At 36.8% G+C, this 72,089-nt stretch overlaps 5 protein-coding genes, 1 non-coding gene and 2 pseudogenes across 6 annotated transcripts; 5 read left to right on the top strand and 3 right to left on the bottom strand.

Annotated features, from left to right (window-relative positions):
• The first annotated feature begins 452 nt into the window (after positions 1-452).
• Positions 453-1,388, top strand: LOC112864976 (olfactory receptor 52J3). Its single transcript, XM_025927996.2, has one exon. The coding sequence runs from the start codon at positions 453-455 to the stop codon at positions 1,386-1,388; it is 936 nt and encodes a 311-aa protein (XP_025783781.1).
• An 11,517-nt stretch (positions 1,389-12,905) lies between these two features.
• Positions 12,906-13,845, top strand: LOC112864987 (olfactory receptor 52E4-like; annotated as a pseudogene).
• Positions 13,846-32,600: 18,755 nt separating this feature from the next.
• Positions 32,601-33,548, bottom strand: LOC112866176 (olfactory receptor 52E2-like). The gene has a single exon (XM_025929226.1). It carries the CDS (start codon positions 33,546-33,548, stop codon positions 32,601-32,603), a length of 948 nt encoding a protein of 315 aa, XP_025785011.1.
• Positions 33,549-42,917: 9,369 nt separating this feature from the next.
• On the bottom strand, positions 42,918-43,862 carry LOC112865716 (olfactory receptor 52K2-like). Its single transcript, XM_025928794.1, has one exon. The coding sequence runs from the start codon at positions 43,860-43,862 to the stop codon at positions 42,918-42,920; it is 945 nt and encodes a 314-aa protein (XP_025784579.1).
• A 6,180-nt stretch (positions 43,863-50,042) lies between these two features.
• On the bottom strand, positions 50,043-51,005 carry LOC112865976 (olfactory receptor 52E4-like). The gene has a single exon (XM_025929014.2). It carries the CDS (start codon positions 50,985-50,987, stop codon positions 50,043-50,045), a length of 945 nt encoding a protein of 314 aa, XP_025784799.1. The 5' UTR covers positions 50,988-51,005.
• A 3,749-nt stretch (positions 51,006-54,754) lies between these two features.
• TRNAR-UCU (transfer RNA arginine (anticodon UCU)) lies at positions 54,755-54,839 on the top strand. Its single transcript has one exon. It is a non-coding gene; the product is annotated as a tRNA-Arg (tRNA).
• Positions 54,840-57,087: 2,248 nt separating this feature from the next.
• LOC112865942 (olfactory receptor 52A1-like) lies at positions 57,088-58,031 on the top strand (annotated as a pseudogene).
• Positions 58,032-66,697: 8,666 nt separating this feature from the next.
• On the top strand, positions 66,698-67,863 carry LOC112865715 (olfactory receptor 52A1-like). The gene has a single exon (XM_025928793.2). The coding sequence runs from the start codon at positions 66,729-66,731 to the stop codon at positions 67,677-67,679; it is 951 nt and encodes a 316-aa protein (XP_025784578.1). The 5' UTR covers positions 66,698-66,728; the 3' UTR covers positions 67,680-67,863.
• Positions 67,864-72,089: the final 4,226 nt, after the last annotated feature.

Below are 72,089 nucleotides of genomic sequence, written 5' to 3'. Positions count from 1 at the left end.
CTATCATTCTACAGGTCTAGGTATCTTATATTCTTATATGTATTGTCATGTTCTGTTTGCGGGTGTCTGTATCTGTTGTTCCGTGCTTTTGTGTTGATATGTTTAGGTAAAGTGTATTTTGCCCTCAAAGAGGATTGATATCTCAATATAAGTCCTTTCATGTTTTTTTAAATTAATTCCAGGTCTTATTATGGGTTTTCAGCAAATGAATATGATATTCATGTCCAAAACCTGAGAAGTATACTTCTCATAAAGTTAATGTTTCTTCCATTTGTAGAGTGCTCAGTCTGTGCCTACATATTACTTTGAACTCAAGTTTTAGTATTTGCTTTCATAATAAGAAAGCTACAGATAAAAATTAAGCCTACTGGAGACTTTTGAGAAATGTGTTCATAGCTCTTGTTTTTTCCTTCTAGAGGTAGTCAACTACTTCTCTTCTCATCAATGGCAAGATGTTCCACACAAACACTTCCGCTTTCCACCCAGACACCTTTTTTCTCACAGGCATCCCAGGATTTGAGGGTTTCCATGGCTGGATCTCCCTACCTTTTTGCTCCATTTACTTAATGGCTCTGTTAGGCAATGTTACAATTTTGCTGATCATCTGGTCTGACCGTACTCTGCGGGATCCTATGTTCTACTTTCTAGCCATCTTATCAGCCATAGATCTGGCCCTCTCCACATCGTCAGTGCCCCGAATGCTGGGTATCTTCTGGTTTGATGCACATGAAATTGGTTTTGGAGCCTGCGTGGCTCAGATGTTCCTGATACACACCTTTACAGGAATGGAGTCTGCTGTTCTGTTGGCCATGGCTTTTGATCGCTATGTGGCTATCTGTGTACCACTCCACTACACAACCACCCTGACACCCCGGGTGCTAGCAGGCATTGGTGTGGGCATTATAATGCGTCCTGTCCTGCTCATGTTGCCCATTCTCTACCTAACCCATCGTCTGCCCTTTTGTGAGACTCGAATTATTGCGCATTCCTACTGTGAGCACATGGGCATTGCCAAGTTGGCCTGTGCCAGCATTCGAGTTAATGCCATTTACGGGCTTTTTGTGGCTTCTTTTCTTATTTTGGACGTGGTACTTGTTGGAATCTCTTATGCCTACATCCTCCGTGCAGTTTTCCTCCTCCCATCTCGAGATGCTCGTCACAAAGCCTTGAGCACATGTGGGTCACATGTTGGGGTCATGTGTGTTTTCTATACACCGTGTCTCTTCTCCTTCCTCACCCACCGGTTTGGCAAGAAAATTCCCCATTATGTTCACATCCTTGTTGCCAATCTCTACGTTGTCTTCCCACCTGCCCTCAATCCTATTATCTACGGTGTGAGGACAAAGCAGATTCGTGAGCATGTGATCCATGCTCTCACCTCCCAATAGAGTCTCTTGTTTCCTTAGCTCTTGAAGATGTGGATATAACTAAAGGAAGTTAATTTTACTCTACTCTGGGTTGATTATTTTTTAAATGCTCCTCTTATCAAAAGACCCTGAAGGGGCGCCTGGATGGCGCAGTCGGTTAAGCGTCCGACTTCAGCCAGGTCACGATCTCGTGGTCCGTGAGTTCGAGCCCCGCGTCAGGCTCTGGGCTGATGTCTCGGAGCCTGGAGCCTGTTTCCGATTCTGTGTCTCCCTCTCTCTCTGCCCCTCCCCCCGTTCATGCCCTGTCTCTCTCTGTCCCCAAAAAAATAAATAAACGTTGAAAAAAAAAATTAAAAAAAAAAAAAAAAAAGATCCTGAAGATCCTAAAGTTACAAACTTTGGAGAATGCTGTCTGTTCTTTAATCTCAATACCTTCTCTCCATATTGGTGTTGAATGCATATTCTTCTGACCATAGGGTTCCATTACAGTAGGGCAAACATCGCACTCAAAGCCCCTTCCCTTTTAACTAGGGAGATTTAGTGAACCTCTATCTCTCTGTATTTGAAAATAGGATAGTATTCCAGCTGGGCACAGTCAGTTTCTGTCAACTGCTTTGCTTTCTCAGAAAAAACAATAACTAAATTTGAATATAAAATAAGAAAGATCTTCATAGATTGCTCAGTTAAAAACTTTGTATCTGATTTCTCTGAGGACACTACTGGGATACTTCGTGCAGTTAAAAAAAGTGTCTCGGGTTTTCACCTTTCATTTCAGCACCTTCTTCCTTATTCTTCATGAAAACCTGTAGGCACTATGTGCCCTCAGTATACCACCTCCTACCTTTATAGAGAATCATGAAGTGAAAGTACCTGAAAACAATACTTGTGTTAAAGGATGAAACTCTTGTTTTTAAGAGAAGCTTGAGTGTATAAAATTCTAACAGTGGTTTTGAGTCATATTTAATCAGAATTTTTCCTTGGGAGTGTGGTGCGTGTGTGTGTGAAGTGTATTTAGGCAACCTGTTATCCATAGGACCGCTTTGTCCTCTCCAAATCCCTCTTTATTTGTGGAATGCAACATACATGCATCCTTTGGGACTTGATGCTTTGCAAAAGTAGATGAATCTTAGACAAGTTCAGGTAGAGATTAAATTTTCAGTCACTTACTTTACAAGAATTTTCTGGATATATTTACAAGTATTTTGTGTAATCTTATGGGGACATATCTCCTCTATGACTCCTAAGGATCAAATATCTTTTTATTATTCTTCTTGAATTTGTTGTGAGCAGAAACTGATGTGTGCATAAAAATAATGAAATAGAACATAGAAATGACTGTTCAGGAGCCTAGAAACTAATTTCCTGATGGCATGTTTACTATGTGATGGTATGAAAATGATTGTACAACTTTGCAATGTGACTGAGCCAGAACATGTATCTTCAGGATTTGGAAGTATGAAAGATTATATTTCAGCAAGGAACATGGACTTCGGTAAACAGTTTCTGAAAGGAGTTAATGGACGATGACACAGGGGTATCTAAATATGATTATCTGAAGAATTTATTTCCTGTGAGCACGTTAAATGCTCTTTTCTCTTAGGTATAGAAAGATGCACATTCTGAGTTTTTGATGTCCTCTTTTGTCAAAAGTGAACCCAAAAGCATTCTTCCCTGTGTTTTCTTTATTTGAATGTTGCATCTCATTTTAAATACAGATCAAATTTAATAATATTTAAGAATAAAATACAGGGGTGCCTGGGTGGTTCAGTCAGTTAAGTGTCCAATTTTTTATCTCAGTTCAGGTCTTGATCTCAGGGTTGTGAGTTCAAGCCCCACACTGGGCTCCATGCTGAGCATGAAGCCTACTTAAAACAAAAACCAAAAACCAAAAAAAACAAACAAAATAAAATAAAAATTGATTTCTTTACATTTATACATTTTTATTTTTATCAGTTGATTTTAAATCTCCATTCAATACATGACCCCCTATCTTCAAAGCCACACAGGATTACCAACATGATTTCCTAAAGAAACTAAATTCAATGTCCTACCTTTTGAGGGAAAGTTCATACATATTTCCAGTTGGTCTGATTAACAGGATTCAGATATGCTAATCTGTAAGTAGTGATGTTCTCTATTAAAATTTTAATGGTTTCTTTATCTTCATGTCCTAACTGTGTCTTTTATAGTCATAATATTCATTGTCTCAAATCATCCCCTAACTTTTCTTGATATAAATTCCATGCACTACAACTAAAAGCTAAGCAGTGTTTAGTGGCAACAACACTAAAAATATATTTAAACACTATATATAGGTCAGTGCCCCTAACCCCTATGTTGTTGGGGATCAAGCACTGTGCCCCCCCACACCAATGCAGTTGAAAATCCACTTATGACTTTTGACTCCCCCAAAACTTAACTACTAACAGCCCACTGTTGACTTGAAGACTTGCCAATAATATAAACAATTAAAGCATATTTTATATATGTTTTATCTACTGTATTCTTACAATAAAGTAAGCTAGAGAAAAGCGAGTGTTATTAATAAAATCATAAGGAAGAGAAAATATATTTACAGTATTGTACTGTGTTTACAAAAAAATCCACATGGACTCATGCAGTTCAAATTCATGTTGCTCAATAGTCAACTGAATATATATAAATGATATAAAGCTCACAGAAGAAAATTTACAGTTCTAAATTTCTAGATATCTCTGCTTATTAAATAAATTTCATCATTAATTAATAACCTTCCCCCCAAAATCAGGTTCTGATCGTTTCACTGATGAATTCTTCTGAACACTAAAGAAATTATGTCAATCCTCTAAAATCACTTCCAGATTATAGAATCATAAAGAATATTGACTCATTTTAGGAAGCTGGACATATCCTAACACCAAAGTCAGTTAAAGATGTCCAAAAATATATATAGACCATTTCTCAAACTTATATCTCATGAACAGATGAAAAAATCCTCAATGAAATGTTAGTAAATTTAAGCTAATAATTTATCAAAATAACTATACAACATGACCAAATGGTGTCTATTTTTGGTATATAAAACTGATTTAATATTCAGAAAACAATGTAGCCTAGAACATCAGCCTACAGAAGAAAAATCATATCGATCATATAAATGGTTAAAGGAAAAATTTTTTTTAAATGGCAACAGCACATATTTATAATAAAAATATGAAGCAAACAAGGAATAAAGGAGAGCTCCGTCAATTTGATTAAAAAAATTAAAACCTAGAACTAAAACATATGTAAATTTAAAAAGTAATTAATAACCCAGTTAAAGCTTGAGTAAAAATTTTGTCCAGACACCCCACAAATAGAATATACAGATTGAAAATAAACACATGAAAAGATGCTCAGCATATTTTTCCATTAAGGAATTACAAATTAAAAAATGCAATAAGATTCCACTTCACACAATGGCTAAAATTAAAAATAAAGGAATATCAAAGGTAGGTCAGGGTGCAAAGAAAGCAAGAGAACTTTTCACTCATTTTTGGTGGAAATGCAAACTGACACAGTCACTTTAGAAAAACATATGGAGGGATGTCTGAATGGCTCAGTCGGTTAAGTGTTCAACTTCAGCTCAGGTCATGATCTCTCCATTCGTGAGTTTGAGGTCCACATTGGGCTCTGTGCTGACAGCTTGGAGCCTGGAACCTGCTTAGATTCTATGTCTCCTTTTCTCTCTCTGTCCCTCCCCTACTAGCACTCTGTCTCAAAAATAAAAGTAAACATTAAAAAATTATTTAAAAAAGAAAAAATATGGAAGTTTCTTACAAAGCTGAATATAGTCTTACCATGTGATTCACAATTACATTCCAAAGAATTTACCCAATGGGTTTGAAAACTATGTCCACACATAAACCTGCACATGGATACTTACAGCAACTTTATTCATAAAGAATTAGAAGTAACCAAGATGCCTTTCAATAGGTAAATGAATATCCAAACTGTAGTACCTCCTACAATGGATATATTCAGCATTAATAAGATACCAAAAAATGAAAAAAACACAAATGAATCTTAAATGCATATTCTGAAGTAAATGAAGTGAATCTGAAAGGGCTTTATATTGGGTGACTCTAGTGAAATTATATTACGAAAAAGCAAAGCTATCGAGACCACAAACATATCCATGCATCCCAGGAGGAGCAAGAGTGGGGAGATGTTGAATATGTGAAGCACATGGAAGGTTTTAGGTTCTATATGATACTATAAAGGTGGGTTATGATAGGCATTTGGCAAAACTCTTAGAATTTTAGAACACAAAAGATGATCTTAATGTATGCAAATTTTAAAAAATCAACAAGGAGTTCAGGGGAATCCATGATGAAATACAAAAATATGAGAAACACTGTGTATTAAAAATGTAGGGAAAAACCTCACTAAAATGGATGGGGAAAATGTTTTAACCTAACTCGGGAAATGAGTGGAGTCTGTGAGACTAAAAGCAAAAGACCTATACATACAGCATTGTATTCTAGTGGATAATTTTTCCCCATAGGGTTATAGGTTAACAATTCTAATACAGCTACATATGCATAGTGTTATTGAACAATTATGTAACTGTAGGGCATATAGTGGGGACCAGGTTTCTCAGTTTTGGAATGGCAGTTTACAGAGAAACATGAAGGGATACTAGAATACTTCTCATGGTGACAGATTAGAGTTAGCCATTACTATGTTTAGTATTAGATAGACAACAGATGACAGAAAGATGATAGATAAATAGATGATGGATATTTATATATGTGTGTACATACACACAGGCTAGGATACACATATATATTTCCTTGCTCTGCCAGCTGAGAGGGTCTTAAACCAATGACAGTCCAGTAGCAAAGCACACCCAGCACCAAAACTTTGTTTCCAGTAACATTATCCAATTAAAGGAATCAGTAATCCTTGGAGAAATATCACAATCTAAGATTGGGGCAGGTGATATAGAGGATACACCTGTAGCAATTTATGGTCCCAAAAGTAAGGAGGTGACCCTCCCCCCCCAAAAAAAAACCCCACACAATTGTGAGGTTAAGTCAAAGGGACACAGGAGTCAACTGAAAGAGTTCCTAATAGCCAAAGCTGGTCAGTGTGAAAAAATAAAGTAGTATTGGATTACGGTCTAAAGTATAAAATAAATATTAGAGCCGTACTGATAAAAATAAATGATTGAATACATAAACAACTAAGGGACTAGATTAATTCTCATGCAAAATATTCCCAAACAATATTATGAGGATGCTCCATTCTAAAGGAGGTGGAGCGTAACTACTCACTGTTTAATTTGTGGGCTACACATTGCAACTTACTGCCAGAGTAAACTTGGAAATGGGGGAGAGAGAGAGAATCCTGACAAACACATCCTCAGCCAGGTGATGAAGCTTAATATCAATAGTGATAAACTATGTTGATAGTATATACCCTTGATATGTTTTGACATAAGTAATAGTATACCTCATCGATCTTCTCCAATAATATAACTTTAGTCTAATCATGGAGCAGATAATCATACTAATCTCAATCAGGGGATATTTTACAAAAACCTAACTAGTACTTCTAAAAACTGTAAAGTCATCAAAATTAAGAAAAACCTGAGTAGTAACTGTCACTGTCAAGAGAACCTAACAGAACTAACTAGGTATCACTAGTAACTGTAACTTGGTATCCAGGTACAACTAAGGGAATCTGAGTAACATATGAACTTTAATAAAATATGAACTTTAGTTAATATTGGTTCATTAATTATAAAAAAATAACCATATAATGTATAATTTTACTGGTAGGGGATCTTGGGCAGGAAGGCCAGCCTGGTACTGCAAGAGGCAGAACATTGTCCTTGGGAAGGTAGCCCAGGTTATATTTTTATACTTGTGGAAGGTCTCCTATGAAAAAGTTGAGATAGGCAGGGCAGTTCAGCACAAGTAGACACTGAGGAGAGTTTTGGGAAGTTGTGCCAGGTAGTACCATTTACAGATATATCACAGATGAAAGGGCCCTTTATTTTCAGCTGCCCCACAGAAAGCAAGCACCCAGGCACTCTATGGTATGGTGGACTTCGCTGCAAATGTTAGCCTGGGTGAGTGATCAGAACCCAGAACCATGGAAATGGTTGCAAAACCATAGATACAAAGGAGAGGACTGACTTTCTCTCTGGATGTTAACAGAAAAGAAGCTTTCACCAAGTAGCCTCAAAAGTCTGACCTTCACATTTATGATTCTCTTTAATTAAACTTTAAACCACTGAAATTTCCAGTTTCAAATGGATGTACTTATTACCAGATCATCAGCATGATTACCAGGTATCATCAGCACAACAACAAATAGAGTTGAGATACAGTCTTAGAGAATGGCAGGTCCTATTTGCCATGTTTTAATTCCAACACCTTTTCCTAGCCAAAAATAGCTCCCTGAAATTCACTTGCCTTTGCTTTGTGTAACCCTTCCCCTCCCCCAAAAAGTCAGCATATTTTCATTGCTCTAGTTGCCAAGGTCCACTGAAATCCTCAGGCTTTTCTTTCCTTCCAGTCTTAGCTCTTCCTGGCCCTGGGAACACCCTGCACCCCCACCAAGTTTAGATCAGATGATTAATGGTCTAAATTGTCAACCTCTTTCTTCTTATTCTTGAAGAACACACATTATCTTTTTTATTTTATTGTCTGACTGTTAAACACTACAGAAAATAAAACAGGAAGAAAAAATGAATATTTTACTATATAAAGTAATTTCCATACTTTACTATATAAAGTAACTTTCATGGATCTATAGGCTTTAAATAGCTGTACAGTTTTAAATAGAAGATTTATTTTCTTTTTAACTTATAAATTTACCTCTATAAATACTTCTATATTTACCTTAGCAAAAACACTATTGCTCAAGGTGAATTTAGTAACAGGGAGAGAGACACGTACTCAATTTCTAATCATACAACTTATGTTTATGAGTTATCTAAGACAAATGCCTTAGACTCTGCTAACCTTAGCTTTATACTTGGTTTTATACTTTATACAGATTTATACTAAATTTGACTTTAAATCTGCTATAACAGCATCTACCTCAGAGAGTTGTTTTGAAATTTGAATGAGAATATTTATAAAGCATCAAGTACAGTGTTTGGTAAGTATTATTTTCTTTGATTGACTTTTGCTGGCATAAAGTCAGTCAAATAAAGCAGAACAATAGCTATGTACATATCTGAAGTAGAGAAAAATATACATCCCAAAGGCCATCTCAATTGGTACATTCCCAGTTGATGAAGGCTCTGGCTTCCTAAAATAAGTTTGAATTTTAATAATAGAGTAATATGAAATTTGATTGAGTGTGTTCAGGAAGATGTTTGAACAATTTTAGTAGGGCACAAAAATACCATACTACTAGCAAAACAAATGATACATTTAAGAAAGCTCAGAGGGAATAGTTAAGGCACATCCTCAGATATACTGCTAGCATGCTGTGTGGTTGTATACTTCCCATCGGATGTCATTATTCAGAGTAATTTTGATCATCAGTGAACTTTTGCAAATAATCATAAAGAATATACCATGGTTAGCATTTGACTTAAAAGCTTATGTATGAGTATGAATAAAAACGAAAATATCAGGAATAAATGTTAAGTTCTATTCCAAACAAAATCATAACCTTAAGATAGGTTATTTATTTTATTTTATGCTCCCTGAGTAGGGCTGTGAAATATTTTAGTTGGATTTTAAGATTTTTAGCTCTGTATTAATTGAGGTAAATAATTCTGTATTTAAAATAAGCTCCAGGGGCACCCTGGAGGCTGAGTTGGTTAAGTGTCTGAATCTTGATCTCTGCTCATGTCATGATCTCACAATTTGTGAGTTTGAGCCCCACATAGGTCTCTGCACTGATGACACAGGGCCGCTTGAGATTCTGTCTCTCCTTCTCTCTGTCCCTCCCTCCGTCTCACTCTCTCCCTCTCTCTCTCTCAAAATAAATAAACTTAAAAAAATAAAATAAAATAAAATAAAATAAAATAAGCTCCAAAACAGAATATTCTATTAAAGCAAATGATACCATACTTCATAAAAAGATGGCACTTATTTTCACTAGTTTTATGTATCAAACCATTTAATTATGGAGCATTTCAAACATCTACAGATGAACACAAATGCATAATGCTCTCATCATACAATGTCAACAACTGTAAACATTCTATTCTCTCCAGGCTTGGATTTGATTTTTTAAAGTAAAATTTGCATGTGTTTAAATATACAAGTCTTATCTGTACAGTTTTGAAAAAGGATATACCTATATATCCCACACCTTTATAAAGATATAATATTTTTCTATCACCTCAAAAAATCCTCTTTGTTCCTTCCTAATCCATCTGTGACCCATTTCAATCCTCAGGCAACCAGTGAATGGATATTTTCAGTACCCATTTTTTTAAAGATTTTATTTTTAAGTAGTCTCTACACCCAAGATGGGGCTCAAACTCACAACCCAGAGATCAAGAGCCGCAGGCTCCATTGACTGAGCCAACTAGGTACCCATTTTCTTTGTATGCTCTGGATCTTCATATAAATGAAATTATGTAATTAGTACTCTTTAGTAACTAGTAGCAGTCGATAGCTCAATATAATGATATAGAGTCATCTATGTTGTTGCACATAGAGTGAATCCATTTTTATTGCTGAGTAGAATTTCATTGGGTAAACATTCCAAAATTGATTTGTCTATCCACTGTTGATGAGTATTTGTGTTGTTTCCACACAGGGCAGTTGTGGATAAAGCCGCTACAAACATTCTTATACAAGTCTTTGTGTGGACATATGCTTTCCTCACCTTGAGTAAGCTCTTCGGAGTTCAGTCATAGGTAATTAGGAGAATCTGTTGCTCCACATCCTTGCCAAAATTTGGTATTGTGCTTTTTAATTTTGGCCATTCTAGTAGGTATGTAACAAGATGTCATGTTAGTTTTAATGTACAATTCCTGAAGCCTGATTTTGAGACATTCAGTGTCATTTGTATATTTTTCTCTGCTAAGTGCCAGTGTAGGTCTCTCCTTTTCCCATTGCTTGTTTTCTTATTTTGTTAGTTATAAGCATTGTCGTATGTTCCTAACACAAATTCTCTTACAGAAGTAAGGGATTGTGAATGCTTTCTCCCAGTCTTTGTCCTCTAAGTCCACTTAACAGTAAATTTCAAAATTTAATAACATGTAACAAGGCTATTTTCTTATGGTTATTGCTTTTGTGTTCTAAAAAAATATTACTTCCTACTGGGTTGCAAAGATACTCTTCTTCCTTTGATTTCACACATGTTAAAATTGGAGTTTTGTTTTGTTTTTAATACTTAGTTCTATTTTAGAAATGTAATTAATATTTGATTTTGTTGTGAAGTTGGAATCAAGGTTCTGTGTGTGTGTGTCTGTGTGTGTGTGTATGTGTGTACACACACACATATATATATATATATATATAAAATATATATTCAGTTGCACCAGAATTATTGGTATAAGAAACTGTGCTATCTTCACTGAATTACTACACTGGTCACTTTAGAACATTTGACTGAGGATGTAAAATATGTCTATTCTGTTCTTTCTATTAAGCACTCCCTATCTATTTGTCCGTTATCATAATGACTTACTATACTGTTTAAAGTTTGAAGTCTTTTATTTTAAGTTCCGATGTTTTGTTATTCTTTTTCCAATGAATTTAGGGTATTCATATAATTATTTTAGAATGAGTTTAAATTTCTTGGTTATTGATTGAAGTTGTTTTATTAAGCAACTTAGGAAGAACTGACATCTTAACATATTTCAGTCTTTCAAACCACTTTTAAAACTTTTTTAGGTCTTTTTAATTACTGTCATGTTTTATAATTTTAAGTGCTTATGGCTAACTACTCCATGCTTTTGATGCCACTGTAAGTGGTAGTATGAATTTTCACAGAATTCTAACTTAAATTTTAATTTCTCATTGTTTGCTAACAGTATATAGAAAAGTATTGATTCTATACCTGATTGATAAGCTCAATGGTTTTAAATTCTTTGATTTCTGGGGCGCCTGGGTGGCGCAGTCGGTTAAGTGTCCGACTTCAGCCAGGTCACGATCTCGCGGTCCGTGAGTTCGAGCCCCGCGTCGGGCTCTGGGCTGATGGCTCAGAGCCTGGAGCCTGTTTCTGATTCTGTGTCTCCCTCTCTCTCTGCCCCTCCCCCGTTCATGCTCTGTCTCTCTCTGTCCCAAAAAAATAAATAAACGTTAAAAAAAAAAATTAAAAAAAAAAATTCTTTGATTTCTATCTAAGTGTTCATGTGACTTATGAATTGCAAAGTTGGCTTCTTTCATTCCAATCTTACTGTCTTTTTATTTATTTTTTCTTGATATATTGACCTTGTTGGAACCTCCAGTAAAATATTAATATAATTGATGCCAGTCGATATGTTTGTCTTATTCCCAATCTTAGAAACAAATCTTTCTGTGTTTCACCATTCAGTATGATATTAGCTGCAGATTTTTCATATATTCCTTTCACTAAATTGAACCACTTCTAGTTTTTGCCTAATTTGCTTAAACTTTCTTTTTTAAAGTATCATATATGGATGCTAAATTTAATTACTAGTTTTTACTTGTTTTAAAATTATCTTTTCTTTGAGTTGTTTATGTGGTGAATTTTTTTACTGTAAAAGTAGAAAAATACTAATAATAAATTCACCAACCATAGCATAAAAGCACCATTTTATTAAAAGATATATACATACAGGCGCCTGGGTGGCGCAGTCGGTTAAGCGTCCAACTTCAGCCAGGTCACAATCTCGCGGTCCGTGAGTTCGAGCCCCGCGTCGGGCTCTGGGCTGATGGCTCAGAGCCTGGAGCTTGTTTCCGATTCTGTGTCTCCCTCTCTCTCTGCTCCTCCCCTGTTCATGCTCTGTCTCTCTCTGTCCCAAAAATTAAAAAAAAAAAAAAAGATATATATATATATATATATATATATATATATATACACAAACACAGTCTCATTAAAGCAAATAAAGGGAAAAGTAACACTTAACAAAGAAGGGACTATGACAGGTAAATAAGCCTTATATGTAGACATTCTCGATCCTCATATCCAAAGTTTCTTCCCATTCCAATTCCTCAACATATTGTAGTTTTTCACAACATACTGTAGTTTTCTCTTATGTTTCCACTCAACTAATCAAAGTAACTTGAAAATGTAATACAAGTTTTGCTTACTGGCAGCGTTTTCAGCTGGTACTAGTGAATATAGATGAGGATTTCACAAAAGAATGAGCTAAAGATGATCATGGATCACTACACCACACTACCACCAGAAAAGACTGTTTCTAACTTCCACAGTTCCCATGGAATATTAAGTGGGATAGTCAGTAATTTGAATTTAATAGTCAATTGTCCTCAAATGACTTTCCATTATGATTTTAAGTGTCTAATTGGTATGCTACTATATATAGTGATACCCAAACACCATATATTGCCTTATGTCTCCCCAGAAATACTGAAGAAGACCATAGAATATTTTCCAACAGTTCTCAGCAGGATGTCTTCTGTCAATGACACTGCTTCAAATCCCTCTGCCTTCCTTCTGCTGGGTATACCTGGCCTGGAAGCTTTCCATATCTGGATTGCTTTCCCTTTCTTTGTTGTTTATCTGATAGCACTTGTGGGAAATGTCACAATCCTGGTTGTGATCAAGACTGAGCAGAGTCTTCATCAACCCATGTTCTAATTTTTGGCTCTTCTCTCCTTTATTGATCTAGGCCTCTCCACTTCTACCATTCCCAAGATGCTATCTTCTGGTTCAACTTCAGGGAGATAAAATTTGAAGGCTGCTTCATCCAAATGTTCTTTATCCATACCTACACTGGCATGGAATCCGTTGTACTGCTGGCATGGCAACTGACTGCTTTGTTGCCATTTGTTATCTACTGACATATACCACTATTCTCACCAACAGAGTGGTAGCCATCATGGCCTCTGTTGTAGTGGGGAGGCCAGTCCTTCTTGTCATCCCTTTCTGCCCTCTTCTCAAATGGTTGCCCTTTTGTGGATACTACATTATTCCTCACACCTACTGTGAACACATGGGAATCGTGCATCTTTCCTGTGCTAACATAAGGGTCAACATCATCTATGGCTTATATACCATTGCTGCCCTGATTTCTGACTTGATCCTTATTGCCCTCTCCTATGTTCAGATCCTATGAGCTGTTTTCCACCTTCCTTCCAGGGATGCCAGACTCAAAGCACTCAGCACATGTGGCTCCCATGTCTGTGTCATTTTAGCATTTTACACACCAGCATTTTTCTCTTTTATGGCTCACTGATTTGGTAGTAATATTCCTTGCTACATCCACATCCTTCTGGCCAATCTGTATGTGGTTGTTCCCCCTTGTTTAAATCCAGTCATTTATGGAATCAGGACAAAGCAAATTCAGGACTGAGTTGTGAAAATATTTGTAAATAAAGAATGACCCAAATGTATTCAAAAATTAATAAATTCTTCTAGGCTAACCTTCAACTTGTACATCTCTCAGGGTGTCCCAAATTGGGATTATGTAAAGGTCATTCAGACATTACTTGAGCCTTTATTATAGTCTCTTAAACTCACACTCATTGGTGCCTTTATGTAATTTCCATTTTTTCAATAGATTATATACTACTGTTTCTCACTGAAGGTGAGAGAAGATTGTGGGGCCTTGTAAAAGATGTAATCAAATTCTTGAATGCATGTGGACATGCAAGCAGTAAAATTTGTGTACAAATTTGATAAAAAAGAAGATTTTGGTGGTCTAAAATTTTTCAAGTTTTGGAAATATTCATGCATCAATATTTTAGAATATGTCCTTCAACTACCTATTTGTCTGCCAATGTTACTTTCATCTTGGAGCTATTTCTTAATTTCACTCAGAGGGTTATTGCAATGTGCATGCTAATTATCACTCAATTTATCTTCTTAAAGAGTTGAACCCATTCTATATTGCCATCTCTATAATGATACCAAAGGCAGAGGAAAACATTCATGAAAATAAAATTAGTTATCAAATTCCTTCATAAATGCAGCTATAAAAAGTATTAACAAAATTATGCAAATTGAGTTTAATGATATATAACATTATCCTGTATCATGACCAAGAAGCACTTATCTTACAAATGCAGGGGAAATTTTTGCATTTAAAAATCAATTAATGTTTCCCCCCATAATTTCAGACAAAAGTAACTACATGTGATGTTAATAAATGCATAAAAACATTTGACAAAATCCATCATGAATTCCTGATAAAAATTTCCGAAAACTAGAAAGAGAAAGGAACTTACAAATAGGATAAAGGAAGCCTATGAAATTTGATAGATTACATCACAATGAAGAAAGACTGAATATTTTGTCTCTTTTATAAAAAAATACAAGGCTGCCTGTTCTTATAATGTCTATTTGCTTCTGTACTGGGGATTCTAGCCAATGCATTAAGGTAAGTAAAAGGAAATAAAAACAATTGATATTAGGAAGAAATTACCTGATGATCTGTTTTTTTCTATGTAGGAAAATCTTATGTAACATACTAAACCTACTAGCTCTAATATGTGAGTTTATCGAGTTCAGAGGATACAAGTTTACTATACAAACAGTTAAATTTCTTATTTTAATGTCATTCTATTAGAAAGTTGAATAAAAATATTGCTTGCCATAGCCTAAAAAGAGAATATTTAGGGACACATTTGATTAAAAAAGAAAAGTAAGACCTGAAGAGAGATAACTAAAAAGTATTGCTAAGATAAACTGAAGGCATATATAAAAGGAGACATATACAATCATCATATATCCAAGTCTTGATATTGTGAATATTTCTATTCTCTCCAAGTTGATATATAGATTTAATCACATTTCAATATAATTTCCAGCAGACTTTTTCTTATAGAAATTGAAAAGCTGATTCTAAAATCTATATAGAAATGTAAAGTAACTGAACAATGTTAACAAAATTGGAGGACTTAATAAAGACAGAATGCTAGTGGCATAAAGATATGAAAATTAATCAGTAAATTAGCATAGGAAGCCCCCAAATAGACCTGCACATATAGTCTTAGTTGATTTTCAACAAAATGATAAGGTAATTCAATACAAAATGGATAGATTTGGAACAATTAGATGATCATATACAAAAATATGCACCCCAAACTATACCTTACATCCCATACAAAAATAAAGTAAAAGTGGATCATAAATTTAAATGTAAAACTTAAAATTAAAAAAAATTCTAGGACACATTATATTAAAGAATAATAATCAGATATACTTTTTAAATTATTGAACTGAATTTCATAAAATTTAAGAGTTTTTGTTTTTCCAAAATACAATTAAGAGAATACAAACACAGGTTACAGAGTTCAAGAAAATTTTGCAAATTAAATATGTGATAATGGACTTTCATTTAGTATACACAGAGTAGTTTCAAAATTAGATAAAGAAAACTAACCATTCAATAGAATTGGAAAAGATATTTTAGTGAATTTTTCATCAAAAGGTATATACAGATTGAAAATCACTGCATAAAACATTCTCAGTATCATTAGTAATTAGGAAATCTATTTAAAATCTCAGTGACATACAACACACTATTATGATGTCCAAAAATTAAAGACACTGACTGAAAAAGGTGTTGACTATATTTATGGGGACCTATTTCTGGAACTGTTCTGTTACATTGACCAATGTATTTATTCTTTTACCAATACCATACAGTCTTAATTATTGTGGACTTATAGTAAGTCTTCAGGTCAGGAAGTGTAACTTCTCCAACTTTGTTCTTTTCCTTCAATATTGCATTGGCTACTCTGGGGCTCTTGTTCCACTTCATATAAACTATAAAATCAGTTTTCCAGTATACACAAGTAACTTCCTGGGATATTGATTGGGATTATAAGAAATCTATACATCAAGTTGGGAAGATCTAACATCTTGACAGTATGTCATCTGGTTCTGGACTTCTGTTTATTGTTTTCTTTTGTTTGTTTTGTTTTGTTTTGTTTTTGTTTGTTTGTATGTGTTTTCTTTTACTGATTCAATCTCCTTGCTGCTAATAAGTCTGTTCATATTTTTTTTATTTCTTGCTGCTTTAGTTTTGGTAGGATATATGTTTCTAGGAATTTATCCATTTATTCTTAGTTGTCTACTTTATTGGCATATAGTTGTCATAATATTCTCTTACAATCATTTGTATTTCTGTGGTGTTGGTTATTATTTTGTCTCTTTAACTTGTGAGTTTGTTTATTTGATTTATTTCTTCTCTTTATAAGTCTGGCTAGAGATTTATCAATTTTAATGATCTTTTCAAAGAAAGAACTATTGGTTTCGTTGAACAACAGTTCAATAATAATAATGAAACTATTATTTTCTTAGTTCCTATGTCAATTTTTTCTGGTATAATCTTTATTATTTTCTTCATTTTGCTAGGTTTGTGTTTTTTTGTTCTTCTTTTTCTAGCTCCTTTAGGTGTAAGGTTAGGCTGTTTATTTGAGATTTTTCCTGCTTCTTGATGTATGCCTGTATTGCTCTAAACTACCCTGTTAGAATTTTTTTGCTGTATCCCAAAGATTTTGGACCATTGTATTTTCATTTTTGTTTGTTCCTATGCACTTTTCTTTTTTTTTTCTTTTTTTTTTTTTATATATGAAATTTATTGTCAAATTGGTTTCCATACAACACCCAGTGCTCATCCCAAAAGGTGCCCTCCTCAATACCCATCACCCACCCTCTCCTCCCTCCCACCCCCCATCAACCCTTAGTTTGTTCTCAGTTCTCAACAGTCTCTTATGCTTTGGCTCTCTCCCACTCTAACCTTTTTTTTTTTTTTCCTTCCCCTCCCCCATGGGTTCCTGTTAAGTTTCTCAGGATCCACATAAGAGTGAAACCATATGGTATCTGTCTTTCTCTGTATGGCTTATTTCACTTAGCATCACACTCTCCAGTTCCATCCACGTTGCTACAAAAGGCCATATTTCATTTTTTCTCATTGCCACGTAGAATTCCATTGTGTATATAAACCACAATTTCTTTATCCATTCATCAGTTGATGGACATTTAGGCTCTTTCCATAATTTGGCTATTGTTGAGAGTGCTGCTATGAACATTGGGGTACAAGTGCCCCTATGCATCAGTACTCCTGTGTCCCTTGGATAAATTCCTAGCAGTGCTATTGTTGGGTCATAGGGTAGGTCTGTTTTTAATTTTCTAAGGAACCTCCACACTGCTTTCCAGAGCGCCTGCACCAATTTGCATTCCCACCAACAGTGCAAGAGGGTTCCCGTTTCTCCACATCCTCTCCAGCATCTATAGTCTCCTGATTTGTTCATTTTGGCCACTCTGACTGGCGTGAGGTGATATCTGAGTGTGGTTTTGATTTGTATTTCCCTGATAAGGAGCGACGCTGAACATCTTTTCATGTGCCTGTTGGCCATCCGGATGTCTTCTTTAGAGAAGTGTCTGTTCATGTTTTCTGCCCATTTCTTCACTGGGTTATTTGCTTTTCCGGTGTGGAGTTTGGTGAGCTCTTTATAGATTTTGGATACTAGCCCTTTGTCCGATATGTCATTTGCAAATATCTTTTCCCATTCCGTTGGTTGCCTTTTAGTTTTGTTGGTTGTTTCCTTTGCTGTGCAGAAGCTTTTGATCTTCATAAGGTCCCAGTAATTCACTTTTGCTTTTAATTCCCTTGCCTTTGGGGATGTGTCGAGTAAGAGATTGCTACGGCTGAGGTCAGAGAGGTCTTTTCCTGCTTTCTCCTCTAAGGTTTTGATGGTTTCCTGTCTCACATTCAGGTCCTTTATCCATTTTGAGTTTATTTTTGTGAGTGGTGTGAGAAAGTGGTCTAGTTTCAACCTTCTGCATGTTGCTGTCCAGTTCTCCCAGCACCATTTGTTAAAGAGACTGTCTTTTTTCCATTGGATGTTCTTTCCTGCTTTGTCAAAGATTAGTTGGCCATACGTTTGTGGGTCTAGTTCTGGCGTTTCTATTCTATTCCATTGGTCTATGTGTCTGTTTTTCTGCCAATACCATGCTGTCTTGATGATGACAGCTTTGTAGTAGAGGCTAAAGTCTGGGATTGTGATGCCTCCTGCTTTGGTCTTCTTCTTCAAAATTACTTTGGCTATTCGGGGCCTTTTGTGGTTCCATATGAATTTTAGGATTGCTTGTTCTAGTTTCGAGAAGAATGCTGGTGCAATTTTGATTGGGATTGCATTGAATGTGTAGATAGCTTTGGGTAGTATTGACATTTTGACAATATTTATTCTTCCAATCCATGAGCAGGGAATGTCTTTCCATTTCTTTAAATCTTCTTCAATTACCTTCATAAGCTTTCTATAGTTTTCAGCATACAGATCCTTTACATCTTTGGTTAGATTTATTCCTAGGTATTTTATGCTTCTTGGTGCAATTGTGAATGGGATCAGTTTCTTTATTTGTCTTTCTGTTGCTTCATTGTTAGTGTATAAGAATAAAACTGATTCCTGTACATTGATTTTGTATCCTGCAACTTTGCTGAATTCATGTATCAGTTCTAGCAGACTTTTGGTGGAGTCTATCGGATTTTCCATGTATAATATCATGTCATCTGCAAAAAGCGAAAGCTTGACTTCATCTTTGCCAATTTGGATGCCTTTGATTTCCTTTTGTTGTCTGATTGCTGATGCTAGAACTTCCAGCACTATGTTAAACAACAGCGGTGAGAGTGGGCAATCCTGTCGTGTTCCTGATCTCAGTGAAAAAGCTCTCAGTTTTTCCCCGTTGAGGATGATGTTAGCTGTGGGCTTTTCATAAATGGCTTTTATGATCTTTAAGTATGTTCCTTCTATCCTGACTTTCTCAAGGGTTTTTATTAAGAAAGGGTGCTGGATTTTGTCAAAGGCCTTTTCTGCATCGATTGACAGGATCATATGGTTCTTCTCTTTTTTTTTGTTAATGTGATGTATCACGTTGATTGATTTGCGAATGTTGAACCATCCCTGCATCCCAGGAATGAATCCCACTTGATCATGGTGAATAATTCTTTTTATATGCCGTTGAATTCGATTTGCTAGTATCTTATTGAGAATTTTTGCATCCATATTCATCAGGGATATTGGCCTGTTGGTCTCTTTTTTTACTGGGTCTCTGTCTGGTTTAGGAATCAAAGTAATACTGGCTTCATAGAATGAGTCTGGAAGTTTTCCTTCCCTTTCTATTTCTTGGAATAGCTTGAGAAGGATAGGTATTATCTCTGCTTTAAACGTCTGGTAGAACTCCCCTGGGAAGCCATGTGGTCCTGGACTCTTATTTGTTGGGATATTTTTGATAACTGATTCAATTTCTTCGCTGGTGATGGGTCTGTTCAAGCTTTCTATTTCCTCCTGATTGAGTTTTGGAAGAGTGTGGGTGTTCAGGAATTTGTCCATTTCTTCCAGGTTGTCCAATTTGTTGGCATATAATTTTTCATAGTATTCCCTGATAATTGTTTGTATCTCTGAGGGATTGGTTGTAATAATTCCATTTTCATTCATGATTTTATCTATTTGGGTCATCTCCCTTTTCTTTTTGAGAAGCCTGGCTTCTGGTTTGTCAATTTTGTTAATTTTTTCAAAAAACCAACTCTTGGTTTCGTTGATCTGCTCTACAGTTTTTTTAGATTCTATATTGTTTATTTCTGCTCTGATCTTTATTATTTCTCTTCTTCTGCTGGGTTTAGGCTGCCTTTGCTGTTCTGCTTCTATTATCTTTAGGTGTGCTGTTAGATTTTGTATTTGGGATTTTTCTTGTTTCTTGAGATAGGCCTGGATTGCAATGTATTTTCCTCTCAGGACTGCCTTCGCTGCGTCCCAAAGCGTTTGGATTGTTGTATTTTCATTTTCGTTTGTTTCCATATATTTTTTAATTTCTTCTCTAATTGCCTGGTTGACCCACTCATTCGTTAGTAGGGTGTTCTTTAACCTCCATGCTTTTGGAGGTTTTCCAGACTTTTTTCTGTGGTTGATTTCAAGCTTCATAGCATTGTGGTCTGAAAGTATGCATGGTATGATTTCAATTCTTGTGAACTTATGAAGGGCTGTTTTGTGACCCAGTATATGATCTATCTTGGAGAATGTTCCATGTGCACTCAAGAAGAAAGTATATTCTGTTGCTTTCTGATGCAGAGTTCTAAATATATCTGTCAAGTCCATCTGATCCAATGTCTCATTCAGGGCCCTTGTTTCTTTATTGACCGTGTGTCTAGATGATCTATCCATTTCTGTAAGTGGGGTGTTAAAGTCCCCTACAATTACCACATTCTTATCAATAAGGTTGCTTATGTTTATGAGTAATTGTTTTATATATTTGGGCGCTCCGGTATTCGGCGCATAGACATTTATAATTGTTAGCTCTTCCTGATGGATAGACCCTGTCACTATTATATAATGTCCTTCTTCATCTCTTGTTACAGCCTTTAATTTAAAGTCTAGTTTGTCTGATATAAGGATGGCTACTCCAGCTTTCTTTTGGCTTCCAGTAGCATGATAAATAGTTCTCCATCCCCTCACTCTCAATCTAAAGGTGTCCTCAGGTCTAAAATGAGTCTCTTGTAGACAGCAAATAGATGGGTCTTGTTTTTTTATCCATTCTGATACCCTATGTCTTTTGGTTGGCGCATTTAGTCCATTTACATTCAGTGTTATTATAGAAAGATATGGGTTTAGAGTCATTGTGATGTCTGTATGTTTTATGCTTGTAGTGATGTCTCTGGTACTTTGTCTCACAGGGTCCCCCTTAGGATCTCTTGTAGGGCTGGTTTAGTGGTGACAAATTCCTTCAGTTTTTGTTTGTTTGGGAAGACCTTTATCTCTCCTTCTATTCTAAATGACAGACTTGCTGGATAAAGGATTCTCGGCTGCATATTTTTTCTGTCTAGCACCCTGAAAATCTCGTTCCAGTTCTTTCTGGCCTGCCAAGTTTCAAAAGAGAGATCAGTCACGAGTCTTATAGGTCTCCCTTTATATGTGAGGGCACGTTTACCCCTTGCTGCTTTCAGAATTTTCTCTTTATCCTTGTATTTTGCCAGTTTCACTATGATATGTCGTGCAGAAGATCGATTCAAGTTACGTCTGAATGGAGTTCTCTGTGCCTCTTGGATTTCAATGCCTTTTTCCTTCCCCACTTCAGGGAAGTTCTCAGCTATTATTTCTTCAAGTACCCCTTCAGCACCTTTCCCTCTCTCTTCCTCCTCTGGGATACCAATGATGCGTATATTATTTCTTTTTAGTGTATCACTTAGTTCTCTAATTTTCCCCTCATACTCCTGGATTTTTTTAATCTCTCTTTTTCTCAGCTTCCTCTTTTTCCATAACTTTATCTTCTAGTTCACCTATTCTCTCCTCTGCCTCTTCAATCCGAGCCATCGTCGTTTCCATTTTATTTTGCATTTCATTTAAAGCGTTTTTCGGCTCCTCCTGACTGTTCCTTAGTCCCTTGATCTCTGTAGCAAGAGATTCTCTGCTGTCAGCTATACTGTTTTCAAGCCCAGCGATTAATTTTATGAGTATTGTTCTAAATTCACTTTCTGTTATATTATTTAAATCCTTTTTGATCAGCTCATTAGCTGTTGTTATTTCCTGGAGATTCTTCTGAGGGGAATTCTTCCGCTTGGTCATTTTGGATAGTCCCTGGCGTGGTGAGGACCTGCAGGGCACTTCCCCTGTGCTGTGGTATATAACTGGAGTTGGTGGGCGGACCCGCAGTCAGACCTGATGTCTGCCCCCAGCCCACCGCTGTGTCCACAGTCAGACTGGTGTGTGCCTTCTCTTCCCCTCTCCTAGGGGCGGGATTCACTGTGGGGTGGGGTGGCCTGTCTGGGCTACTTGCACACTGCCAAGCTTGTGATGTTGGGGATCTGGCGTCTTAGCTGGGGTGGGTAGGCAAGGTGCACAGGGGCAGGAGGGGCAGGCTTAGCTTGCTTCTCCTTAGGTGATCCACTTCAGGAGGGGCCCTGTGGCCGCAGGAGGGAGTCAGATCCGCTGCTGGAGGTTTGGCTCCGCAGAAGCGCAGAGTTGGGTGTTTGCGCGGAGCGAGCAAGTTCCCTGGCAGGAACTGGTTCTCTTTGGGATTTTGGCTGGGGGATGGGCGGGGGAGATGGCGCTGGCGAGCGCCTTTGTTCCCCACCAAACTGAGCTCTGTAGTCCGGGGGCTCAGCAGCTCTCCTTCCCTTTGTCCTCCAGCCTTCCCGCTTTCTGAGCAGAGCTGTTAACTTATGACCTCCCAGACGCTAAGTCGCGCTTGCTGTCGGAACACAGTCCATCAGGCCCCTCCGCATTTTGCAAGCCAGACTCGGGGGCTCTGCTTGGCCGGCGAGCCGCCCCTCCGCCCCGGCTCCCTCCCGCCAGTCCGTGGAGCGCGCACCGCGTCGCCGCCCTTCCTACCCTCTTCCGTGGGCCTCTCGTCTGCGCTTGATCCGGCAACTCTGTTCTGCTAATCCTCTGGCGGTTTTCTGGGTTATTTAGGCAGGTGTAGGTGGAATCTAAGTGATCAGCAGGACGCGCGGTGAGCCCAGCGTCCTCCTACGCCGCCATCTTCCCTCTCCCACCTCCTATGCACTTTTCTTATTTCCTCTTTGATTTCTTTATTCACTCATTCATTGTTTAGTAGCATATTGTTTAACTTTCATGTGTTTTTGGCCTTTCCAGATTTTTCCTGGTGATTATTTGCAGTTTCATTAACATTGTGGTCAGAAAAGATGAATGGTATTACTTTAATATTCTTGAATTTGTTGAGGCCTGTGTTGTGAGCTACTACATGATCTATTCTGGAGAATTTTCCATGTTCACTCGAAAAGAATGTGTATTCTGCTGTTTTAGGATGGAATATTTTGAACATATCTGTTAAATACATCTGATCCAATGTGACATTCAAAGCCACTGGTTCCTTGTTGGTTTTCTGTTTGGATGATCTGTCCATCGATGTATGTGGGATGTTAAAGTCCCCTACTGTTATTGTATCACTATCAATTATTTCCTTCATTAAAAAATTTTTTATTAGTTATTTTTTATTTTAGAAAGAGAGAGAGAGAGTTTGTATGAGAGCAGGGGAGAGGGGCGTAGGGAGAGAGTGAATCCCAAGCAGGATCCATGCCCAGCACAGAGCCCAGTGCGGGGCTTGATCCCACAGTCCTGGGATCATGGCCTGAGTCAAAATCAAGAGTCTGATGCTCAGCTGACTGAGCCACCAGGTGCTCCTTTATGTTTTCTTTCCTGTTAGGTGCATAAATATTTACAATTGTTTTTTGTTTTGTTTTTATTTTAAAGAGAAAGAGAGAGCTCGTGAATGGGAGGGGCAGAGGAGAGAGACTCTTAAGCAGGCTCCACCACACCCAGGACAGAGTCTGATACAGGGGTTGATCTCACAATGGTGAGATCATGATCTGAGCTAAAATCAAGAGCAAATGCTCAACCAACTGAGCCACTCAGGTGCCCCAATATTTATAATTGTTACATCTTCTTGTTGGATTGCCCCCTAAATGATTGTATAGTGTCCTTCTTTGTCTCTTGATACAATCTTCGTTTTAAAGTTTATTTTGTCTGAGATAAATATTGCTGACTTGGCTTTTTTTTCATATCAATTTGCATGATAAATGCTTTTCCATCCCCTCACTTGCAATCTGCATGTGTCTTTAGGTCTGAAATGAGTCTCTTGTAGGCAGCATATAGATGGGTCTTTTTTTTTTAAATCCATTCTGTCACCCTATGTCTTTTAATTGATGTTTTTAGTCTATCTACAATCGAACTAATTATTAATAGGTGTGTATTTATTGCCATTTTGCTGCCTGTTTTATGGTTGTTTTGTAACTCTTTTCTGCTTTCTTCCCTTGCTCTCTTCGCTCACAGTAAGTTGGTTTTCTTTAGTGATATATTTAGATGGCTCTATCTTTATTTTTTGCATATCTTTATTGATTTTTGATTTGTGGTTACCGTTCAGTTTGTATATACCACCTTCCATATATAGCAGTCTATATTTAAGTTGATGGTAGCTTGGGTTTGAACCCATTCTTACTCCTCTCCTCCCCACCACTTTTTGGGAAAAAGTGTCACACTTTCCATCCTTTTATTTTGTGAGTCCCTTGATTGATTTTTATAGATATGCTTATTTTTACTGCTTTTGTGCTTCTTGCTTTTCTAACTCTTGCTTATGGTCTTTCTACTCAAAGATTCTTCCTTAACATTTCTTGTAGGGGTGGTTTAGGGGTCATGAATTCCTTTAACTTTTTTTGTTTGAGAAACTCTTTATATCTCCTTCATGATAACCTTGTTGGATAGAGTATTCTTGGCTATAGATTTTTTCCTATTTATTTATTTTTTATTTTACAGACAGAGACAGAGCAGCATGAGTGGGGGAGACGGACAGAGGAAGAGAGAGAGAATATCTTATGCAGGCTCTATGCCCAGTGCAAAGCCCAATGCAGGGCTTGATCCCAAGACCCTGGAATCATGAGCTGAGCCAAAATCAAGAGTAGGACACTCGACTGACTGAGCCACCTAGGTGCTCCATTGGTTGTAGATTTTTTTTTTCTTTTCAGCATTTTGAATATGTTTTGCCACTCCCTTCTGGCCTGCAAAGTTTTTGCTGAAAAATCAGCTGAGAGCCTTATGGGTTTTCCCTTATATATAACTGCTTTCTTTTCTCTTACTGCTTTTAAAATTCTCTCTTTATCAATACATTTTGCCATCTTAATTACTATGTGTCTTGTTATAGACCTCTTTGGGTTGATTTTGTTTGGCAATTTCTGTGCATCCTGGATCTGGATTTCTGTTTCCGTCCCCAAATTCAGAATGTTTTAAGCTATTATTTCTTCAAGCAAATTTTCTGATCCCTTTTCTTTCTCTTCTCCTTCTAAGATTCCTATAATGCAAATATTATTACACTTGATGGTGTCACCAAGTTCTCTAAGTCTGTTCTCATTTTGCATATTGTTTTTTTTCCTCTCCCCTGCTCTGCTTGATTACTTTCCATTTCTCTGTCCTCCAGTTTGATTTGTTCTTCTGCTTTGTCAAATTTACTATTTATTCCATCTAGAGTATTTTTAATTTCATTTATTGTATTCTTCATCTCTGTTTGGTTCTTTCTTATTCCATTGTTAAGGGTCTCACTGATGTCTTCTACTCTTTTCTCAAGTCCAGTATCTTTATAATAATGACTTTTTTAAAGTTTATTTATTTATTTTTGAGAGCAAGAGAGAGAGAGAGAGAGAGAGCAAGGGAGGGGCAGAGAGAAGGAGAGACAGAATCCAAAGGAGGCTCTGCAACATCAGTGCACAGCCTGGGTTCAAACTCATGAACTGCAAGATCTTGACCTGAGCTGAAATCAAGAGTCAGACACTTAACTGATTGAGCCACCCAGGTGCCTCTATGATCATGACTTTATATTCTCTATCAGGCATATTACTTACCTCCATTTTGCTTAAGTCTTTTGCTATGATTTTGTCCTGTTCTTTGATATATACTCTTCTGTATCCTCATTTTGTTTAACTCTGTGTCTGTTTCTGTGTGTTGGAAAAGATAGCTATATCTCCTGCACTTGAAAGTAATGGCCTTATGAAGAAGTCCTGTAGTGCTTTGCTGTGCAGTGTCCTTTGTTCACTGGAAACTGGCACTTCATAGGTGTCTTTTATGTGTGATGTGTGTGCCCTACTATTGTGGCTGGGACACTTTTTCCTTCAGTCCAGTCACCTGCAATGGCTCTCTTTGCCTTTTGTGGGCAGTGTTTGGTCCCTGTGGTGTTAGTGGGCCAGTCTGGGGATACCGTGGGCTCTAGGTGACTCAGATCAGGCATTTTCCAGAGACACAGTAGCACCAAAGGGTGTTTTTCCTGTGGTGTCCTGAGAAGCTTTTTTTGTTGGGCGGAGCCTGCAATCAGACCAGTTGTCTCCTTTCAGCCCACTGCTGGTCTCTATCTAACTGGTATATGGGGTTATCTTTCCTTTTCTCTAGGGCAGGACTCACTTAGGAATGGTGTTGACACTGTAGTGCTGCTTGCACACTGCCTGGTCTATGGCACCTCTTTGTATCGGCTATTGCCAATAGCATATTGGCGAAGGCAGATCTGCTGAAGTACAAGGCAGCAGGGTGCCATGTGTCAGGGCACCTACATCACCCAGACTGAGGCAGGCTGTCCAGAGGGGTGGATTGGTGGAACCACAGTGTGTGTGTGGAGGGGTGGAGGGTGAGGCAGTGCTAGCAAGTTAGGTGGGGAGTCCACAGTTGACCCTGTGTTTACCCCAGGGAAGGGAAATGGTGTTTGCCAGTTGTCTTCCTGGAGGAGTTCCCTAGAGATTTCTATCCCTCCAGGACACATTTTGAGATTAGTAAATAACTCACTCCTAGGCGTCTTTCAAACTACTGCTTCTAGGTTGTTTGTTGTGCTGTCTCTTTAAGGGCAAGGACTCAGTGTCCTCTCCTTCCAGGCTCTCCCAGAGGCCAACACACTGTTTGTTTGTTTGTTTGTTTGTTTGTTTTTTAATTCCAGGTTTTAAGTCCTTCTGGTTGTAGGAACTTGGTGTTATGGTAATGTTATGGTGATTTGTCTTCTTCATGTGGGCCCCCTGGTGTGAGGGTTTGATTCTTTCCCCTCTATATTCCTGCAGCATCCCTCACTCTTGTGGACAGTCCCAAAAGTCTATTAGTTCCAACTGCATTGCCTTTCTACCCTTTTAGGTGTGGTCTCTTCTTTATATTTAGTTGTGGAGTTTCTTCTGCCAGTCTTCAGGTCATTTTCTGGGGTATTACCACTGATGTGAGTGATATCTAGTTGTATCTGTGGGATGAGGTGAGCCCAGGGTCCTCCTACTCTGCCATCTTTCCAAGAAGTCTGGGAAGTAATTGAGTTTTGTATATTAACCTTGTATCCTGCAACCTTGCTTATTACTGCTAGGTAATTTTACCTATGATAATTGCATCATACGTTCACAGACAGTTTTATACACATACATTCAGAGTTGCTTTATTCACAATGTCCAAAAACTGGAGCCAACTCAAATATTTATCAGTTATGACTTGATGGAAAAACTCAGGTATATCCACATACTATAATACCATTCAGAATTATAAAGGAATAAGTTGATAATACATACCACATGTGGATAAATCTTAAAATAATATGCTTAGTGAAAAAAGAATATACCAGAAGAAAATAGACATACTGTATAATTACATCTATATAAAATTTGAAAGCAAAACAAACAAACAAAAAACAACCAAAACAAAACAAAAAACCCCAAACTAATCTACAGATGAACTACTATTGCTTGGGAAAGCAGGATGGATTTCAGGACAAGACAGTAAGTGTGTATTTCATAGTCACATGAAGAAATTTAATAAAAGTTATGTTTATTATCTTGGGAATCTTTCACAGTTGAATACATATGGAAAAATATACTAAATTGTATATTTTAAATGTATTCACACTACTGTATATCAGAAAGGAATAAATTTGTAAAAGCATATGAAAAATATCCTCAGTGACTGCCATTCTTACTCATAATATAAGCCAAAGACATTAGCATTACCTGGGTGTTCTACATGTGGGGTTGAAATATCCTTGAACTTTTTCTTCTACTATTTCTCCTTTGCATTCTCCATATGACTCTCAAACTATATTCGCTTCCTCATTTCTTTTAGATTTAAAAGACAGTGAAAAATGTAGTGCTTTTTTCTTCCAATTTCCTCTTATCAGAGTTTGCCTTGTTAAATCTTCTGTTGTTTTCAAATACTTTCTTACATACCATCTACTAAATGATGTTTTCTTGATAACCCTAAATAGAAAGATACCTTCCACCACATACACAATAACCTCTCAGTCTGCTATCTTTATTTTTTTTCCATAGCATTTATCTCTGTTTTACTATATTTATGCTTAAAATTTTGTATTGATAATTCAGGCCAGTCTTGCCAAAATGCAATGAGTCCACTATAGCCAATTTCTCCAACAGATTAAAACTAAAATCTGAACAAAATACAAAAAAGTTTCCACAGATTTCTATAAAGTTAGCAAATCAATCAAGTCAAAACAGGAAGTAAATTTTGAAGAAGCAACTTGTATCATGTAGGTTCTCAAGAAAATTTTTGCCCCTATGTGTTTCCTTCCATTGATTAGAAAGCAAGTATCCAACAGAGAGACAATAGATTGTACAGGGAGCAAAAATGCAAGATCTACCTCATTGTTTTCTAGACAGAGAATCAGGAGAAATGTGTCTGTGAGCTGGAGACAAAGAGGAGGATCCTCCTATTTCTTCTTTGTTTTTCTACTAGATCTGGCTGAAAGTTATATCTCAGTCACAGAATAATACAAACAGCTAACACCCCAAGAGAAGGTTTATCTTTCTGGCCAGAAAGAAATAAAAAAAGAAAGAGAAATAAGGAAAATAAAGAAATAAGGAAATAAAGAAAAAAAAGAAGGAGGGAGAGAGGAAGGAAGAGATGGATAGAAAAAGGGAAAGAGAGAAGGAAGAAAGGAAGGGAGGAAGGAAGGGGGAAGGGAAGAAACGAGAAGGCTAATATTTGAGAATGTGTGTGAAATTCTTACTGTTATCCTTTGTTTTCTTTCTTTCTTTCTTTCTTTCTTTCTTTCTTTCTTTCTTTCCCCCTTCCTTCCTTCCTTTCCTACTTCCCCAAGGGCGGTACCCATTTTGATGATATGGTGATACATACCGCTAAATTCTACCAGAAAGGCTGTCTTTCTGGTCATGGAGACGTGAGAGGTGACTCCTGACAACTACAGAATATGAAAAGAATCCTGGAGAAGAGAGAGCTGAATAAGTAGCTCCTTAAATTCTGTATATGAACTGACACCAACTATGAGCTTACTCCTGAGCTGCACATGCATAGGACAGATCCAACAAAACACAGTAAAGGCACTGAGAACTCAATTACTATATAAACCATCTCCAAATCTCAGGATGAGGGACAAAAGCATTCATTAGCACCATCACAGGAAGCAAGATAGGACTTGCAGTCTGAACATAACCAAATTGATTTCCTGGAAAAGATAAAATCAACCTTATACAAAGGATTTTAACAAGATCTATATTCAAAATGTTCATGATAAAATTTTTTTTTAAATATTAAACATATGAAAAACCAGAAAACATGTGACTATCAAGGGAAGGAATGATCCACAGATTCCAATCCCAATATCAGTCAGACATTGGAACTATCATACAAAAACTCTAAAGCAGTTATGACAATTATTCTTTATGACTTAAAGGTAAACACTGTTGAAGTATGTGAAAGAGAGGTCGTGCACAGAGATAACAAAGTATAAAAAAAGAACAATGTCATCATTTTATAAGTAAAAGTCTTAAATCTGAAATTCATCAGATTAGCTCAATAGCAGAATGAAGAAGAAAGTGTAAACTTGATTAAGAAAATGATTCAATCTGGAGAATAGAGAAAAAATATTAAAATCATGAACAGAACTTCAAGGATGTAGAACACATAAAAATCTCTAATATTCATGTCACTGGTGTCCCAGAAGGAGGAAAAAAATATTGGGCAGAGAAATATATTTAGTGAAACAATAGGAAATTGTTTTTAAACTTGGTAAAATATATAAATTCATAGATTTTTAAAACTTCTTGATCCCTAAACAAGTAAACTTAAAGAACAGCATACATATAGAAAGAACATATTGAATTGGTAAAAATCAAAGATAAAGAAAATTTATTGCAAAGAGCCAGAAAAATAAGTCATTATGTGAAGATGAACAATTTGAATGAGTGTAATTTCTCATAAGGAAGCTTAAAGTCCAGAAGACAGTGGAACAGTATTTTTAAGCGCTAAAATTTATTTAAAAAAAAACCAGTTAACTCAAAATTCAGTACACAGAGAAAATATATTTCAGGAATGCAGATGAAATAAAGGCTTTGCCAGCTGAGGAAAATCTGAGAGATTCCATCACCAGCAGTCAGTCTCAACATGAAATTCTAAAATGACTTATGGTTGAAGAGAGGTTATACAAATTTGAAAATTAGGAGATCAGTAGTAAAGGGAGAGCAACAGAAATTATAATTATATGGTTAAATATGAAACTCACTTGCTCCAGATGTTTAAGATAACTTTTACATAGCTTTTGTGGGGTTTCCATGCATGCAGATGTACATTTGACAACTGCAACATGTAGGGAAGTACAGGATCCCATAAAAGTAAGGTTCTTTTACATTTCACTTGATGTGGTAAAATATTAACTCTAAGTCAATTGTGAAAGGTTAGGTATGTATGTCACAATCTGTATATCAGTGGTTCTCAGTCCTATTTGCTCCCAGTCAGACATTTGGTAATTTCTAGAGATACCATTAGTTGTTAGCAGTATCTAGCAGCCATAGACCAGAGAACGTGCTAAACATCCTGCAGTGCACAGGACAAACTTTCCATCAAATTATTATCTGGCTGAAAATAGTAACAGTGTCACAGTTGGAAAACTGTGATCTAGAGCAATCCCTAAAAAATAAAATAAAATAAACTAGATTATAGCCAAAAACCAATAGATAGATTAAAACTCAATGCTAAAACTATTTAAATTCAAAAGTAAGCAGTGGGGGGAGGGGATGAATAAGAACAACAAACAGATCAGACTTATGGGAAACACATACAAAAATGGTAAACTTAAGCTCAACCATATCATTAATCACATTAAATGGTACTGGTGTAAACACACCAATTTAAGACAGAGATAGTGAAATCGGATAAAAGAACAAGATCCAACTGTATTTGTGTACAAAAAACTCCTTTAAATATAAATACATAGATAGGTTAAATTAAAAAGTTGGAAAACACATGCCATGCAGACAGTATGTAAAAGAGGAGGAAGTGGCTATATTAATATAAGACAAAGTAGAATTCAGAATAAGAGATACTGTCAAGGATAAAGACGGGTATTATATCAAGGTAAAAGAAGATAAATGCATATGCACTTAAGTGCAGAGTTCAAATTACATGAAGAAAATTGATGAAATGAAAGAAAATATTGTCAGATCCACTATTGTATTTGGAAAATTTAAGATTCCTCTTTCAGTATCCATCAGCAATCAAAAGGTGTGGGATACAACCAGAAGTATATTAAACTAAAATTTGTAACATTAAATATTACTAGAAAAGTCCCCCTTATAATCAGTATACATTAATTACTTTCATTTACCATCTTTACGTATTGCCTATCAGCTTCACTAAGGGAAATAATTTTGCTTCTTTTGTTTACTGTCATGTCTTCTATGCCCATATAAGTGTTGGGCACATTACAGATACTTACTAGATACTTACTGAGTGGATAGATGAATGCAAAATCAGTCATCGTTTTATTTTATTTGCTCATTTCAGGAATAACAGTTCTAATTCTTTGAAATTTTCCACAAGTTTGAAAGATACACAGTGTTTGCACTAGCAGTGGGAATGACTCACTTTGCAATCCATATCAATTCTCAAGGGAGTTCCTAACATGCACCCTTCTCATAAGTTGCAAGCTGAAAGCTCTGTGGCCTACCCAACATTTTTCTCTTCTGCCCATCTCTCACCAACTTTCCCTATGGTTACAGTGAGAGGACAAATCAACCCAATGCAGACTGCCATCTGGATTATCTAGTTGAAAATTCCCCCATTAAAAAAGATAAAAAGGGGCATCTGGGTGGCTCAGTCAGTTAAGCGTCGGACTTTGGCTTGGGTCATTCTCATGGTTCTTGAGTCCGAGCCCTGCGTCAGGCTCTGTGCTGACAGCTCAGAGCCTAGAGCCCGCTTAGAATTCGGTGTCTCCCTCTCTCTGCCCTTCCCCAGTTCATGCTCTGTCTCTCTCTCCTTCAAAAATAAATAAACATTAAAAAAAAGCCACAGTCAGACTGATGTTCTTATTTGGTTAATCTTATAAAATAAACTAATAAACATGTTTCATAAAGACACTGAGAAAACAAACACATAACACACAGAAGAATTATTTCACAGACTGAAATAATATCTTTATTAGGTGCTACAATATACTAGAAACAGTACTAAACACTTTGTAACCATTAACTTATAACATAGGTATTGCTGTATCTGTTTTACATGTGCATGTTAGTTAAATATAACTTCCACTTATGGAAATAGTAAGAATTAAGATTCTAATACTTGGTCTTTCTGAAGCTAGAGTCTAAGAAATTTATACCAAAGAATTACAGGAGGATGGGAATAAGTGGAAAAATAAGACCCAGAATTCTCAGCTGATTTTAGTCATGAATAATTGTTGAACACATTCTCGGATCTGTCTGGTCCTTACTCCATAGATGATAGGGTTCAGCATAGGTGGTACCAACAAGTACATGTTGGCCAGCAGGATGTGGGTGTGGCGTGGTATATGCTTACTAAAACGGTGGGTGAGGAAGGAAAAAAGAGCAGGGATGTAGAAGGTGAGGATGACACACACATGGGACCCACAAGTGCTGAGGGTCTTCAACCTGGCATCATTAGAAGGGAGATTAAATACAGTACGAAGTATCTGTACATAGGACAGAGAGATGCATGTCACATCAGTCCCAACAATTAAGACAATGACTGCCAAACTATAAAGACTATTGATGGAAATGTCAGCACAAGCCAATTTCACCACAGCCATGTGCTCACAGTATGTGTGGGGGACTACATTGGACTGGCAATATGGCCATCTCCTTACCAGAAATGGATGTGGTGTCATTAGTACTAACCCACGTAGAAATGCCACTATGCCAACTCGAGCCACCACAGTATTTGTAAGAATGGATGTGTGTCTCAGCGGATTGCAGATTGCCACATACCGGTCAAGTGCCATGGCCACAAGAAGCCCTGACTCCACCCCAGAGAAAGCATGGATGAAAAACATCTGAGTGAGACAGGCATGGAAGCCGATTTCATGATAATGGAACCAGAACATACCCAACATCTTGGGAAGAGTGGAGGTTGACAAGATGAGGTCTGTGATGGCCAACATGGAAAGAAAATAGAACATGGGTTCATGGAGAACAGTCTCAGTTTTGATGATAAAAAGGATAAGTATGTTTCCCATGAGCGCCACAATATACATTGAGCAGAAAGGGATGGCTATCCAAATATGCAAATATTCTAGGCCAGGTATGCCCATCAGGAAGAAGGTACTAGGATTGGTGAATGCAGTGTAGTTAAAGTCAATCATGGTGATTCTGGCTACGTGAAGATATAGTCTTGCTTTCTTTCCTTCCTTTGTCCCTGGAGTGGTCAAGTGCATATATACTCTGGTAAATATACAGTAGGATTACTTAGGTAAAAGTGCAACTGAGCAATTTTATTCATATTTTAAGTCCTCCTTGGTGAGCTTCTCTGAAATTACATGTATTGCATTACTCACTGTCAGCTATTAATCTCATTAAGGACTAGCTTGAGTAAAGACTATCTCCTTAAGCTCAGAAACTCCACAACATTCTGCCTGACACTAAGTCTTCTCCTTCTGTCTGTGATAGCCAGGCTAAGCAAAATCTCTTTTTCTTTTCTTCCTTCCTTCCTTCCTTCCTTCCTTCCTTCCTTTTGGAAAATTTCTGATAAATAACTCAAGTTCCTCGCATTCTAACAAGGAACCTGTAACAATGCCTTCTCTGAGAAGTACTCCTCCAAAGTAATTATGGTGTTGGAGAATTTGGCATGAGATAAATTCTAAATAGAGATTTTTAAAAGCAAGACATGAAGGAATAATAAGCATTCCACACTTGCAATGCTTCAAAGGACAATACTTTTGAAATTTGCTGCCCTGGTGAATTTCTGGCCATAAAAGAACCAGCATCTGATCACTTAAATGCATAATAGCTTTAAGATAGCAACAAAGTCATTGACCTTACATCCAAAAAGTATGCTCCCTGGATTTTCCAGGATCCCTGGAAAAATGTTACTTTGGCAGATTGTCTATGCTTTCATAATTCATACAAATATATATATATATGATATAAATAAATATATACAATATTAATATAACATCTAATATACAAATATATAATATAAAATTTACATTCCAACATCTCAGTTGATACCAGCTGTTCACTGTGAAACTAATGGTTAGTATGTTATTTCTTACTAAATTATTCTTAAGCCCAGAGAATATACCTGCATACACTTACTTTTCCAGAGTTGGTACCAGGTACCTTGTGGACCAGAATTTCTAAAGGATGATTGGGGAAAATGCCAAGAGCATCCTGATCTAACTTATTAGTGGCTAGTTCTATGTGGTGGGACTACACCAATTTACCTGTCAACAAGGAGGCAATCCAGAGAAGTCTCCAATTTATCTTCAGAGGGACCACCGTGTCTTCCTCTATGGCATGCTCTCAGTTTATTTTCAGCACAGCTGAGTCTCAAGAGTCCATAGTAATTTTGAATATTTATGCCTGAGTTCTATAAAGTTCTTCTTCACACCAATATGCTACAGTACCCTCATCACTGCCTCTCTCATGTCTTAGGTTTGTGTAAACATAGACAAGTTGTCTATATCCCTCCAGATTAATTGTGTTGTGTTGAATTAAAGCCAGGAATTCAGAGATTTGAATTATTCCCTCATGAAATGCTAACTTCAGATTTTATAGCTCCACTGGAGAGTCCCAGAGGCTCAAGCACCACAACAGATGTTTCTGTAGCTTCTGAGAAGTATAAATGGTGCCAGAGGAAGGACACAATTACTCTATCACATGATGTCCGTGGACAATGAAATTTGATTTGAGCGAGACTTTAAAATGGATTTTAAAAATCAGGAATAACTTTAAAAAGTTAACAAAGAGTCAGTGGAAATTTGCAACTAATAATATGTTCTGGAGATCTAATTCACTGCAAAATGATTATAGACAAAAATGTTGCTATTATAAACTTCAAGGTAGCTAAGAGATTAGATTTTAATTTTTCCTAACTCCAAAACAGAAATGGTAATAAGATAATAAAAATATACAAAATGAGATAAAAAAAATAAGAAATGATAAAAAAGATATGATTAAAGGTGTTAGCTAATGCTATGTGGTAATCATAATGTAATATATAACTGTGCCAAATTAACAACCGTACACCTTAAATTATACAATGTTATAAATCAACTGCATCTCCATATAGACACATTTTTTAAAAAGTTAATAGAGTTTCAGAAATCATAGAGATCTTAAAAGCAAATGGAGTAAAAAGATAGTTGGGGTGCCTGGGTGGCTCAGTCAGTTAAGCGTCCGACCTCAGCTCAGGTCATGATCTTACGGTTCATGGGTTCGAGCCCCACATCAGGCTCTGTGCTGACAGCTCAGAGCCTGGAGCCCGCTTTGGATTCTGTGCCTCCCTTTCTCTCTGTTCCTCCCTTTCTCTCTGTTCCTCCTCCTGCTCATGCTCTGTCTCTCTATCTCTCTCTCAAAAATAAAGATTAAAAAATTAAAAAAAAATACTCTTCGTGGGGCACCTGGGTTTCTGTGTCTCCCTCTCTCTCTGCTCCTCCCCTGCTTGTGCTCCCTCTCTCTCAAAAGTAAAGAAATAAATATTTTAAAAAATACTCTTTGTATCTCAAATATGTGACCCATATCTTATGATAATCTATAGAGGGAAGGAAAGTTTGTGCCAGAAACAGGTATGGAGGGTGAGGATTTTGGAATTAGCCAGTAATATTTGTTTTAATCTTAAAATTCAAAAAGTGAAAGAAAGCGTAAACGTTACCCTAGGGAAAGAAAACACACTACCAAAAGTCATATTTTGCTCCGTATATCCACTTCATAAACACCGCCCCGTAATTACTGAAAACAGCATGGATTTATTTTGCTGATAGTTTCACTAAACAAATAAATAAGAACAAAAAGAGGCTGATTTTCAAGTGAAAACTAGATAGTTATTGCCCTGATTATGTCTCTAAAACATCTTTTCTCCTATCAGGCTTATTTTTTCTCTTCATTGGAAAACTGTCGTTTTACTTAGAAACTGTCTATAAAAGCAAATTGCTATTTTGGATTGAAAACACTTAATGAACCTAGCATAAATCAATTTCTGTGAATGTGATCAGACTGATATGCAAAGACAAATATGAATACTTGGGCCATTTAAACGGACCTTGATTTATGGTTTTACTTGATCTTTATGTTACTCTCACTTTATAAAGTTCAAACAAAGCATCTAGCCATACCTCTCAGATGCATCGCCAGAGTGGCAGGCAGTGTGCACTACTTCAGAGTTTAACTACCTCATTTACCATTACTTTTGGTCTCAAATATCTTTCAAACCTAGAAAACATTTTGTTCAGTTGCATGCACCAGTAAGCCCATAAAATATTACGTTTAAGTAATTCTGTTCTTGTTTATAAATAGTCTCCATCTTAAATTCCCTAAGTGCTGCCTTTCCTTTAGTCACCTTACCCTCTATGGGAGACCCTGTAGATGCCCCTACAATTTAGCCATGGAAGTAAAGACTGGCATGGAAGGAGACCTTCCTGATGCTGCGTCTGTGCTATGGTTGGAGTCCATTTGTTGCTCACTATCTTTGTCATATAAGCTATTAAGTATTTTTAATTCTTCTGTTTTTCTCTCGAGTAGAAATGCCTGTCTCACGTAGTCCTATTTCTTCATCTGGCTGGGTTTTGCCTGGGGTTGCACTCATCTTGCAGACGCCTATAAGACAAACCAGCTGCCTGCTGCTTCTTGCTCTGGAGCCATAGGTTTTAGGAGGGTTATGCAAAACGAATGCCCCATGGGGATGGCTGTCAATGATCACCAATGAGAATGTCTCTCTTTGTTCTTCTAGAAGAATCTCACTGACCAGACAGATGACAGCCTTCTGGGACTTTTGCAGTCATTAGAGGACTAACCTCAGGAACCAATAATCAAAAGAGTGTGTGGGTACTAGGGTCACAATGATGATTGTTTAATTGTACTTTTGTGGAACTGAACATTGCAGATTGTATAAGGAAAATATCGGTCTTCACAGCATGAAGCTGAATAAACTTTCTATAGTCCCACATTTTCAAACAGAGTTATAAGTCAGTATTGTTTAAAGCAGTGTGAATAAAGTGTTACCCATGCAGTGCCTGCCTCATAATCACCTGAAATGTTCATCTTTACCCAGATATTCCCTAAAATTTCATATTTCCCCAGACGTTGCATGAGTTACAACAGCTTAGTTGATGTTAGTTCCTTATCTTAAAGAGGAGGATAATAATATCTTCTTTTCAGGAGTTATATAATATGAAAATTAATAATGTATACAACAAAATTCCCCATTTACTGTTTGACAAATAAAAAGTCATTTTTTATTTACTATTACTTTCGTTATTTAATTTTGCCTTTCAAATGTAAGCCTGGGATTTCCATTTCCAAATGGATGTGAGGGACTAGGTAACAATGTCAAGTAGTGTAATTAAATTCCCTGTTGCTCTTTAGTTGCTAGCATTGGAAGGAATCTGTGAAATTAGAACTAACAAACACTGATGACCAATGGATGAGGTATACCAGACATAAGCCAACACAGAAAACATAATGAGGCATTTTGTCCCCTTTTCTACCACTTCTCCTGTCCTTAGTCTTCTCTGACCAGTCTACACTTGCAGACTTCCCTTGCCATCCACTGTACCATTTATTTTGCCTCTGATGTTTATATTATTCATTGAGATAGCTTCACTAGAGCTCATAGGATAAATGATTTGCCAAAATCAAACAAAGAGCAACTAAGGATGTCTCAAAAGAACACATTTAGCACTGTGAGATTTAATATGTCAACTTGAATGGAAGGGAATATATATATATATATATATATATATATATATATATATATATAGTGCTATATAACATATTTTATCCCAGGATCTGAGTTTCCCTTCTTAAAGACAAAATTCCCTGTTTCCTTTTTCTCAGTCAGTATGGTGTAAAAGGCCCCTATTTGATGTGTAAAGTACAAGGAAAGCATAGTGTTATTAACACCAGGAGTCTACTCCATAGATAGCGTTAAATATCAGGGATTGCATATCCCATTTCTTCTCTTCTTTTTTTAAATATTTAATTAAAAAGATATAGATATATCGATATGCCGATAGATATGCAGACTTATATTTCTACATCTCTGATTACCAAAATAATCTAGAATACTTTGAACGAAAGGCTTTTAGTATTCTGGAAACAGAGGGAACTAAGTGGCTAATGCTTCTAAATGTACAGAGCTTCCCTTTGGTGTTAACACCAGCATGAGTGTCTTTAGGTAAAATGTGATGAACCTCATGCTGTAGAGGAAGACCTGTCTTCAGAGTTGGCTCTGCTAGTATTGGTTGTATAACTATTTTCATGTAATTTCATCTTTACAATCTCAAATTTCCTGAACTTGAAAATATGAATACTAGTAGTACATATATCATATTGTCTATATGAAGCTTAAATGAATTAATACGGTTATGGTGTTTAATACAATGAATAACATAATAATCACATTAATAAGTGGTAGTGGCAACTAATCATGATGGGAATTGAAGTGGTAATAAATGGTACATAGATTGTCCTCCTCTGAGACTCATTGGATTTAAAGATTTCCTCATTGGAAAGGGAAATCCCTTACCCCCTACAGCCAGTTGCCTTTAGGGAGTTCCAATTATGTCAGCTGGTCATACAAAGAAATAAATTTGACATACAAAGATGGATAGCAGGGGCACCTGGATGGCTCAGTCGGTTAAGCGTCTCTTTGTTTCTGCTTAGGTCATGATCTCACTGTTGGTGAGTTCAAGCCCTGCATCAGGCTCTGTGCTGACAGTGTGGAGTCTGCTTGTGATTCTCTCTCTCCCTCTCTCCCTGCCCCTCCCCTGCTCCCTCTCTCAAAATAAATAAATAAACTTCATAAAAAATGGATAGCAATAAAGCACTGACCATGGATGACTGGTAATTACGTCTAGATTTCATTACAATAAAAATAAAGGCAAAGTTCATGCAGATGAAAGCAACATCCTCCAAAAGCAGCTCTATTTTTAATAAAGGTATATCTAAAATAAAGTATTTGTTTTATTTTTAAATATTTTAAAAATAATTTTTATTAGGGGGCACCTGGGTGGCTCATTTGGTTAAGCATCTGACTTCGGCTCAAGTCATGATCTCACAGTTTGTGAGTTTGAGCCCCGCATCAGGCTCTGTGCTGACAGCTCAGAGCCTGGAGCCTGCTTCAGATTCTGTGTCTCCTCCTCTTTCTGCCCCTGCCATGCTCTGTCTCTCTCTGTCTCTCAATAATGAATAAATGTTAAAAAATTTTTTTAAAATAATTTTTATTAAGTTTATCTATTTCTTTTGAGAGAGAGGAAGAGAGAGAGAGAGAAAGAGAGAGAGAGAGAACAAGCAGGAGAGGGGCACAGACAGAAGGAAAGAGTAAATCCCAAGCAGACTTCCCACTGTCCACACAGAGCCCTTTCTGGGGCTTGAACTCACAAAATGTGAGATCATGACCTGAACCGAAATCAAGAGCTAGATGTCAACCGACTGAGCCACCCAGGCACCCTATCAACTGAAGTGTTTTATATCAGTCTATACAGATACACTGTGTGTGTTTGTATGTGCATATGAGTGTGTCTGTGTGTGTTTACTCAATTAGTGAACAGTATGGGAAAATGTTTCACAATTTGTATAGTGAAGAATCAGATACAAGAATTTAGATAGTTGAGGATTTCTAAATTTGAACTTAAAGGAATATGTGGGGACATTTGTTTTTGGACAAGTTGGAGTAACACGAATGTGCATGAAAGAACTAAAGTACCATAAAATATATGAAGTAAAGGCACTCAAGGTATTGGACATCAGATAATGAAAGACAATGGAATCTGTGGGATGGGAAACTAATGAGGTTATCCTTTCAATTGCCCAAGCTTACTGCATAGGGAAAGTTACCAAAACACATTAGGGAAAGGTAGAGCCCAGGCAGAGTACAACATGATTCTTAAATTCAGGATCTGGAGCTGGGATTCTTCTTCTTTCCTCTTCCAGCTTTCTTCTTTTTTCTTCTTTCTCTTCCTCCTCTTCTTTCCCTTCCTCTTTTTCCTCTTCTTTCTTCTCCTTCTCCTTCTCCTTCTTCTTCTTTTAAGATTTCTGTTTGTTTGTTTGGGGTGCCTAGGTGGCTTAGTCGGTTAACCATCCAACTTCCAAGCTTGGCTCAGGTCATGATCTCACAGTTCAGTTCATTGAGTTTGAGCCCTGCATCGTGTGCTGACAGCTCAGAGCCTGGGGTCTGCTTTGGATTCTTTCTGTGTGTGTCTCTCTCTATCTGCTCCTCCCCTGCTCATCCTCTGTTTCTCTGTCTCTCAAAAATAAATAAACATTATTTTTTTTTTTAATTTTTGAAAAAAAAAGGAATTTATTTCTATTTTTATTTTTGAGAGAGAGTGAGTGGTGAAGGGGCAGAGAGAGAGAGAGAGAGAGAGAGGGAGATAGAGAATCCTGCTGTCAGCGCAGAGCCTAATGCGGAGCTTGAACTCACGAACCCATGAGATCATGACATGAGCTGAAGTCAAGAGTTGGATGCTTAATCGAATGAGCCACCCAGGTGCCCCTGGATCTGGGATTCTTGGAAGAATAAAACAGAAACAGTAAATCAGTGTACCAAAGAGAAGAAATCTGCAGAGAGACAACTTCTTTGTTCTTCAGAAGGACTGCTTTAAAAATTACTTCAATACTGATTAGTTCATTGTGAACTAATTAGTTCAGATTAGTTGGAGCAAAACCTCTGTGAACCAATCTACCCAAAACCACACACACAAAATTGGGACAATATTTGAATATTTGAATATTTGAATATTTGAATATTTTTGAGAAGTCACTGAGGAATTTTTCATAATTTATTGTGATATAGGAATATATAGGGAAACCAAACAGTGAGACAAAATGAGTACTAGATGAAATATTGCTCTGGTTTCACACTGTACAGCCTAAAACAAAACCTGACAAGCTTGACCAATATTCAATCTAATCAAGTCACAGAACAAAGCCTGAAAACATAGAAATACAAAAAAGAATTTAGCATTCCACAGGGTAAAATATATATTGTTTTTTTACATATTTTATATGTTTATATATGTTTTATATATTATCATATATAATTATATAATCCATTCCAACCTATAAGTCATGAAAAGTAATAGAAAAACAAAATTCATAATAAGTAAGAAAAATTAATCAATTGAAACTGACCCAGAAATGACACAGATATTAAAGTTAATCGACACAGGCATTTAAAGTTTTTAGAATTGCATTCTATATCTTTGAAAACCAGCATCCCAGCATCCAAAAGAAGGGACAAAATTCGTTTGGCAGTCCAAAAATCACCATCAAAATAAACTGTCACTATTTGACACAACAGGAAGCTTGAAAAATGCTCTATTCAAAAGGCTTGTTTTTATTTGACATGACTCAGAAATCAACCTATGAGAAAAAGGCATTTGTAATGGCAATTGTTTAACATTAAAGTGTCCACGGGGCGCCTGGGTGGCGCAGTCGGTTAAGTGTCCGACTTCAGCCAGGTCACGATCTCACGGTCCGGGAGTTTGAGCCCCGCGTCAGGCTCTGGGATGAGGCTCAGAGCCTGGAGCCTGTTTCCGATTCTGTGTCTCCCTCTCTCTCTGCCCCTCCCCCGTTCATGCTCTGTCTCTCTCTGTCCCAAAAATAAATAAACGTTGAAAAAAAAAAATTAAAAAAAAAAACAACAAACATTAAAGCGTCCTAAGACAAACTTACTAATTGGGTTAACAAATGACTGACTATAAAACTCAAAAACAAACCAGCCAACAAACAAACAAAACAAAAACAAGCAAACAAATAAAAACAGAGAATGAGATGTTCATAGGAGGATTTGAAAAGTTCCAACATATTTTTAGGAATATAGAAGGCCACCTACCCATGTGCATAGTGCATGCACAAGATTTCAAAAACAAAACAAAACAAAACAAACAAACAAAACCCACTCCAAGGAAAAATCTTGCTTACGAAGCAGACTTGATATCAGCTATTACAAATAAGTTCCAAGAACTAAAATAAACCAAGTCTAAAGAAGAAAAGGAAAAGTTTGAGAATCATGTGTCACCAAATACAGAGTATAAATAGACAGGAATTATTTAAAAAGAACCAAATATAATGGAAATGTATAATAAATGAATGTAAAATTCACAATAGGTGCTCAAAAGCATATTTAAACTTAGAGAAAAAAATGAATAAGCAAGCTTGAAGAGAGGCCAATTGAAACTATTCAGCCTGAAAAGCAAAAAAAAAAAAAAAAAAAAAAAGAAGAAAAAAATGAAAAAGTCTCAAAGACCCCTGTAGGATACAAAAAAAAAAAAAAAAAAGCCTATAAAGAAAATCCTAGAAGGACAGGAGAGACAGAAATAACATTTGAAGAAATAATGGCCGAAATTTATCAAAAATTGATAAAAAAAAACCAAAAAAACTTCAATCCTCACAAACAAGAAGCTCAACAAATTCTAAGTAGAATGAAAACAAGATATCCTTACCTAAAGTATCAGTCAAATGTTTAAAAGAAAAAGACAAAGGGAGAATCTTGAAAGCAGCAATATATGCTTTCAAACACATTTGATTATTAAGAATTTAAAGAATCCCTCCCGGATTCTCTTGGTTTTTACACCATAAATAATAGGGTTCATCATAGGTGGAATAAGAAGATATATATTGGCTATAAAAATATGGATATGTGGAGCGATGTGGTGGCCAAACCTATGAGTGAGAAAAGAGAAAAAGGCTGGTGTATAAAACACTAAGATGACCCATACATGGGAGACACATGTACTTAAGGTCTTGAGGCGGGCAGCTTTCGAAGGCAGATTAAAGACAGTGAAAAGAATAAGGACATAAGAACAGATGATCAATATGAAATCCAATCCCCCTGTCAGGAATGCCACAATTAGGCTGTAGGCTCTACGAATCTTGGTTTCAGTGCAAACTAGCTTTATCACAGCCATAAACTCACAGTACGTATGGGAGATGACATTAGTTCTGCAGTAGGAAAGCCACCTCAGGAGAAAGGGATGTGGACTGAGGAGTACAGCTCCTCTAAAGACAATGCCCAAACCGAAGCCTATAATCACTGCAGGGGTCAGGATAGTGGAATGTCTTAATGGGTGGCAAATGGCTATGTAGCGGTCAAAAGCCATGGCCAGGATAAATCCAGATTCCATAGTAGACAGAGAATGAATAAGATACATTTGAGTGAGGCAGGCTTCAAAGTAGATCTCTCTGTAATTGAACCAGAAGAGGCTAAGTATCTTGGGAAGTGTAGAAGAAGTAAGAATCAAATCAGCCACTGAAAGCATGCATAGAAAGAGGTACATAGGTTCGTGTAGTTTGTGGTCTGTCTTGACAATTAATAGAAGGGCAACATTTCCCATTAGTGACACGAGGTAGACTAGACAAAAAGGGATAGAAATCCATATGTGAACAGCCTCCAATCCTGGAATGCCAAGCAGTAGAAAGCTGGTAGGGTGAAGACTGGTCGTGTTGTAATTTAACATTATGCAAACAATAGATATTCCTTGACCCTGTCCAAATTAAAAATCACAAAGATTATAAATATATGAATATCAATGTTTTTCCCCATTACTATGGGTTTGGAGAGATGCCAGTTATTGAATTATTTCTTCAGTAGTATAATCTCTCAATGCATTAAATACATGGGATTGTGCTTTTTTGGGTAAGAAAAATTAGTAGAAAAGTATCTATCTATCGTCTATCTATCTGTCATCTATCTATCTCCTTGCCTTTTTTTTTCCAGAAAATGTTGTTCAGTTAGCCAGATGCATTTCAGTAGTATTATAGTATTAGAGAGGTAACAGGTGATATATTGCTGAGTATGAAGATATAATTTTCTACAATTTGAGACAAGCAAAAAAGGGTAAGTCCAACCATCATGATTGAGATCAGTGATTTGTGATATTTAACCTCTCTCACCCCCTTCTCAATGATAGGGCTTATAGATATAATGAAAAGGTGACTGGGGAAATACTAAAGAACAATTGGGGAAATTAGCTAAAAAAAAGGAGAATGAAGAAGTATGAACCAAATTGGTCCTATTTTTAAAGGTGAGTCATTGAGCTAATAAATCAAGGACCCTTATCTTCATAAAATCAGCTCAACTGAACAATAAGAAAATCACTTAGCAAAGGACTATCCAATAGAAAAAATGACTAAGTCTGGAAAACATGGGTATTCAGATTACCAGATATTTGTGTTGTTTTGTAAAAGATCAATCAAATTTTTCCAGAAGGTGAATAATACATTCTTCAATCACACAGTACACTTCACACTGACTTCTGTTTCCAAAGCTAAATTTTTTTCCCTATATGCCCAATGCTGTGCCTTTTATTCCTATAACTTATTCATTCCATAACTGGAAGGCTCTATCTTCCATCTCCCATCCCTCTTCCCTCTAGCAACCATCAGTTTGCTGTCTGGGTTTAGAGGTCTGATTCCTTAAGCAAACTTTTAAATGCAACTCTTGATTTCCAGAAATCGGCTTACCAGAAATCACTCCTTAGAGTTTGTGAGCAATTATTTTGGAAGGATATCCTAACAATACTAAATTTTGAATTGATAAATAATTATTTCGGTTCAAATATTGGTATATGGTGAGCTTTTATAACATGAAGTATCCTTTCACTCTGAATAAAAGTAAGAATTATTTTTAAAAAAATGTTTTGACCAGTTCAGTTTAGGACTAAATCCTAGAAGTAGACTAACAAAAATTATGAATGAACAAACTGTTCATTTCAGCTTAAATATTGAGTTCATCTTCTTCTACCTTATTTTTTGTCAAGAAGTTCAACCATCTTTCAGAGAGCCACAAGTGCTGTCTTCACTACTTAAGACTGGACCTAGAACCCCATCCTAGGTTCCATCATTCCCTTCTTATGGAAGCATTGAGTTTTCCAATCCCAACTCAAGTACAACTCTGCAGCCTGTAACCAGGTTATCTTACCTCTATAATGAGATGGTCCCATTGTTCACCGTGAAGGTCAGCTTAATATATGCTATACTACAGCAAGTTTCATTATATCTCTTATCCTGGGGGACCAGATGCCTGCAAGGAATATCCTACCTATCACCTCCTTCGAGAATGTTGTCTGATTATAAGCAATTTCAATAATTTCTCCTAGTCTCTTCACGAACAGTTTGGTCTCTTGAAGGGAATCAATCTTGTAGTGTCATTGCCACCCAAGCTAGCTCTGAACTTAGAAACCAAGAGGAGATGGTCTCTGGACTCCGAGTCTCTTGAGATACTTGATTTATTACACTTCTAGGGCTTAAGCACATGTAGGCACTGCGAATTAATGCCTTCTCACAACATATGTGATGAGAGCTAGACAGAATGGAGAATATCAGAGAAGCACATGGTTATTAATTAATTAGGGTATCCATATTAATATCCCCATATGTCTCCAGATATTAAGTAACTTACTTGAATCTTATCTAGTTCTGAAAAACAACTAAAGCTCCAGGATACTTTCTAGTCATGTTTCTATTACTGAATCCTCTTGAATTTTACTTGTTTAATCAAGTAAAGGATATTCATTAACCCTATATACAAAAGAATCATTATGTGCATTTTCGTTGCAATGTTATGCAAATATTAAATATGTCTTCCTTATAAACTTGTCCTTCCTCAACTTCTTCTCCTTTTTCTGTATTTCAGGAGCATTGACCATTGCAGGCTATGTTTCCCAGGATCACAGATCATCTGTATTTATGCTGGGTTTGTTCAGTGTAGGTACTGGCAGGAAAATATTAGGGAAGAGGAAAGGAAAGTCAGGTTATTTCTCCCTATTTCTCACTCTCTTCAACTGCATCTACTCCAGGGCTCCAGATCCTGCCAGAGAGGACTTCCATGGTTTCAGCTTCCACTGGGAGACTCATATCTTTGAGTCTGGAACTGCTGGCTCCCCCCTCTGTTTCACTGACCTAGAGCTGGTATGGCTTCCTATAGTTCTTAATTTCTGGGAGTCTTTATTTTTAATATTTCACTTCTCAGAAGCTATATAATTATATAAATAATTATCAGTATTAAAGATGTCCTGTCCTAAATATTCAAAATTTTTTTTGTGTCCTGGTTAGATTCTTACTAATATAGATACCTTTAATAATTCTATAGGGCTTTGGTAATTGGTTGATTTGAAAGAATGACAGTATTTCCTAGTTAACTCTTATTAAATATTAGAAAGGGGACAATAAAAAATGACCAGCAGCCTCAACCTCAACATAATAAAGGCCATATATGATAAGCCCTTGTACTAACATTGTACTCAATGGTGAAATACTGAAAGTTTTTTCTTTATGATCAGGAACAAGAGAGATATGCCCATTTCTATCGCTTGTATGCAACATAGTTCTGGAAGTATTAGCTATAGCAATTAGACAAGAAAAATAAATAAAAGGCATACAAGTTGGGAAGGAAGATACAAAACTATGTTTGCAGATGATTTGATCTTGTAAGAAGAAAACCATAAAGATATCACACTTGTATGCACACATGCACACACACACAAACATACCTAATATAACCAATAAATAAATTAGCAAAATTGCAATATTCAAAATCAACATGCAACACCCCAAAATTGCATTTCTATACACTAACAATGAGCAATCTGAAAAGGAAATTACATAAATAATTATATTTATAATAGGTTCCAAAAGAATAAAATAGGAATAAATTTAAGCATGGGGCGCCTGGGTGGCTCAGTCGGTTAAGCGTCCGACTTCGGCTCAGGTCATGATCTCGCGGTCCGTGAGTTCGAGCCCCGCGTCAGGCTCTGTGCTGACAGCTCAGAGCCTGGAGCCTGTTTCAGATGCTGTGTCTCCCTCTCTCTCTGGCCCTCCCCCGTTCATGCTGTCTCTTTCTGTCTCAAAAATAAAAAAAATAAAAAAAAATTTAAGCAAAAAGACAAATACTTGTACACTAAAAACTACAAAACATTGTTGGAAGATATTAATGAAGACACAAATAAATAGAAAGATATTCCATGCTCATGGATTGGAAAACATAATGTTAATATGCCAACGCTACCCAAAGTCATCTACAGATTCAGTGCAATCCTTACCAAAGTTGCAATGACATTTTTGTAGAAACAGAAAAATCCAATCTAAAATTCATACAAAATCTCACACAAAATAGCCACACACAAAAAAAATCTTGAAAATAAGAACAAAGTTGAGGTCTCAACTTCCTGATTTCACAACTTACTACAAAGCTATAGTAATCAAATAAGTATGGTATTGGCCTAAAGACAGACATATAGACCTATACAAGAGAAAAGAAAGCTCCCAAATAAACTCTAACATATATGGTCAGGTAATTTCTACAAGAGAGCCCAGATCATTCAATGGGGAAAGAACAGTTTTTTTTTTCAACAAATGGCAGTGAAAAAACTAGATATCCACATTCAATGGAATGAAATTGAACTCATACAGAAAAAAATTACTGAAAATGGATCAAAGACCTAAATAGGAGAGGTAAAACTATCAAATACTTAGAAAAAAAAAATAGAGAGAAAACCTTATGACATTGTATTTGACAATTTCTTGGATAAGACACAAAAACATAGGCAACAAAAATAAAAATAAATAAGCTGGACTTCACCAAAATTAAAACTTTTGTACTTAAATACAGACAACAAACTGGTTGTTGCCAGAGGGGAGGTGGGTGAGGAAATGGGTTAAATAAGTGAAGGGGATTAAGAGTCAACTTACTGTGATGAGCACTGAGTAATGTATAGAATGCTGAATCATTATATTCTACACCTGAAACTAATATAGCATTATATGTTAATTATATTTCAATTAAAAAATGAGCAGGAAAACAATACTGTTGTGCATCAAAGGGCACTATCAAGAGAGGGAAAGGCAACCCACAGAATGGGAGAAAATATTTGTAAACCATATATGTGACAATAAATTAATAGCCAGAATATATAAAGAACTTTTAAAGCTCAACAGCAATGACAACAACAACACAATAGATTAGAAAATGAGCAAATAACTTGAATAAAATTTTTTCCAAAGAATGCGTACAAATGGCAAATATATACATGAAAAGATGTTCAACATCACTAATTTTTAGGGAAATGCAAATCAAAACCAAAATGAGACACCACTTCACATATATTAGGATGGCTACTATTTTTAAAAAATTAAAAAAATTAGGAGTGCCTGGGTGGCTCAGTCGGTTAAATGTACGACTTCAGCTCAGGTCGTGATCTCACAGTTCATGGATTCAAGCCCCACATCAGGCTCTGTGCTGACAGCTCAGAGCCTGGAGCCTGCTTGAATTCTGTGTCTCCCTCTCTCTGCGCTACCCCCTCCTCACTTCCTGTTTCTCTGTCTCTTGAAAATAAATAAACATTTAAAAAAATTAAAAAAAAATCGTTGGCGTGGATATGAAAAATTGGAACCCTTTTGCATTGCTAGTGAGAATGTAATATGATGCAGCTGCTGTGCAAAAAGAGACATGGCTATTGCTCAAAAATGAAAACACAGAATTACCATATAATACAGCAATTCCACTTCTGGGTATTTATCCAAAAGAAATTAAAACAGAGACTAGAACAGATATTTATATAATTACATCCACAATAGCATTACTCATAGGAGGCAAAAGTTGGAAGCAACCCAAGTGTCCATTCACAGATAAATGGATAAATGAAATATAGATAGATAGATAGGAATCTGTATCTAGATATATGTCTGTTTTATCTATGTATCTATAGTCCACTATAATATTTATTGGAAATATTATTCCACATTAAAAGGTAAGGAAATTCTGACGCATTCTACAACATGAATGGACCTTGAAGAAATTATGTTGAGTGAAATAAGCCAGTCACAAAAAGACCAATACTGTATGATTCCACTTATATGAAGTACCTAGAGTAGCCAAATTCACAAAGACAGTATAATGGTAGTTGCCAGGGAATGTGGGGAATGGGAAGTTAATGTTAATGGATAGATTTCAGATGGGAAAGATAAAAATCTCTGAAGAAGAATGGTGGTGATGACTGCACAGCAATGTGAATGCATGAATTACACTGAACTGGACAATTAAAAATGGTTAAAATAACAACTATTATGTTATGTATATTTTACCACAATACTAAAAAAGCCACCAGTAAATGTCCTTTAGTTACATTCTTATCTTAATGCAAAAAGCATAAGTGGTGATATTGGATAGATACATGGATATATAGATCGATGATAGACTGATCTTCATGGTCTTTTCTTTATTACCAACATACAAATATATATTAACAAAGAGAAACATCAAGAGAAGCTTATTGCAGTTGTACACTGAGCTGTTCCATAAATACAAGTGGGAAACTGTCCATCATTTAGTTCTCTATAGAAATCTTTTTTTCTATATTGTTTACTTATCCTTTTTCTCCTTCCACTGTTCACTCTCTGTTTGTAATTATCCTCCATAAGACATACAGTTAGAAGGAGATTGACAATTTGTCCTCGAATATTTAATAAATGAAAAAGCTGAAATAACTTGTTTGATTAGAATTTTTGGAATTCACAGACATATAGTAAATAAAAGAACTTTCACATGGTAAATGCAATTCTGCTTGTGAGAGTAAGAGCAGCTAGTTATTTTAATTATATCACTTCTTTTATTTCCATTTATTTTATCAATTCAGCTGCAATCAAGCAACTTTGACCATTAATGTCCTAATAACATGTTCCCGTATTTTCTTGGTCCTTACTCCATATACAATAGGGTTGAGAAAAGGGGGCACCAAAAGGTACATATTTGCAATAAAAATATGGACATGTGCAGGCACATTTTTCCCAAAACGATGAGTGAAAATGGAAAAACCAGCTGTGGAATAGAAGACAAGAATAACACAGACATGTGACCCACATGTGCCCAGAGCCTTAAAGCTAGCTTCTCGGGATGGCAGGCGGAATACAGACCGGAGGATAAAGGCATAGGATACAGCAATGAGAATTGCATCACATGAGCCAATGATAGAAGCCATACTGAGGCTATAACTCTTGGTGGCCCCTATGTCCATACATGCTAGCTTCACCACGGCCATGAACTCACAATAGGTGTGGGCAATAATTCGTGATCTGCAGTAGGGAAGTTGTTTGAGCAGGATGGGATGTGGAGAAAAGAATGCTACACCCCTAATCACCACAATAATACTCATTATGGTGATGCGTGCATGGGTGAGAATGGTAGTATGGTGCAGTGGATGACAAATGGCCACATAACGGTCAAAGGCCATGGCCAGAAAAAAGCCAGATTCCATAGCAGTAAAACTATGAATGAAGAACATTTGGGCTAGACAGACATCAAAGGCAATGTCATGGACTCCAAGCCAGAAGAGACACAGCATCCGAGGCAGTGTAGATGTGGAGAGGACCAGGTCAGTGATGGAGAGCATGCACAAAAAGAAGAACATAGGCTCATGGAGACTCCGCTCTGCCTTCACCACAGCCAGGATGCTCACATTCCCCACCACAGCCACCACGTACATGGAGCAGAAGGGAATCCCAATCCAGACATGCAGGTGCTCTAGTCCTGGGATGCCCATCAGCAAGAAGGTGACAGGAGAAGGATGAGAGGTGTTGAAAGGAGGCATGATGCTTTTTCCCGTGCTTATCAGTACTTCTAAAGATAAAGTTGCTATGACAGATGATCACAACCAGATGCTAAAAACATGGAGATTCTGTTCAGGAAGACCCTTAATGATCTATTGCTAAAAACAATTCAAATTCATAATCAGGTGTATTTAAATTCACTAGGACCATAATACCAAAATTAGTAATAACTAACCAAATGACTGTGTTTAGAAGTACAGAAAGATAATACTTATATCATATTATCCCAGGGACTTATAAATTACCTTGTCTCTTCATTTCCAGTAAAAGATTCCATCTGTAGTCATACCTGAAGTCAACTAATATTTAATGAATGTCTTCCTTGAGTTACCATTCATTATTTCCCGTATGTCGGTGGGCTTTCCCCTAACTAGAAGTGATCAAGCAGAGGCACTATGAAAACATCAAGTAGTTATTGAAAGGATCCTTATAGTCCAATCTGGCATTCACATGGGGAATAGAAATAAATGGTCTTTGTCCCTCTCTGGACATGATATTGAAGTCTTTGACACAGCTTTTGAAGTAGAATCAACTCAGTCTTTATCTTTAGCCTTTCATTTACCACTGTGCATACGTGACTAATCTGACAAGATTACAACTTGCTTTTTTCCTATTGTTTATTTCTTTCTATCATGTACTGTTCAAGTAGGCACATATTATGTTCTTTTGAACCAACAGATATATATTGGTAAGGATAAGATATTTCTTAACATTAACCCCACTCACTACCCTTTTATTCTCATTTTTTTTCCAGATTTAGATTATTTCACAGTACAGACAGATACTAATTGTGCTCCTTCATTTGTTGATCTAGAAACTCAAATTCTCAAACATGCACAACAGTTTATTTATTGGATTGGTAAATTTATACCTGATGATGCTTGAGATATCAGTTATGGACTATAGTAGATTTCTTTATACTTCGTCCTATAATTCCAACCAATAGTCAAATCCCCATAGCAGAGAAGTCCTGGGATAAAGTGGGTGAGCATGAGGCAGGAGTTGAGAAGGTTAAAGAGAAAAACTAACTTCTAAGTCACCACAAATGTTTCAGTTGTAGAGTAACCCTTGGTTACTAGTTTTCTGCTTCTCCTGGCTCCCATCAAGGCAGTACATAGTACTTATGTAGAACTTCCATCAGTTTTTAAAGATAATATGCTCTCCTGTCCCAAACAAATCCTTATATATATAATATGTACTAATAAGAACTTACACAGAGTTACCGATACATATGCTTTCCTGAATCATGCCAGAATACGTATTATATCCCCCATATATTATTAACCAAACAATTTTTTCCAGACTTTTATATGTACTATAACCTAGTTTTATTACAGTGAAAAAAAAATATGTCTTTTTCCTGATTTAGCTTTAAACAAATAATGGTAGTGTAACTTTCAACACATAATTTATATGGCCAAAACTTATCCCAAAGCTAAGGGAAGGATGAGTTATACAGAAATGATAGCAAAGGATCAAATTAAGCTTCGTGAGTCAAAAAAAAGTCTTCTTGAGTAAATGGAATTTAGGTTGGAATGTGAAGATTATATGACTTGGTCCCATGGAATCTGAATATAGATATTTAGGTATAGATAAAGATAATATGTATCCGTTTATCTGCACCCACATGCACACACACATAAACAAAGGAAAGGAAAGGGGCATAAACAAAGTTCCACTGGGAAGGACAATCATGATGTAATGAATTAAATCTAGTGTAATTGAGACTCAAAGATTACAAAGCGATGGGGTGCCTGGGTGGCTCAGTCGTTAAGCATCCCACTTGAATTCAGGCCATGATCTCATGGTTTGTGGGTTCAAGCCCTGTGTCGTGTTCTGTGCTGACAGCTTGGAGCCTGAAGCCTGTTTTGGATTCTGTATTTCCCTACCTCTCTACCCCTCCCCTGCTCAAGCCCTCTCTCTCTCTCTCTCTCTCTCTCTCTCTCTCTCTCTCTCTGTCTCTCTCCCAAAAATAAACATTAAAAAATTTTTTAAAAATGATTACAAAGAAATTAAAGTGAGATAAAATTCTGTGGGTAAACAAAGGTCCCTACACATTCATGTGTAAGCACATAACCAGCAGGAAATTTTATAATCTAGACCAATGCAGTGGTTGTCAGGTGCTTACTAGTAACTGCTGGAGTTACAGATACAATGCAGAGCATTGTAAGCACAGAAGTAGAAAGTGCACACACTCAAAGATACACACACTGGTTTCTAAAACACTTTTTTTTTTCTGTACAAAAACACATGATATAATGTCTGTGAGATCATCTCCCTGAAAATGCCAACCTGAAGTTGAGTACGGAGATCATGAGGTATCCTTCTTCTTGTTCCTTCAATAGATTCACACAATTTGAAATATGGTCAAAATGAGAGAAAACTTTCACTTCTATGAGATCCTTAAAAAAGATCTTTGTTTCCTACAATCTATTTTTTTCTTCATTTCATCCATAAAGAATGAAAAATGTGTATTCCCTCTGTTTCAAAGAATTATATCTTCTTTCTTGAAACTAGGACATTTGGAAAGTAAAAAGATGTTAAGAAAATCCTATGTCTTTGAAAGTTTTCCTTAGATTGCTCAGACTATCTTTCTCTCCATCCTTTTTTAGTTTCATAACCTTAACTATCTCACAAGGAAACGGACTCAGAACCAAGAAGCAACCTAAACATGTAGTTTCCATATATAGTAGCTTCAACAGGGTAATCTCAGAGGATAAGCAAGAATAACAAGTGACACAAACAGGTCCTCATGGAATCACTAAGAAAGGGGAGGGGGGTATTTGTATTGTTGGTAAATATTTGATAATCTTCCTAGTTGCAGGAATCATAGTTTATCTGTACACTCCCTTGGGTTTACAGTTGCAGATATAGCCATCTCTTAGTATTTTGATATAATCTGTCAACCACTTAACAGGACTTGAAGGGAACTGAAAAGATAGAGAACACATTCTTTATTCCTTTAACACATCAGCTTCATTCCATTGCAACTTGGGACATAAACTTTGCAGGCCAGAACAGAGGGGGGTGCTATATGTAAATTATTAAAAAAGTATTCAAGAATTCCTTATCTAGCAAAACTGCCCTTCAAAATGAGGACAATAGGATATTCCCAGACACGCAAAAGCTGAGAGAGTTCATTATCTCTAAACCTGCTTTACAAGGAATGCTAAAGGGAGTCCTTTCTGTTGAAATGAAAGGAAGCTAGAGAGTAACTCAAACCTATACAAAAATATAAAGTTCTTCAGCAAAGATAAATACATACACAGGTATAAAAATCAGTATTATCCCAATTTTGGTTCATAACTCAACTTTTTATTCTTCTACAGGATATGAAAGACAAAAGCACAAACAATTATAAATCTAAGTTAATGCATACGAAATATATAAGGATGTACTTTGTAACATTAATAACATAATGTCATTATGTGGGTGGTAGAGTTCTAAAGAAGGGAGTAGAGCTTTTGTCTGGGACTGAAGTTTAGTTTAAAATATATTGTTATAACTTTGGGATGTTATATGTAATTCCTGTGGCAATCACAAAGAAAATATTTGTAAACTATACACAAAAGGAAATGTCAAGGAATCCAAAAAGTGTCATTACAAAAATTAAGCAAACACAAAGACAGGCAATAAAAGAGGAAACGAGGGACAAGAAAGTTATAAGACATAAAGAAAACAAATAACAAAACAGTAATGGTAAATCCTTCCCTAGGAATAATTATTTTAAATGTAAATGTTTTGGGGAGCCTGGGTGGCTCAGTCGGTTGAGCATCTGACTTCTGCTCAGGTCAGGATCTTGCAGTTTGTGGGTTCGAGCCCCGCGTCGGGCTCGGTGCTGACAGCTCGGAGCCTGGAGCCTGTTTCGCATTCTGTATCTCCCTCTCTCTGCCCCTTCCCTGCTCATGCTCTGTCTCTCAAGAATGAATAAACGTTAAAAAAATAATTAAAAAAATAAAAATAAAAAATAAATGTAAATGTTTTAAAATCCCCAGTCAAAATGAAGAGTGGTAGAATGGATGAAAACAGCAGGATTCAGACTTCAGTTTTCCAGTCTGGCATATGAGAATCTGGAAGTTCACACTCTACCCTAACAACAAGTAAAAAGCTGAACCAACTGAGAAGTCAGCAACTCTTCCTAGACTCATAAGAGAAGTAAGGTCACAAGGCAAACTGCTGTCCCCCAAACTGGAGAAACCAATAAGTGAAGACAGAAAAATTATAATTTACCAGAGCAGAAATCTCTAAGAGAAGCAGTGCCAGGATAAGAAAATACAAACTATAATTGACAAGTTGCTGGGGGCTTAGTCTGGGAAAACATGAGAGATAAACTCCAGGTGAACGCAGTCATTGATGGGTCCCTACACTTTTTTGAGTTTTACTTCAAGAACCATTAGCTCAGTTGTGACATTCGATGTGACATTCGATATCAGGTACTACTCATATTGTAAGACATCACAGTCAGAGGTGCTTCAGGATTTAAACCACAGCTAATCATTCACAATCCAGTGTAAAGGTATTAAAAAGCAAAAGTAGAGAGTCTACCATGCAAAACAGGATATGCAATCTTACCCAGAGCTCAAGAAGTCTAGTGATCCAGTGATCTTTAACAGGGAAGAAAACATAATTACACTAACCTAGCTTCAGAGTATGTCTAAAGTAGCCAGATTCTGCTTTTCTTTTCTTTTCTTTTATTTATTATTTATTTATTTATTTATTTATTTATTTTTGAGAGAGAGAGCAGCAGAGTAAGTGCAGAGAGAGAGGGGGACAGAGGATTCGAATTGGGCTCTGTGCTGCCAGCACAGAGCTTGACTTGGGGCTCTAACTCATGAACCATGAGTTTATGACCTGAGCCAAAGTCGGAGGCTTAACTGACTGAGCCACCCAGGCACCCCTGCTTTTTTTTTTTTTTTTAATACACTATCGGATTTTAAGTTGTCCATTCTTACTTAACAGGAACCCATGGGGGAGGGGAAGGAAAAAAAAAAAAAAAAGAGGTTAGAGTGGGAGAGAGCCAAAGCATAAGAGACTGTTGAGAACTGAGAGCAAACTGAGGGTTGATGGGGGGTGGGAGGGAGGAGAGGGTGGGTGATGGGTATTGAGGAGGGCACCTTTTGGGATGAGCACTGGGTGTTGTATGGAAACCAATTTGACAATAAATTTCATATATAAATAAAAAAAAATAAATTGTCCATTCTTCTTGAATTTGGTAACTGTGCATCCTTTTCTTTTTTTCCCTTCTCTTTCTTCTTCTCCTTCCTTTTCCTAAGCCCCAGTAAAAACAGACTATTTCACATTCCCTATTCCACAAATCTACCCTAAATAAGTGAGCCTTAATTACTTTAGAGAATTAGTTTCATCTGGCTGTATCTGAAAGATGAACACCCTCTTCAAATTTCTTCTAAGGACCACGTTGAGTGCCTGGAAAAGCAGTAGTTTGTTCAATATTTTGATAAACGAATGAGTTAATATCAGGAAGATAAACTCTTCTAACAAATCCCATTGGGAACCAATGTTAATGACTCTGAGATAAATAACTCCCTCTCTGGCACCAGGAGTAATATTGAAGTAATATTGAAGGCTCTCATAGGATTATATATTAATGCACACACAGTGACAGAAACAAGATTTCTTCCAGGACATCAAGACTGCCAGGAGAATTTCCAACTGCAGTGAAACTGGGTTGGCATCTAGGTAGATAAAGAAGGAACACTTAATGGTGGCTTTCAGGCAAACTAGGCTAGAGCTGATGACAGATGGCAAAAATCAGTGTTTTCCATCTCATGGTTTCCATTTCCACAAAAACGAAGGCAGGAATACTGAAATGTTCCCATTTTTTAGCTCAGGTTAAGGTCTGCAGGATTGTTTGCTTCTACCGCTCTGACATTATCATTATAGAACTTCATCAGAACATTCTGGCCATACTGCCATCCATAGATCTGAACTTACTTGCTCAATGCTCAATGGTTGAAAGATAATGGTTGAATGATAGTGAGGGATGAAGCCTCTTCATTTCTCATCCAAGTTTCCTTCTGCAGGTGTCAGAATCAGCAGCAAGAAGACAGAATACCAATGTCTATGGCATCCATCAATACATCATATTTGACCCCCAGAACTGTAATCTTGATCAGAATTCCTGGACTAGAACATGTGCAGTTTTGGATTGGGTTTCCCTTCTTTGCTGTGTGCATAGTGGCTCTTCTGGGAAATATTATTTTACTAATCATCATTGCTACAGAACGCAGCCTGCATCAGCCCATGTATAACTTCCTGGCAGTGCTGGCGGCCACTGACATAGGACTCTGCGCAGCCATTGCTCCCAAGATGTTAGCCATCTTCTGGTTCAGATCTTGCTCCATGGCCTTTGACAGCTGCCTGACCCAGCTGTTCTTCATTCATGCCTTGCAGTGCATGGAGTCTGGCATTCTGTTGGCCATGGCTTTTGACTGCTACATTGCCATCTGTGATCCACTTAGACCCATCCATCCTCAGGCCTTCCATCCTGGATCGGATGATAGCAACAGTGGCGATCCGGGCTACAGTGCTGGTTGGTCTGTCACCCATTCTGATCAAAAGATTTCATGTTTTTCATTCCATTCTGATTGCCCCACTGTTACTGTGAGAGCACATGGCCATGGTCAAGCTAGCTGCAGAAGACATCCAAGTCAATAAAACATGTGGTCTCCCAGTAGGTTTTACAATACTGGGATTTTACATGATTTTTCCTCATTTCCTATATCCTTATTTTCCAGGCTTTTTTTCGTCTACACCAAAAGGAGGCACGGCTCACAGCATTTAACACATGCACAGCTCATATTTTTGTTTTCCTTGAGTTTTATATTCTTGCCTTCTTCTCCTTTTTCAGCCACCGTTTTGGACATGTAGCTCACCCTACCCACATTCTCTTGTCTACCATCTATCTCCTTGTGCCACTCAACCCTATTGTCTATGGTATAAAAAATAAGGTAATTCGTAAGCGTGTGGCATGGATTTTTCTTCTGAGTCATGGATCCCACCAGTGATCTATCAAATGTTTGTGGTCAGGTAGAGAATACTTTTATTTCCTAGAGATGGAGAGAGTTTGGACTCTGTGCATTCACTGCTGGGGATTCACATCATTAGGCTCTATCTTAAAAGTTTTTAGCTCCAAAACCACAGCTAGGTTGACATAAAAAGTATCCAGATTAACAATGGTACTTTCTATCTGTAATGCATTTGACTTCTAATCCAATCTTTATCATGTCCTTCCTTTTACTTTCTTTGTGTTTAATTTGCAGTTCTTTTTACTTATTCATAAAGAAGCTTTGATTATTGGTTTTCAAACTTTCCCTTTTGGAATTTATGCATTTTCAAGTAGGGATTTATTTTAACCATTGCTTTTTCACATGCTACACATTTTGATATTCTGTGTTTTCATTTATTCAATTACAAATAAAATTAATGTTTATTGTGGCTTCTGTTACCCGTGAAACATGCAAGATACTCATACATGTAAGGTCATTTGTTTTGAAGAAGATAGATAAGTGATGTAATGGATATTAGATAGTCTTCGTGAAATGGAGAGCTGGAGCAAATAATTGTCTGAGAAAATGAACTTTGACATCTACCTCATATGACATAGCAAAATTCACTTAAGGTGAATCATAGACCTAAGCATTGATGAAAAAAAACTATAAAGCTCTGGTCTGTTAACCAGACCTCATTGGAGAAGGAAGAGCCTTGGATCACTGAGAGACAGAAAAGTGGCTGTGATACTGCTTCAGTGGAACTTGCCACAAGTCCACCTTGTAGGATGCCAGGGCTCATGAGGAAACGGCTGGCCACTGGGTGCTGCCTGCTTCATTTATTGCAGAATTTGGGCCCTGGAGGAGTTGCAAGAGCTTCAGGAGCCTACTGTCGACTACAGATGGCAAACAAACTGCACTGAGTCTGTGGAGTGACCATGTAGGAACCAGGAAGCAAAACTCTCCTCTCCTTCAGTTCCTTACCCATGCTGTCCACGGACAAAGTGTAGCATTGCACCAGCTGTGAAGACAAAGTAATCAGAGGGCCAAGGCACATTGTCACAGAGAAGGCAAAAAGTGAACCTGGAGCTGAGAGGCAATGAATCATTAACCAGCACGCACTTCATGGCAAATAATAAAGTTGTTGGTACATGCACTGGGAACACAATATGCAAGCAGGACCAGTCAGCCATTTATCTTTAGTGAGTGTTGTGCTCACAGCAGCCATCACCTATACAGCTGACAATCAAATATTCTCTTTGACATCTGCTAAAGAAAGAAAAAAAAAGTAAGAAAGCACAGACTAAGTATAAACACTCAGCTCTCCTGACATCAAAAGTGAGGATATTTTTAAGAGCCAGGCTGGAAGGGGCTATTGGCCAGCTGTGTTTTCTAATTGGCTATGTGAGTGATATTCCTATTTTGCTCATGACTAGATATTTATTTTTTATTTTTTGCTTGAAAAAAATATTTATTTATTTTAGGGCAAGTGCAAGCAGGAGAGGGTCAATGAGAGGGGGATAGAGGATCCAAAGCGGGCTCTGAGCTGACAGGCTGACAGCAGTGAGCTTGATGTGGGGTTCAAACTCACAAACCCTGAGATCATGGCCTGAGCCGAAGTCAGACGCTCAACTGACTGAGCCACCAAGGTGCCCCTGGATATGTTTGTTTGTTTATATTTTTAATTTATTTTTATACTTTTTAAAATGTTTTTATTTATTTTTGAGAGACAGAAAGAGACAGAGCATGAGTGAGGTGGGGGGAGGCAGAGAGGGAGAGGGAGACACAGAATCTGAAGCAGGCTCCAGGTTCTGAAATGTCAGAACAGAGCCTGATGTGGGGCTAGAACTCACAAACTGTGAGATCATGACCTGAGTCAAAGTTGGACATTTAACCAACTGAGCCACCCAAGCACCTGTAGATATTTATTTTTTAAATGAAGATTGCATATAGAACTTTTGAAAATTCTTTTTCTGCATATATTGATATGAACTTTTGTTTCTGGTTAAATATTATTGTGTTGGGTTCCTATTAAAATATCCAGAACAAGTGCTTCTGGCCACCTCATTTACTAAATAACTACCTGGTACAAACCATTAATTTTTTTCTGGACATTGCAGTCACAACGTAGTAGATTGTATTATTAGTCCCTAATATTTATGAAACTTTCTTAATAATGTCACCCATATCAGTCTGTGCCATATTAATCACATTTTTTTTCCACATTAATCGCATCGGTATTACATCATGTGACTTCCTTGTCAATGTAATAGAAATGGAGAGACTTAATGCACTTATGAACTAATAATTTAAAATTCATCATTTACTGGGGTGTCTGGATGTTTTAGTCAGTTAAGCGTCTGACTTCAGCTCAGGTCATGATCTCAACGCTTGTGGGTTCAAGCCCTGGGTCAAGCTCTGTGCTGACAGCTCTGAGCCTGGAGCCTGCTTTGAATTCTGTGTCTCCCTCTTTCTCTGCCCCTACCCTGCTAGCACTCTATTTCTCTCTTTCTCTCTCTCTCTCTCAAAAATAAATAAACATTAAATTCATCATTTACTTTCATAGTCTCTTTCTCTGGTGACACAACAATAGCAGTGGTTAATAAAAGGGCTCCGCCTTCAGCCTAAGCCCTGGATCAAAGCAGCAAAACTGACACATAGGTGAGAAGTATATGTTTGTTGTTACAAGTTCCTGAGATTTAGGGAATTTATTTTACTACAACATTAGTTGGTCTATGTTGATGCAGGTTATAAATGGCTCCCTGTCTCAACGATTTTCCACTTATATCAATTACCAAAGGAATAGCCAGGCAGCTTACTTAAATGCAGTTGAGAACTTTAACACTTCTCTACTACAAAACCAAACTCAATTTCTCGCCATTTTTTTTTTTTTTTTTGAGAATTAGAGCCTAGGTCTTACAATTGCACCACTCTTATCTCTCAAAATTATCTTTTGTTTTAGTTTTTTAATGTTTATTTTGAGAGAGAAAGAAAGAGCATGAGTGGGGGAGGGGCAGAGAGAGATGGAGAAGAGAAATTCCAAGCAGGCTCCATGGTGTCAGGGCAGAGCCCAATGTGCAGCTAGATCAGGAAGCGTGAGGTCATGACCTGAGCTAACATCAAGAGTCCAAACGCTTAACTGACTGAGTCACCCAGGCACCCCTCGAAATTATCCTTTATAAGTGAATCCTCCTTGCTTATTCCTTTCCAGTTACCCATGCCTCCTTACAGCTACCAAGCATGCATTGTATATTCAACTTCAATGTCTTTGCATTTTCTGTTGTCCTTGACTGCAACACCCTTCCCCCAGTATCCATGAGGCCCATACATACCCTATACTGGAACACACTATTGCAATTCACCTGCTCTCTAATCCTTGTGTATACCCTTACACACACGTGTGTAGACACCCACACAAACACATTCAGAAAGAGAGAGATCGAAAAGACTTGTTCCTACAGTTTTAACCCTCATCATTAGGGGAACCTATATCCATTTTAAAAATTAATCTCCAAGAAATGAATAGTGAGAGAATGAAAATGTGAGGCATTTGACAATGTTGGCATAAAATAAATATAGTAAGTAATTTCAAAGTTGGTGTTAGTAAAAGAATTATGAACACGGTAATAACTTTCATGGAGACAAGGAAGCACTTGCTCAGGTTGCTAATTATAAGCATGAGTGGCCTCAACAAAATGAGTCCAAATATTTAATAGAGACAAAGGAAACAATACAATGTTGTGATGAAAACAAGAGTAACTGGGAAATGAAAACTTTGCTTTAGCAAAAAGGGGGAGATAGTTTTATAGAGGTCCTTTAGTTTCAATTTTAAGTTTCCAACATAATTTTGCATGCTATGAGTAGTATTTATAAAGATAAGCATCTTTTCTGTTCCCTTAAGCCACAAGTCTGGCCATAGGCCAGAGGGTGAACTAAATTGTCTTCCCTCTTTTTCATCTACAAATTTTCCATTTCCTAGATGCTCCCCCCTCCCCCCACATTTCTAATGATCTCAGATTCACCATGATCTGAACATGACCCATAATTTGAGATTCCCTGATTTTCATTCTTTGAAAATAACTTCTTATGGAGTAACAGTACTTTCTGGCTATGTGCCAGCCAGCAAGAGATACCTTTCTCCTCCAAAATGGGGCTGAGTTTCAGTCAGGTGGTGAGCTCTCTAGGCCAGGTCTGAAAATTGCCCTGGGATCACCTCAAATTCAAAGGCCAAGAAAAGCAACAGCTAAAGACAGATGATAAAAGACACTTAGCTATTTGTACCTTTCCAAATCAAAGCCTAGCAAAAAAAAAAAAAAAAAGAAAAAAAAAAAAAGAAAGAAAAGCTGCTTCATCCATTGATCTTACATTGTAGCCAGCTCTCTCTTTCTCTGGGTAAATTTCTTCTCCACTAATTGGGACCTGAGTATGGCTCAGTGTTTCTAATTGTAGCAAATTTTAAGAGGAACCCGGAAGGATAGTGAATTAGATGATCCTAATCCTGCGTCTTTCAGTGGCATACTTTCCTTTGACATGTCACATTTTCTCTGCCCCAAGTACATTTGTAAATATTAGAGATGGACTAGATTCATGTCATTTAGAGATGGAAGAGATGCAAAGGTAATCCAGTACCATCTTCTTAATCCCATGTGACGAAAACTATGAACTGCCATCCCAGTTAATTAGTGGCGGGGCAAAAATAAAAAAATAAAATAAAATAAAATAAAATAAAATAAAATAAAATAAAATAAAATAATGTTTTCAAGCTCCTTCTCTAGTGTTTACTACAAAGTAGTTCTAGCATTGCTTGGTTTATAAAAAATAAGATAACCCATGTTTTTGAATGGTGTGTGTTTGTGTGTGTGCGTGTGTTTGCAGTTTGAGCAGGAAAGCTTGTAAGATATGAAGAGAAAGTCAAAAATGGGAACGTCCTATTTATAGCCTTTAATAGTTTCACTATCTGGGCTTGTTGCCACCATAAGCATAGCTCATAACTCATCTCCTGAAATATAGTTTTCTCTTTATCTGGGGCATCAAAATCTAGTATATTGGTCTCTTGTTTCTTATACTTTACCCTGCCTCCATTTAAGACATCTTCCTATTCTTCTCTCCTTCTCTTTTACTCAGGGACCAGGAATGAACATTTTTCTGATCTGATTAATACAGAAAGATTGCATAAGATGCATGCCTTTATGGCCTTAGAAGCTACTAGAAATTAGTTTTCCTATTTATGGGTTTTCCATCTACCTACTGACTTTATTTTTAAGGTTTTTTTTAATTTAATTTTTTTGGGGGGTGCAGAGAGAGGGAGAGAGAGTCCCAAGCAGACTCCACATTGTCAGTGTGGAGCCCAATGCAGGACTCAAACTCACAAACCATGAGATCATGACCTGATCTGAAATCAAGAGTCCAATGCTTAACTGACTGAGCCACCCAGGTGCCCCTACCTACTAAGACTTTAAAGGAGGACATGATTATTTATCAGGTGAAGTGGTCAAATTAATTAAAATCAGTGAAATATATTGACTCCACCACAGTCTGCACATGATTGGGAAGTCATTTTTTTGTTGTTGTAACAATGATCATTTCATCTGCTTACACGAATGTCCAATCCCATAGATCAAACTGAGGGAGTGTATTCCACTCCAGAAAATTCAACATCTCATAAAGTTTTAATCAACTCTTTTTTCAGGAAGTTTCTCATGTGCAGGATTGGAGGAGGTGTCAGCATGAGCCGATGTGGGGGTCGATCTAATAAACTGTGAGACCATGACCTGACCTGAGCCAAATCAAGAGTTAGATCCCCAACTGACTGAACCACCCGGGTTCCCTCATTTCCATATTTTTGTTTTACCTTTTGTTTTGTCTTTCTCAAGAAGGCAGTGATGTGTCTGTATTCTAAGAAGTTCTATACAGGTTCTGACAAGCACTAACTACCAAACATTGAGTGTTTACTTTCTTTCATACATTGTCCTGAGTTCTTCACATATAAACTAACATAGTTCTCACAATAATTCAATGAGTTAAGTGCCATTATTACTCCCATTTACAGTTGAGAAAAATTAAGGAACTGGGTAAGATTCCATGTAACATATCGTAGTGTCAGCAATAGATGATATGCTATATTTCTAAATTCTTATCCCATGATTTTCCGTACTATTTGTTATCTTTTTATCAGATTATCAGTCTGCTGCAGCCTCAAGAAAAAACAGTGGAGAGGCTCAGGAAAACAGAGGTAATCACACCAATAGGTCCTAGAGACAGGAGACACAGAGGCCTTGCAGGGCCAAATAGAAAATCACCAGGGTGATCAGGAGGCAGAGGAAAGGAGGGGGAGGTGGGGAGGGTGGCAAAGGCAGAGCATTTAAGTGCTTAAGCTCTGGCCTTTGTTGGTATTTCCACAGGAAAGGAAGGGAAGTGTGAACAGTTTAGAATTGGTTAGTTGGAATAAGTTTGGTGGATTTTGTGTTAGAGGTGGAGTGTCTAGTTTCCTGGTACTTGGCCCCAAGATAATTAAGGCAGAGGGATACTGTTTCCTGGCAGACAAAGGAGGTATGGACTGGTTAGTTTGCATATCGAAGGTATGATCCCGGCTGGGCCCTTTGTTACCTTAAGAATTAACTAACCCAGCCAGAGAGGGGTGGGTCTCTCCCAGCCAGAAAGGTTTTGTAAGATATCAAAACATCATAATATACAAAAAATTACATATACATATATATTTATATATATAATATAAAACCTTACATATAATGTATATTTTATCATATACAAATTTAATTTTTATATATATTTTGTTTACATTTATACATTTTATATTTTTATATTTTCTTATATATTTATATAAGTTATATACACAAATGTTTATATAAATATGTATTTGTCTAATATAAATTTATTTTATATATGTATTCATATTACTTGTATAACTATTATAATTATTTTATGTATTGTAAATATACAAATAATGCATATATATATTTGCATTTATATAATATACATTTATATTATTTATATATAGCCTATGCTATACTATTTAGCATCTTATCCTTATACCATCAAGCATTATAAATATATCTAGTGGCCTTTTACTGTTCCTTTAGGTTCTGCCTTTGTCTACTCATGTCACCTTAGTAAGATATATTCATGTTCATCAGTAATCTCTTCTAGAGAATCCACTACTTCCTCACCTAACCTCGTTATTTGGGCATCATAGGGAATTTCCTTTCACAAAATTTCTATAATATATAGCTTTTTATTGCCTTGGTCGTAGTCCATTGGTATATGTAGCTACAGAAGGTCATATGATGATCTCCTACTTTCAATCAAGCAGTAAAGTATTTTAGATTTTATTGCATTAGGGACTTCTTAGTTATAGCCACATCTATATTCCTACTGACTGTGAACCAGTCTGTTTTTTCCTATGATGTTATAGCAGTAATCCTTCTAGTTTCCCTTCAAAGAAAAATGTGTAAAATCTCATTCAGAGCAGTATTCTCTATTCAATGATTTGGCTATGACAAAATCATAAGGAAAACAAAATGAAACTTTTGGATGATTTTAAGCTTGTAGAATGGCTAATGAAAAAGTAAAAAAAGAGTACATAAGGTTTACTGAATAAATTTATAAGGAAAGAGAGCAAATTATAAAAATTCCAGAAGTTTGAGGTGGGTGTGAAATGGGACAGTACAATCAAAAGAGTAATTATTTTCTTGGCCAGATAACACCAGTAAAATGAACGAAAGCACCTAGGTTAGGTCGAGCTCCATTATGGACATTACAGTGGCTCACAGCCAACCCTGCCGTTTTGCATCTGAAACACATTAATATCGTCAGAATATTTAAGCTACACTGGTTTTCCAATTGATCCGTTTCTGTAGGTTACTATCCTATCCTAATTTATGGTGCCTGTTTATTCAATTGACTTCCTATCAATCTTCACAACTTCTGTCTTCTCTAGGATCTGTGACTACTTCTATCACCATCTACCCCATTCTGCTTATATATCCACTTTGAAAGCTAACCAAACAGAATTATCTCAGTGAGTCAAATACACTCTGCCTCTACTGATAAAAGAACAACTCCTCCATATCATTTCCATGAACCTGGATAATGGGTCTGCACATAGTCAGCTCAACCAGTATTTGCAGAAAGAACAAATCTCCTCATTCCCCACTCTGAGAGTCAATTCCTAAGATCTGTGGGGACGGTATTTTACTCCCTAAACCACAAAAAAAAAAAAAAAAAATGGGAAGACTGGGAAAGGCTGCCATTTTCTGGAGATTCTGAGCTTTGAAAACAATGGACAGGTCTATGGGATTGAGAATCTATCCTATGCCTTCAAGTGCCACAGAGGGATTTCTCTTAATCTGAAAGGTGTCTGGAGTTTGGAGATAGATATAGACAAAGGAGCTAATATTGTCCTCTATGACACCATCTGAGAACACTTCAGAACCTAGCAAGATCAATGCTCTTAGAATCATAAATTCCATTTCTACAATTTCTTCATGCAGACACCCACACTGGCTTTGGGAAAAGATATTCAAGAATCCTGTTCTAATAGTGACTTGTTGATTCCCCAAAATTAAAAGTAGTGGCCACATTTCCATCTATGTTTTTTTATGTTATAGAAGACATGATGAGAATTCCCTTATTTTTCATCCATAATTTTTCTCTGAATAGGTATCAGAGTCAGTGGAGAGAAAAGGATTTATCACCCTGATGGGATCTACCAACATGTCATATCTGAACCCAAAGACTGTGACCCTGATTGGGATCCCTGGACTAGAGCATGTGCAGTTTTGGATAGGATTTCCCTTCCTTGGAGTGTGCCTGGTGGCTGTGCTGGGGAACATCTTCTTGTTAATCATCATCCCTACAGAACGCAGTCTTCACCAACCCATGTACATCTTCCTAGCAGTTTTGGCAGCCACTGACCTAGGTCTCTGTGTAGCCATCGCTCCCAAGATGTTGGCCATCTTCTGGTTTGGCTTGTGCTCCATGGCTTTTGATGCTTGCCTCACTCAGCTCTTCTTTATCCATGCCTTGCAGGGCATGGAATCTGGTATCCTGTTGGCCATGGCCTTTGACCGCTATGTTGCCATCTGTGATCCTTTGAGGCACACATCCATCCTCACACCTCTCTTTCTAGTTCAAATCATACTGGTGGTAGTAGTCCGGGCAACGGTGCTTGTTGGAATTTTACCCATTCTGCTTAAACGCCTGCAACTTTTCCAATCTGTGGTCATTGTCCATTCCTACTGTGAGCACATGGCTGTGGTCAAGTTGGCTGCAGAAGATGTCCATATTAATAAATCATATGGGCTCTTTGTGGCCTTTGCAATTCTAGGTTTTGACATGATCTTTGTCTTCATCTCCTACATTCTGATATTTCAGGCTGTTTTTCGTCTTCCCCAGAAGGAGGCACGATGCAAAGCATTCAATACTTGTACTGCCCATATTGTTGTCTTCCTGGAGTTTTATATCCTTGCCTTTTTTTCCTTCTTCAGCCACCGTTTTGGACATGTATCACCCTATGTTCATATCCTCTTGTCTACCATCTATCTGCTTGTGCCCCCTGCCCTTAACCCCATTGTCTATGGTGTGAAGACTAAGGAGATCCGCATGCGGGTTGCTCAGATTTGTATTCTGAAGCCTGACATCCAGAAGTGATCTAAGAACAGAATGACACCGGAAAAATGTATACTTACCCATTTATGATGGAAACTCCTTGCACTATGTCTATGTTGGTGGGAGTTTCACATTATAAGGATCTCCCCTAAATAATCTATATTCCCCAAACAAAAGGAATCAGAAGGTGAGATAAACTTGAGTAACAAGTATATAAGCATCTCATTAATTCCTATAATCTCCCCCATCTCTCTATTCCTTTCTTCCTTTATCTTTTCTTTTTACCTTCCTTCCTTCTATCAATCTTTCTTGTTTTTTTCTTCCTTCCTCATTTGCACATCTATTGTATCTTTCTGCAAAACCAAGAAGCAGTTTATCCTTTATGTGTAACAGTGACAAAGACAGATTCCATGATTTCAAAAGATGAGAGTATAGCTACAATATAAAATACTGAGCAAATATAATTTAATGTTATTTAAGCCATGGTAAAAGAATAAGAAAAGATCTACTTTCACATGTGAGAAGCAACTAATTTAGATTTTAAAAAGAATCGGAGAAGACCTCATATAGGAAGTCAAGACAAATGTGAGATTTGAATAATGCATTTTACTTAAAATGATAAAATGTTATTAACCAAGATTTCACATTTTTAAAACACTATCATCATAACTCATATAGATGTGGAGAAGTATGTGCGGGTGTGTGTGCATCTAACCTCCTTGAGCAGTGATTCAGGAAAAAGCAGGCTCATCTGTGCCTTTGTTAGTGATCAATAATACACAGAATTCTGAAGTAAGGCATTATGTATTAATATATCAATGTCTGATACATGGTTTTATTTAGTTGTACAAATATAGTCCTTTTATTGGATAAATGAACAACTCAACTTTTCAGAGTTGCCATTGACTAGCTTGTGATGGCCTTGGAAGGAGTTCATTCTCTGTATAGTCTGGTAACTCGCTATGAACTTATTTTTTTTTCCCTAAATGTTATTAGGAGATACTTCCAACATTTTTGAGATGTAATCCATCAACATGAGCAGTTCTCTGATGAGGTGCATGAAACTTCTCAAAGGGCTTACGAGCTAGTGAAGAAAATCCAAAGACTTTGAAGTTTATCTATATCTCTTTTAGTTCCCTTTTCATGTCAGACCTTCTTGTCCAGCGTCTCTGTGGCTTGAGAGCATATACACTACCATTATTATCACCATACGGACACCAATAATCTTAACTCAGTTGGTTTCTCTATTTACCATAGTGGTTTGTCTCCCTCCTCTTGATGGTCAAGCTAAAGACTTATACTATGTCTTATAGTAGGAATAGAAGATTAAAGTTTACCCTATGATGATCTCAGTATATAAACAGGTGAGTATGGCATAAGAGTGTCTATCAAGGGTTTCCCCAAAAACAAATCAAAGCAATAATTTTAGGGTATGTAGTATATTTGGGACTTGCTTCAAGAAAAAAAAATTGCAAGGGACTGAGCAAGAAAGATAATGAAGGGAAGTAAGCCATTCATGTGTGCATGACTGAGCAGGTTACTGCTATGGATTACCAGAGCTCTTTCCTGTTGAGGGTATTTGGAAAAGGTAAGGGTCACACCTTGAAACTGTACCAATGAGGGGCTAGAAACAGCATATTTATCTAGAAATCTCCACCTCTTGTTAGATGGTAACTCCTAAAATATCACCTTCCCAACACTTCTCACATGTACTATTTATGGGCAGAGCATGCTCCCCAGGTCAGAGAAAGCTCTTGGAGTCATGGGAATCCACTGAAATGAAGAGACTATCTGCAGGCAATATATGGAGCAGGTTGAGGGTAAATGGACAGACAGTCTTTTATAATGTAGGTAAGAAAATGTTTTTCTGGGTAAACATGAAAAAAACAAGTAAACAGAAGACAGTAAGTTCCTTCATGATTTCATAGACTTAGACAAGGTATGGAACAATGCTAAATGTGTCATGTACTCCAGAGAAAGAATCCCCATGAAATAGATTTGTAGGAGAATTAATACATAGGTCTCAGGTACCAAGCAGTCAGATATTTATGGCAAAAAATTGTGAAGTACGAACTATTTAGAAGAACAAATGGAAACACTAGTTTTCCAATATGTGGAGACTTTCCCTGTTACCTGAGCCAATGGAAAACTGAGTTTGGTTATATAGCCTTTCTACTGGGAAGGAGGGGGCATCCTTTGTTTCCCAGGCAGACAAGATAAGGCTCACTGGATGATTTTTTTTTTTTTTTTTTGGTATTATCTTGTGTGTCTTCACAAGAAATATTGAGACATATTGAATTAAATTCTTATCCTAAAGTGATTTTTGTAATAAGAAAGATTCTTTTATATATTTTGTGGGACTAGAATTCCATCTAGAGCCTTTTATGTTTTTTTACTTTAAAAATTTTGTTTAATGTTTATTTATTTTTGAGAGAGAGAGAGAGAGAGAGAGAGACAGAGTGTGAGCAGGGGAGGGGCAGAGAGAGGGGGAGACACGGAATCTGAAGCAGGCTCCAGGCTCTGAGCTGTCAGCACAAAGCCTGACGCAGGGCTCCAACTCACCAACCATGAGATCATGACCTGAGCCTAAGTCAGAGGCTTAACCAACTAAGCCACCCAGGTATTCCCCCACCCCCATCTAGAGTCTTTTAAAAGAAAGACATACAAAAGGCAGACCAAAAGAGTGAGATTTCCAAATAAGATAAACTAGCTGTCTTCAAAAAAAATATGGAATATACTAGTGAAGGAAACTTTCAATCCTCCTGCCACTATCTGAATCAAAACCCAAAACAGGTGTGAGAGCTATTAATCTATTTATCCTTTTATTAATTCATTCATTTTGTTTAAACTCAGTATCTATATTGTGTACATAGTATGAAAGGCTCTGAAAGAGCCTAAATAATGTTCATGCAGTCCCTGCCCTCAAGAAATTCTCTCCAGGAAAACAGTACTGTAAAAATATTAAAAACATGGATATTTTGATCAGACAGATGTAAGCCTGACTTTTGACTCTACTATCTAATAGCTGTGTGTTATAAAAAGAAAATTTAAAAATATTTTAATTGTCTAAACCTAGTTTCCCTCATCTTTATAATTGGGATAATAATAATTCCCTTAAAGGACGATTGTATGGACATAACAATTTAAAATGTGTTTTAAGCATAGCACATAATGATAAGGTGCTTAAAAGATAGTTATATCATTATTAAAATTATTAACAATAATAATGAAGACAGGCATTAAAAATTTAATATAAAATGCAAGGAAGTCATTGTTATGACAGCGACCTGAGATAAGGAAAAATAGACGGAGTAAGGAAACACTGGCGGTGTATTTTTTGTTGCTTCCACTATAAAATTTTAATATATTGAAGAAAATCTTACTATAATAAAATTTCTATTTCCTTTCTAGTCCTCTTGATATGCAGCTTCTTGCTCTGAATGGAAATAAGAATACCTATTTTAAAAAGTAGTGCAAATTTGAAACATCCTAAAGGAAATATTTGATACATGGACAGTTTATGACTTCTAATGGAAGTTGATTTTAGGGAAAACCTGAAGTTAAATTCTATAAAAACTCCAATAAATGTCTATGCCTTTACAATCATAGGATATTATGTGTTAATAGATGTTCACGTACCAATGCCCAAGTGAGATCAGTTAGAGAGAAAATTCCTATGTGTAATCTGACTCAAGCTCCTACTTCATAACCACAGCAGAGTTAAATTCTACATTGCATTTATTTCTTTTCCAGCATTGTGGAGATATAATTGATATATAACACTGTTCAGGTTTAAGATGTACAATGTGTTGATTCAAAACACATATAGTGCAAAATGATACCACCACAGTGTTAGCTAACACCAGCATCATGTCACATAATAACCATTTCTTTTCTGTTGTAAGAACATTTAAGATGTTATCTCTCAACAACTTTCAAGTATATAATACAGTATTGCTAGCTATAATCCCTATAATATGCATTAGACCCCCAGAACTTATCTTATAACTGGAAATTTGTACTCTTTGACCAACATCTCCCCTTCCTCCATCCTCAGCCCCTGGTAACCACCATTCTACTCTGTTTCTATGAGTTTGGCCTTTATAGATTCCACATGTAAGTGATATCATACAGTATTTGTATTTTTCTGATTTATTTCACTTAACATAATGCCCTCAAGGTCCAGCCATGTTGTGACAAACAATAGGATGTCCTTCTTTCTCATAGCTGAATGATCTTCCAGTGTGTGTGTGTCCATTCATCCACTGATTGACACTTAGATTGTCTCCGTATCATGGCTATTGTTAATATTGCTGTAATAAACATGGGAGTAGAAATATCTCTTTGATATTCTATTTTCATTTCCCTTGGGTATATACCCTGAAGTATGATTACTGAATTATATGGTAGTTCTATTTTTAGTTTTTTTTTTTTTTTAATTTTTTTTTCTCA

This window comes from Puma concolor, chromosome D1, assembly GCF_028749965.1.
Source record: "Puma concolor isolate L17-30 chromosome D1, mPumCon1.1.hap2, whole genome shotgun sequence".
Classification (NCBI taxonomy): Eukaryota; Metazoa; Chordata; class Mammalia; order Carnivora; family Felidae; genus Puma; species Puma concolor.
Note: the sequence above shows the minus strand (reverse complement) of the source record. Positions and strands in the feature narration are given on the sequence as shown.

Coding starts and splice junctions, on each gene's coding strand:
- LOC112864976 (XM_025927996.2), top strand. CDS start 453: ATGTTCCACACAAACACTTCCGCTTTCCACCCAGACACCTTTTTTCTC.
- LOC112866176 (XM_025929226.1), bottom strand. CDS start 33,548: ATGATTGACTTTAACTACACTGCATTCACCAATCCTAGTACCTTCTTC.
- LOC112865716 (XM_025928794.1), bottom strand. CDS start 43,862: ATGTTAAATTACAACACGACCAGTCTTCACCCTACCAGCTTTCTACTG.
- LOC112865976 (XM_025929014.2), bottom strand. CDS start 50,987: ATGCCTCCTTTCAACACCTCTCATCCTTCTCCTGTCACCTTCTTGCTG.
- LOC112865715 (XM_025928793.2), top strand. CDS start 66,729: ATGGGATCTACCAACATGTCATATCTGAACCCAAAGACTGTGACCCTG.